This window comes from Vipera berus (genome assembly GCF_964194415.1).
Source record: "Vipera berus genome assembly, chromosome: 2".
In the NCBI taxonomy this organism is placed as follows: Eukaryota; Metazoa; Chordata; class Lepidosauria; order Squamata; family Viperidae; genus Vipera; species Vipera berus.
In genome coordinates, this window is record NC_138203.1 from 164510922 (window position 1) to 164582371 (window position 71450).

A 71450-nucleotide genomic window follows, 5' to 3' on the forward strand; every position below is an offset into this window, starting at 1 on the left:
GGGCACAGTTGATTCTTTTCTGTCTGGCTCCTTGTCCACCAACGAATCACTCAACTTCCCCTTTCTGTTCTGCAGTTAAAGAAGCTTCCACGTTCTCTAGAAATTATTGTAATGCAAATGCTTTATTCTGTTTTCTGAATCTTACCCCATGCTCAGCATTGCCATCCTTATCCCATCTTCGCTATCTGGTTACTGTGGTTTCCAATAACTTAGCTGTTTGATGGCAAACCAGTCAGTCAATCTGGGTGGCATGTGCAAAAGCCATTTTCCCCCCTGAGATACAGTTCCTATTTATGCCATTCCTTCTAATTTTAGGCTGTCAGCCCACCACTAGTTATACTGACAATCACTAATCTGATTTTGAATGGCCTAAGTTGAATTCATTGGTTAAAAATTGAGTAATGATGACATTAAGGAAAATTATAAAATTTTAATAACCTGATACATCTTTTTTTCCAATTTCTTTATTGCTGTTTTATATTAGAATTAGATACAATTTAGATGGGGTGGAGTTTTTCATGAGGTATTTTTTAAACTTTCTTTTTTTTCTGCATTTTTTGTCTTTTTTCCCTGTTTTTTTCCATTTGCAGAGAGTTGTGTACATTTTCTGACTCTAGGCTTTTTTTAATGAAACAGCTAATACTTTTGATAAAAAACAAATCAGGAGGAAGCCCTTCAATTCCATTCTTTATAGTGACATTCTTAATGCATATTTCTATATATTGACTAGCCATCCTTCCCATGCGCAATTATGGACATTTATTTATTTATTTTTACAGATTTTAGGTGAAATATTTATTTACAACTTTTCGTACATTAGATATGGAATTCTCACAGGGAAATCCTGGAGACGTCTACTCAGGCATAAAGAAATCTGACAATGATTTGGGTTTAAATGAAGACCTATCTCTTCCTGAAGCCAACCTTAAACAACTAACTAAAACAATCTATTATTGATGCATAATGTCCCTGCCTCCTCAATTCATTTGGCTATTGTGCACAGAGGGTAAGAAAATGTTAATTATGTCACCTTCAGTGACACATTTTTCATCTATTCTCTACCTTCCTAGAGCAATGTGGGGTGAAATGTGACTTTATATGACCCTATGATCTGGCTCTTGGTCTTAAATGGGACCTAACACTTTCTCATCACAACACAAATAGGATCACATGCCGTTTAATTTTTCCATTTCCCTTTCTTTAAGTCTGCATTTTTTGATATAAATCTTATCACTTTGGGGGACAATAAGAATACTAGAATTTGACCTGTCTGTTTTATATTTTATATCTTGGCAATCCAAAATACCTTGAAATTATATACTACTGTAAAGTCCCAAGTATCTGGAAATGTTGCTGCCCATTCTGGGAATTTCAGAACCATTATTGTTTTTACCTATGGCATGTACAGGTATGGTAGTCCTCGATTTATGACCACAATTGACCCCAACATTTCCATTGCTAAGCAAGGCAGTTCTTAAGTGAATTTTGCCCCATTTTATAACCTTTCTTGCTTCAGCTGTTAAGTGAATCACTGCAGTTGTTAAGTTAGTAACATGATTGTTAACTGAATCCAGCTTCCCCATTAACTTTGCTTATTAGAAAGTCATAAAAGGTGATCCTATGACCCCAGGACACAGCAGCCATCATAAATATGAGTCAGTTGCCAAGTGTCCAAATTTTAATCACATGACCATGGGATACTGTAACTGGTTAAGTGTGAAAAATGGTCATTAGTCACTTTTTTCAGTGCCATTGTAACTTTGAATGATCATTAAATTCAAGGTTTTAAGTCAAGGACTACCTGTATATTGAAATAATTTTTCAATGAATGGAAGGAGAAATTTTCTTCAGGTTGAGCTTGATTCCTTAGGACTTTGTGGACATATCCATGTAGTGGACATATCCTTTGTGGACATATCCATGTCAAGATGGCAGGGTGCCTGAACATTCTTCCAGGATGTTTTTTCAACTTCCCAGCTTGCTCCGGGATTTTCTAATGGTTTCCCATCAAATTATTAGGTATTCTAAGTCTATCTATCTATTCAAGATAGGCCAGTGTTTCTCAGTCTTTACCATTTTAAGATGTGTGGACTTCAGCTCCCAGAATTCCCCATCCAACCTTGCTGGCTGGAGAATTCTGGGAGTTAAAGTCCACACATCATAAAATGGCTAAGGTTGAGAAACACTGAGTTAGACTATGGTTAGTTGGTACTGATACCTGCTGCAGGCCAAAGTGGAGTATAGTACATGAATTCACTTCAGCAAAAAGCCAAAACAAAACAGGATGGTGCTAGGGGGAAAAAATCCTACTGTCCAAAGTATTAATTTGAATACTTATTTATTTATTTATTGATGGGATTTATATCCCGCCCTATCTCCCGAAGGACTCAGGGCGGCTAACAACAAAACATATAATAAGTACAGAAATCAAGATAAAAATAAAATTGAAATCATCTGTGCAATAAATTAAAATTAAAGATTAAAAAAATAAATAAATTAAAAATTCTAAATATAATTAATTAAAATGCCTGTCAGTCCAGGTCAGCCTGGTGGAACAGGAGTGTTTTGAGGCTGCGGCGAAAGGATTGGAGGTTTTGGGCCATCCGAAGCTCAGGGGGGAGCTGATTCCATACGGGCAGATTCATAACCTTAATGATTTTCCTTAAAAATCAACTAGAAAGAATTATTAAAAATACTTCTTTCTCATTCAGTAAACATAAACAAATTTCCAAATATTTCCAAAGCTGATACTGAGACAAATGTGTATATGGAGATTTGTGTCTGCCTTCATTCCAGTCTCATCTGGACTCTGCTGAACTGCCTGTGTATTTTGATGCATCTGGAGATGTTAATTCCATCTCTCTCATTTGGGAACATCACTTAAGTGGCATGGTTATCTTCAGCAAACATGGCATTGAGTTTTGTCATGGCCCAGTCCCTTTTGCATAGCAATCTCATTTGAGTAATTAGAGTAGAGCTGTGCTGAATACTTGCAGCTGATTTTTTTTTTCTCTATGAGTTCCACAATCCCTGGATCTTCTGTAACCTGGTTTGGCTGCTCCTGCATTTCTTCCGTCAATTTACATTTGTGTGGATGTTGATCGTACTAAATAGAGATAAAGCTAATTCAGAGGGAGGGCAAGCCCTGGCCTCGGTGTAAATTATGCTTATTTCCTTTTTGTCACAAAGCCAAATCTGATTGGCCAATTGAAGTTGTTCCTAGGAATAGATATTTAAATAAATGGTACTAGAGAAGCAACCATTTAAATATATAAGATTATTCTTGGATGCTAAAATAAAGATAATTACAGATAAAGAAAGTTCTGCCACTACCTGAACGTCCTGTGCTGCAAGGGGTCCTGAATGTGTTCACAGGGAGTATGACTGTAAACATGATACAGTTTCCAGAGAACTGATGATAAAGTGATAGTGATATCTGCAAATTGTAAAGATAGCTGCAGAATAGAAGGGATCATTTGGGCATAATTACATATTAAAGAGAATTTTGAGTTGTATAGCTGTTCCAGAAATATTGGAAGGGTCTTCTTAATAAAGGGGAATGATGAAGGATGTGTTTCTACTTTATACAGTTATTTTATTTGAAAACACTAGTTGCCTGTTTCTTATTCAAGGCCTCCATTTGGTGGATTGGTGTACACAATTCATAAAATTATGTTTTCTCTCAAATTCTGTTTTGTTGCAATTTAAGACTTGACTCTGGGTGCCTGGCACATGTAGTCATTTTTTAAGTCAGCGGAGCAGGCAAATATGTCCCACTCAGTTTGGTTTTTCTGTGTTTAGTGATATTGTAAAGATGTGGCCAAGAGGAAATCAATTTCATGTTCATGGCTTGTTTTGAGTTTCCTTAGGTCAGGAGTGGTCAACAGAACAATCCATAGAGCTGTCTTTTTATGGTTCCCTGCCTGAACATTAGTTGTGACCTGTGTTGATGTGCCTCTCTTCCCTGCAATGTGTTCTCCAAAGTGCCCATCCGCACTCTTTCTGCTTTTAATCCGACTCATTTCACATGATGCAACATCAGGATGGTTTCTCTGCAACACATTAAGTGATTGGAGAAAGTCTCCAAATGCGAGCAATGATCTGGTAAACCACAGTGAAACATATTTACTTTGATTCTTTTGGCCCAGTTAGGTGGGATTTAGTAGGGAAGAAAGCTGATGAGCCAAAGAAGCTGCCAGCATTTACATTAGATATTGCACTATCCTTTTATTCGGATGTTGCAGAGTAACAGCTTGCTGATGTTGCAGCTGGGGAAAATTGCAAGCACCTCTTGCTCCTCACTAGTAGCCCTGCATTCAAAATATTTTTTTATTACTATTATTACTCTTTGGGACCTATAATTCACATTCTGCTTCAAAATGATGCTTGTAATTGATAATCCTTTAAAGAATCTCTGATGGGTTTCCTTTGTCACTAAGACTAGTTACCAATTACGTGTAACTTCTGCTTCCTAGGCAGTAGAGAATAGGGCACATGGCCAAATTTCTACTTCTGGTAGATGAGAAATTATGGTACAGGTAGTCCTCTAATTACAACAGTTCATTTAGTGACCATTTGAAGTTACAACGGCACTGAAAAAAGTGATTTATGACCATTTTTCACACTTGTGACTTTTGAAGCATCCCCGTGGTCACATCATTTACATTTGGATGCTTGACAACTGACTCACATTTATGACAGTTTCAGAGTCCCAGAATCATGTGATCCCCTTTTGCGTCCCTCTGACAAGCAAAGTCACTTAACCAATTTCTCACTTAGCAATATAAATGTTGGGTTCAATTGTGGCTGTAAGTTGAGGACTACCTGCACTATCAATTGTTATGTATTTATTTGACAACAAGCAAATACGTGCATATTTACTGTTTTCTAATAAAAATGTGGATAACTTGGCTAAATTTCAGCAGTGTTGAAAACGAACAACTGAGATTTGCTTATTTCTCCTCTGCCATTTTCACCAGCTTGTCTCAGATAAATATTTTAATGTGGTCTTCTTCCACGTTAACGGGCTCTTAATACAGTATGCATTACAAGAGGGAAGAATATAAAGAATTCACAGGTAGCCTGAATAGAGTTTATTTTTGGAGCTAGAGAGACCAAGGGAATCAGGAATGCCAAGGTGCGTAACTCACAAAATTGCCCAATGTGGTCCCTAACTCCATAGAGCCTGAGTTCATGAACCAAAACACTTCTGAAGTCAAGTCATTTAAATCAGGACTGCTGAGGCAAGATTCCCAGAGGGGCTAGACTTCTCTCTTTTGCAATCTTTCTCGAGTGTAGGCATGTGCCAAAAGAAAAGTTAAGTGACGCAAAGAAACATCGAACATTAAAGGGATTCTGTTCTTCTCTGGCATGATTAGGAAAGGAGACAGAACTTCCCCAAGGAGAAGTAGATGGGATAAGGAACATATGTAGAGCAGCACCCAGACCTTCTTGGAACAAATAATGTTTCCTTTAGCTCTGCCTTGGATTTTGAATTCCTTGATTTCAGCTCCTGGTCCATTAATTAAAACATGCCCAACATATTCTGAAGGCCTCATACTTTTTTTTGGTTAAACAAAATCTGGATAATAACCGTAATTATTTAAAACCTTTCTGTATCACTTTCAGGCAGAGTACCACATTGCATGCAACACAAATATATAAATGCCCAACAAAAGCCAGAAACAGTTCATTAAAAATGCAAATACAGAAGGCAGCGCCATAAAACCTGGAAGATTGTTTATATGTTGTCAAGAAGATATCAATATTAAGTGACCACATTGACTTCTCAGGATGATTACTCCCCAGCCTGGTCTTCTAATAGTAATCCAGTTGCCAGGGTAATTGAATCCACCCACCTTGTCTCTGGACATCCTCTTCTCTTTTCTTCCCAGCATTATAACCTTTTCAAAAGGGTTAGTTTGCTGGATAATGTGGCCAAAATATGATCATTTGAATCTGACGTTTGTCCCTTAAGTGAGAACTCGGATTGATTTGTTCTGTTTGTTTGTTTTCTTGGCTAATTCTTATATCCTCAGGAGTCTTCCCCCAACACCAAAGTGCAAAAGCATCAATACTCTTTTTAGTCTGCTTCTTCAGAATTCAGTGTTCGCTTCCGTAGAGTATAACAGGGTAAATCATTCGTTGTATAATTCTGATCTTTGTGTATATAGACACAGCACAGCATCCGAATGACTTTTTCAAGGTCTTTCTTTCTGCCTTATCAAATGTTAGTCTGTCCTGGTTCTTTTACTGCTCATACTTAGTTCTAAAAGTTAGAAGCTATTCACCTCCACCAGAGTCAGTTCCAAACCTGGTTGCTATTCCTGGTGTCAGTAGCTTTGTCTTTTTATAGTCCTATTACACTCACTGGACTCCTCAAACTACAGTGTACAATTAACAAGAATGAAGACCTAAATCTAACCAAAATGGAAATGGGGTGTTAAAACATCCCTTACTTAATAATCTGCATTGTAGCCACTTCTTGTTGATCTCTTATTTTGGTCACCTACTGCATAGTACTGCACAATATGCCTCTTTAAACATCACTGGGGCTCAGATTCATTCCAGAATAATATGCCAAAATTGTGTCTTCTATCAGTCTTCACTGCAGGCCCTTTCCCCTTTCCCTCTATCCATGTGAAGAAAGCAGCATAAAAGGGACACAGTCATGCATAATCTTAAAGCCAGGAACATAACTCTTTTCTAAGTCAAGGATTAGGGTTTCAAAAGCCATGGAAGTCATGTTTCTTTTTTTCTACAGATAATGCTCCCAATTAGCTCTTACCTTATCTCTCTTCCATTGTGCAGGAGCCAGATAAAAATATTTATTTGTGGAAAATATTTGAGAAGGAAATTTACTCCTTTCGAGACTTTACAAAATTCTCTGTCTATACCAGGGGTAGGCAACCTTGGCTCTTTTATGACTCGTGGACTTCAACTCCCAGAATTCCTGAGCCAGCATGGCTGGCTCAGGAATTCTGGGAGTTGAAGTCCACGAGTCATAAAAGAGCCAAGGTTGCCTACCCCTGGTCTATACTATGAACTCCTACCCAGTGTTCTTCTAGTAACTTCTTGGACTTTGTTAGATTTGCTTCCAAATGGTTTTGGTCACAAGAGGCACAGATCTTGAGAAGTAAATCTGAATCTATAATAGGATAGGTCACATGACAGATTTTAGTATTTTAGACTCTTTCCTAATTCAGGGGAAAAATTCCCAATGGGATATCAAATATTTTTTTAACAACAGAACTGCAAGATCTTATTTTTTTTTTTTTGCAGGTGTTAAGTAAGACAGCTTTCCCAATATAGATCCTTTCAACTATATAGCAAATGTGTCTCCTAGACTAGAGTGGCCTCCCTAAGTGCCATTTTCGCTGGGAATACTAGAAGCTGTAGAGCTGGAAATAGTGGGATAAAACTCAAGTGTAGATAACATTTTCAGTGGCTAAAGAGTAGGATTTTTTTTTCAGTTGTCATCCCCCCCCAAAAAAAAATACCTTCTGCCTCCACAGGAAACTAGTTGCTGCCATCCAGAGGAATGTGTGGCTCATATTTGATGGCACCACAGCCACCTTTTTCTTGCAGTATAACATAATAGTTAAGCAATGGAATGCAAATTAATAATTCAGAAATGTTCTTAATGTATTTTAAAGGTATAATATATGGCAGCATATGTCTCTTGAGATTCAGTTAGTGAGCCTTTCACAAACAGGATGCCTTCTACAGTAAATATATAGGCTTAACCTCCCAGAATTTTCAGCAATGGCTCAGCTGACTAAAGAATTCTGGGAATTGCAATCCACACAACTGGAAATCATCCAGATTGGTTAATTACTGGTTTGGCTGCTATTGTTATTGTTTTATTAGACGTATATTTCACCTTTCCTTTAGGGATTCGAGGTGACTTACGTGGGATCTCCCTTCGTTTTATCATCAGAGGGCTTACCCTATGAGTAGATTGGTCTGAGAGGAAGTGATTGGTCCGGAGTTACTCATTGATTGTTCATGGCTATGAACAATCTATCTCCCCAAGTGCTAAAACCATCCTATCCAATGGGCTGTTAGTATCATTTTCAGAGTGGAACATTTGGGGATATTTTGATCAAGTGTGCCTGTTGTGTATTTACTTATTGTTATTGTTATATATTCACACATTAAGTTAAACAGAAGTTAACAAGGCTGAGGTAAAAGCGCGGCAGCTTTTGACAGCTGTCAAAAGCTGCCGGACGAAACTGCGCAAGCGCCAGCAAGTGACAGCTCAACACGCGCTACCGCTGACAGCTCCGAGCTGTCAAATCCGGACGGCCCCGATTGGCGGAGACAACGGCGCGGGAACGAACTCACCCCCGATTGGTCAAACCGTCGGCAGCTGTCAAGTATAAATAGATGTCTTGTTCTCTTGTTCTTTGCCTGGTTCAGAATAAACAGTTAAACTGTTAACTTGCTGTCTCGCCTGCTTATTACTAAAGCAGTGCCAAACTACACATTAGGCCAGGGGTGTCAAACTCAATTTCATTGAGGGCCACATCAGCATTGCGGTTGCCCTCAGGGGGCCGGGTGGGTATGGCCTGGGTGGGTGTGGCCTGCTGGGTGGGCGTGGCTAGAATGCATATGGCCTGCTGGGTGGGCGTGGCCAGCTCTACATCGTTGCATCAAGGGTGCCTATGGGGGCCTGGGCAGGAGTGGGGCAGATCTGAGGGTCTCTGGGCCAGGGCTAAGGCAGTGGGGACCATTCCCTCACTGTTTCCAGGATGGCTTCGCGGGCCGCATGAAACCACTTGGTGGGCCGGATCCGGCCCCCGGGCCTTGTGTTTGACATGTCTGCATTAGGCTATTGAGACTTAGTACCATGGAGAGCACCCACAAAGTCTGAGTTAAGTAAGATACCAGATTCATTGAGATGCCTGAATATTACTTTGTAACAGGATTGAACAACCTTTATTCGCTCATGCATACAAGTGCACACCCATTCACATGCTTCATCCCTCTTCTTCCCTGTCTCTGTCTCTTAGAAGCTCGTTTGAACCAGGAATTTATTTGCTTCTGGCCAGCTAATTCAGCTGATCAATTAACTAGTGGATAGGTCTTCCTGCATTTTTTTTCCAGCCTAAAGTCTGCTTCCTGCCCCCTAATTATTTTCTGCATAGTTTACATGAAGCCATCCCTCCCTCTCTCAAGGGAGAATTTCTGGAAATTCAGAATGTTATGCAGATGTGCACTAAGGCTAGAATATGTTCTTCAGACTCTGGGTTTCAGAGACATTATGAACTGCCAGCACTTTGAGAGAAGAGTTATTCAAGCTTGAAGAAAGGAATAGAGCTGCCTCCCTTGGACCCGGGGATGGAGACCTAATTATCTGCTGGAGTTCCCTTCTATACATGCCTTTATTGAGGTCATTGCTTTAGACATGGTCTCCTGGAGAGCTTCAAGGACCAATTATTTCTGCCTGAATAACTTTTCCTTGGCTAAGGAGTGGGTGGTAGGTGGTCAGAAAGCTACATAAATTTTAAAGGGAAAATATCTCCGGTATCAAAGGTGTCTTCCCAGTGAAGTTTGCTAATTTGGGACACTAAGATCAGCTTTCTGTAATAGCATTGAGCTTAGTCATCTACTTCTTCTCCAGTGTATAGTATGATTAGTATAAAATAACTTAAGGTGCTGCCAGGAGCCCCTCCTAAATGTATATTAGCACCCGCCTTCCCTTTTTCCCATTCCCAATGAAGCCTGACTTCATGCTGGAAAAACCCCAAGAAGTAACAGAACAATTTGCACGTTCAGAAATGCCTTTCCCAATGCCCACCGTTCACTGCCACAGCTTTGCTGCATCCTCCAGGGTGTGATTGGGAATAAAAGAGCCTAAAGACAGAGCCTGGGGCGGAAAGGTTTCTCTCTTCAAGCAAGGAAAGCCTGCCTGCCCAAGCCTGTCCCACTGTGATGTTGCCTTGTCATAAATTAACCACACACACAATTAAAGAGCCTGTCTCAGCTCCAGGAGCTGTGGATGTATTTCATCCCAAGAGAGAGAGAAAGGCACTGTGGTATACAGCTATAAAGCATCTGAATGCGGAATCTGGGCTCTTAGCAGAGGGCTGGTGGCTATTTGTCAGCACAAGGCAAGGAATAAGGGATTGAAGGGAGGCAGGAGTGTGGGGAGCAGTCAGGTATGAAGTTATGTTGGTGGGCAAGTGAGAAAAAGTGTATCTGCAGAGGAGGGTGGCTTGGTGCAGGGTATTAGGACTGTGAGGCACTGTGGGTGTGTGTTTGAGAACCAGTTTGGCACAGTGGTTAAGGTGCTGGAATAGAGTAGGAGAGATCACTTGCTTTAGTCCTCCCTTAGACATGGAAATTGTCTGAGGGACTTTGCTCAACCCACCTCAGAAAGCTGTTGCGAGGAAATTAGGAGGCAAGAAGATCTTGAATCGTACAAAAAAAAGGTGGATATGCATCTAATAATAAATAAATAATACATTATGTGTGGACTGTCCTTTGAAGATCAGTCATCATATAAGGTGTCCCTATCATATGAATCGCATTCCTATTGAATATTTCCAGTAATAACTAGTGAGAGGACGTGATTTTTTTTTACATCGTGTGGGAGACATAGAACAGCAATCAGTTACAATTAATATCAGGCAGAGAAGCTGGAAACATCTTCCATGTGTGAATCATAACTTGAAATTCCCTGATGACAGTTGATGGGTATGCATCAACCCAAGCTGGGTATTTTCATGGGATTTGGAGAATTGGGAATTTCTTCCAAATTATTCGTGTTGTCATGGATTTTGATTTCTGTTTCTATAAGAGTGAACAGGGAGTTCAACTGGGTTGTCTTTTTGTTGTACCTGATGTCTTGCTTGTGGCATCCCCATCAGTCTTTGGTTCTCCCCAGAATGCTGAGCAAAATAGATACTTGGCCCAATTCAAGACAGCTCCCATCTACCTATACTGACCATTCCTTTCTGTCTGCCAGATTGGGTCTCCTATTATAGATGGAGTAATTTTCTATAGACTTGATCTTTATTTACTGTCAAATGTTCCAGATGAACTAAGTTGCATTTTGTCAGTACTTGGAATATAGAATCCACTACTACTAGAACTCTTGTCCATATGTATATGAATATTCCTTACTCCGTACAGAGCATTTCCCTCTCAGAAATTATGTCCACTAAGAAGTACAATATAAGATTTAGGGCTAGCCAAAGGATTTATAGTCCAATAATTTTATTCAAAAATTTATTTAAGGAATATTTGAGCAGAGCATAAATTTAGGCACATTAAAATAGTAGAAGAGGGTTAATTTGTACCAAAACTTTGAGAAATAGTTTAGGTCAAAGAAAATTTATTAGGAATTGTTTGAATTCTTCTGAATTAGACTTTTTTTCCCCCACTCAAAGTGCTCTGGTTAGTTCCCTTCCTCTTGAAAGAAAATCCAGGACATTGCAGTTTAGTATTTTCTATGTTGGCATGCCATGATTTTTTTCACATAAAATTTATGATGGGTGAGGGGCAATAAACATCCATGAGTTAAAGCAACAGCCTGTCCTATGGGAACAAGTAAACTGCTATTCAGATTTTTTTTTAGGGAGAAGGGTGTCCTGTGCCCTTTTATAATTGCTCATTTTGCAAAAACATTACAGGTAAGTCCTCAACCTACAACAGTTCATTTAATGTCCATTCAAAGTTACAACAGCACTGAAAAAAATGACTTACGACCATTTTTCACACAATACCCATGGTCACATGATCAAAATTCAGATGCTTGGCAACTGGCTCATATTTATGACGGTTGCAATGTCCCGCGGTCATGTGATCGCCTTTTGTAATTTTCTGACAAGCAAAGTCAATGGTGAAGCCAGATTCATTTAACAGTCATGCTACTAATTTAACAACTGCAGTGATTCACTTAACAAGCATGGCAAAAAAGGTCATAAAATGGGTTAGAATTCACTTAACAACTGTCTCACTTAGCAACAGAAACTTTTGGCTCAATTGTGGCCATACGTTGAAGACTACCTGTATTTTTCTTTCTTTAAGATACATTTCAGGAAAAAAAACCAATGATGTATAGCTAGTTAGTAATGATAAATAGCCTTGTTTAATGTCTCAGCATTAGTTTCTGTTCCCATAGGATAGGGGGTGGTTTAAATGATTTCTTTGCTCAAAAGCAGTAATTAAAGCCTCCCTCCGTCTACCTACAGGAACACAAGCAAACATTGGAACAATTAAGAGAGACTGGCCAAGGGTCGGTAAATTGGCTATATATAAATGGGGTAGTCATAAGTAAGAAGAAACAATTTAATGGTAAGAATCTGTAAACTGGACCAAAAAAAATCGTGAATGTTGAGAAAGACTTTTATGAATGGGATTTAATTCTGAATAAACATTAAGGAAAAATCTAAACCATGGAAGAGTATGTTGTGGATAACATAGTGCTATATTCAGTGCTCTGTGGAACTTTGATTTTAATTCCACTTCCAGAAAATTGTAGAAAAACATTTTCTCAGCAGCACTAAGTGTATCGAAGCAACCACAGACATCTAATGTAGAGTAGTGCTTGTTTTTCTTTGCTACCCTTCACTGAAATTAACACATTTTTGAGGCATTATCTAGGAAACTGAGTTGCTATCATTTGGCAAATGCCATGCTCTTCTCCAGAATCCTCTTCCCTTTTTTTAAAACGGGAAAGTACCGTAGACCACATTTAGATGTTGATAATGCCACCACATAACACTGATTTTGAATAAATAATTTTAGGCATCCTAGGAGAATGGGACATGTAGTTTCGATTTTTGCTGGAAGGCAGGAAGGGCAAAAATAGCAGGAATAGTAAAATCCCTCATCTTAAATCAATATTTAGGTGACTGCCCATGTATGTTTTGGAAGAAAGGACATTTCCACCTCCATTTGAAAGTATACACTTTAAATTTAGTAGGCCCAACATTTAGAAATATGGGTGACCTTTGATCGAGGTAATTGTTTACATTAATATGCAGAAAGACACACTGTGTCTTTAAAAGATCTTGCTGCTTTCTTGGCCCCTTTGCTTCCCTTTCAGCTGGGATCAGCATGACCTGGGGATGCATCCTCCTGTCCTAAAGGCAATTTTCCCAATCTACATTTTTTTCACCCAACATCCATTTACTTTCTTCCATCTCTAAAGGACAAATTGATACTATGGTTAAGTCCATGGGTGTCCAGGTGATGTACCTGCAGTTCAGATGTACAAGCATAAAAGTTGGTAGCTGGTTGCAATATGTCATGCTGAGAATTTTTTTAAAATAGCTAATTGCTTTTCAAAATATACATGAAAAAGAATGCTATAAAAGAAATATACTTTTGATCCTCCATGAAGTTGCTGGACAGGTTATCTAGAGCAGGTTCTTATTTGTTCTACACATAATTTTATCTTTTCCTTGTAATTCCAACTTGCCTTCAGTGAGATGCTTTTTATGTCTCTAATTCTCCCAGAAGAGAATTAGAGATTAATCAAATCCATTGAAAACTAGAATAACAATGGGCACATCTACCCTGCAGATTTTATCATCCCATGCATGGTGCTTCCACTCTGCTCCTCTAAAACATTGTCCAGCAAAGGTGGGTGTTTCTTGCCGTGTTGGATGCAATTACTGTTTTAGCCAATGCTTACCTGCCTTGTGTTATGGGAAGATTAACTGGAATTCACCTGAGCTGTTGGACGGAGAGTGAGTTGCTGATGAAGGTTGAAGCTCACAGCCTGGCTTGAGATTATCAGCCATGAGTAAGGAGTATTCTCTTATCCTATCTCTGCAGGGCAATCAGGACGCCACGGCTCCTCCTGACGCAATGGCTCAGCCCTATCCCCCAGCAACATATCCACCACCCCCACAGAATGGTATCCCTCCAGAGTACGCTCCTCCACCACCACACCCGCATCCAGCACAGGACTATTCGGGGCAGAGCACAGTACCTGAGCATGCCTTGACGCTCTACACCCCTGCACAGAGCCACTCCGAACAGCCGGGCACTGATGCCAGCACGCAGTCCATAGCAGGCACACAAACGGTACCGGTAAGAGACATTGCCTACAGGGCCTGACCTTGATGTAAAGCCTGCCTGCATGGGGGCAGCATAGGGCAGTTCAGGGAAGTAGACATCTAATGAACAAAGGGATGTCTCCTCCCAGAAAAATACAAACTGGAAGGATGGAACTTGTGGGAGGGGGGGCCGAATGTGTAAAATTGGATGAGAAGGATATAAGGGAATTTCTGTTGGGAAAATGGACCTATTGGCTCATGATTGAGAGGCTGCGTTATGGGTAGCAGGGAAGACTGAGCTTGCAGGTCCAATGCCCTCTCTGCCTCCATTCCTAATTTGTCTGCTTGGCCTTGTTCCACCTCCATCTGAGACTCAGAGATAGCAAAGGATCGAAGAGAGCAAGGTGAAAATAACAGAGTTCTTATGCAGCAGGAGGCCAGTGCAGAGAAACCATTCCAGCACCCTGCTACCCCCGTGGGCATTTGTGGCTCAGCACTTAAGTTTCCTGGCTCCCTTTGTGTCCCTAATCACTTGTAATCTACCTGCTTGGCAACTTGCCAATCTGATCATGCCAATGATGTGGTTGTAATGCAGCTCAGCAAGGAAGCGCTGAGTGAGCACTTCCCAGCTGCTCCTCAATCCCTGAGTGCCAGGCTGGCTGCTCGCCACCACGCAGCTTTGAGAGTGAGCTCGGCCTCCCCACCTGGTTCTGTGTGTGCAGGAATGCATGCAAACCCAGGATGGAACCAACACATCTCCAGCCTCCTTTTCCTGGAGCTGTGTGTTTGGGCCCATGCTAGTTCTTATTCTACTTTCTCGGGTGGTACTGCTGTCCTAGGTAAGAGTAGGGCCCCTATTTCATAAATGGAAAAGCTGAAGCAGAAGGATGGTGGCTGGTCCAAGACCAAATTAAAGAGCTGAACTGGGGACTTCAGTTTCACAGCTCACATTCTTAATCCCTAAGTGAGAGCGTATGCCAACACTCCTTGACTGGCTTCTCACATTGCACTAAACCATAATGTGATTTAAGGGATGCGGTGGCTCAGTGGGTTAGGACGCTGAGCTTGTCGATCAGAAGATTGGCAGTTTGGCAGGTCGAATCCCGAGTGCCGCATAACAGAGTGAGCGCCTGTTACTCGTCCCAGCTTCTGCCAACCTAGCAGTTCGAAAGCACGTAAAAATGCAAGTAGAAAAATAGGGACCACTACGGTGGGAAGATAACAGTGTTCCGTGTGCCTTTGGCATCTAGTCATGCCGGCCACATGACCACGGAGACGTCCTCGGACAAGCGCTGGCTCTTTGGCTTTGAAACGGAGATGAGCACCGGCCCCTAGAGTTGGAAACGACTAGCACGCATGTGCGGGGGAACCTTTACCTTTACCTTATAATGTGATTTGTTTGTGTTTGGCTCGCTGTATTCTGCTCACCTAGTTATCGTGCTTCTAAGTCATGGCTTATGGCTTGAATGTCGGATAAACCCAGCTCTTCATTTTTTTTTAATCAGCAAGCCATAGCTAAACAAACCATGCGGTAGCACGCTGTGTGAGCCTAGTCTCACGATGACATTAAAAGTTGGCAATCAAGTAACATCACTTTCATAGGAATGCCTAGTCCCAATACCTCTCAGGATTCTGGGGACCTGCGGCATAAAGACCCTGGATTTTGGCCTTATCTTAGACAGGGGAAGGGAATGGAATAGGGAAATGGGGTACAAGAGAAGAAAAAATGTTGGGGAGACCTAAAATGAAAGAGCCCCCTGAAGCTATGAGTTCAGATCACCTGCAGAAGTGGGGGGGCGTAAGAAGCAAAATCAAAGAATGGAAGTCTGAAATGGTATAGGGTTTCCTGCCTGAGCAGGGGGTTGGACTAGATGACCTCCAAGGTCCCTTCCAACTTCTTGTTGTTGTTGTTGTTGTTGTTGTTGTTGTTGTTGTTGTTGTTGTTATTATTATTATTATTATTATTATTATTATTATTATTATTATTATTATTATTATTATTATTATTATTATTATTATTATGTGGGGCACTGTGCAATGAAAGGAGCCCTCTGAAAGTAGATTGCTTCAGGGCTATATCAAGAACAGCCTGCTTTCCAAGCAGAGAGGAAGTCTGGGCTGGTGGATGGGGTGGATGGGGTTGGGGAGAAAAGAGAAAGAACACAAAAAAATGAGTGGATTAAACAGAGAAATGGCTCCAGCCCCAAGCACTCCAGAATAAGACTTGCAAAAAAATGACCCCAGTCTTCAGCAGAAGAACAGATTATATATTAAACCCAAGTCAATATGCCTGAAGGCTGGAAAATCTAATTGCCCCAAATCTAATCCAGCACTTTTGCTGGATTCATTTCATACCTTTGAAATCTGTCTTTCATAAGCAGCAATGATGCCCCACCCCGCACATGCGCACGGGCGCGCAAACACCTAGAAAGAATCACAATGGTGCTTTAATTTACTTATTTCCATCAGCAGACAGATGAAGCAGCGCAGACAGACAACCAGACACTACACCTACCAGAGAATGGTTCCGACAAGCAGCAGCCTAAGCGGCTACACGTTTCGAACATCCCTTTCCGCTTCCGGGACCCTGATCTGCGGCAAATGTTTGGAGTAAGTCTATCACCTTCCTGTGCTAAATAAACATAGGAATGTACAAAGACCTATGGTCATCTTGGAAAGGAACGGGCTGTGTTCACTCTGTCTTTTACATTATAATTTAGTCGGGTTTTTTGTTTCATGTGATATGTGAACCTGACGTTATGGTTAGTAAAACATAGTTTACAGTTGAATGTTGTGTGTGAACCACTAGGACTGACTTAACAAACAATGGTTAAAACAGAGTATTACTTATCACCATTTATAAATTTAGAAAATCAGTCCAAGATAGCGATATCAATCAAACTAACAATGTTGGGTCCCATTGTTGTCAAATCTGCTTCTTATCTTTATACAGTTTCTACATATTCTTGTTTTATCTTTTCATCATCCATGTATCTGATGTGCCTGCTTCTTGCTTTCATTCCTCTTTGGCAGGAACTCCTATCTGTTCCTTTTGACGCCCCAGTGCTCTGCAGGTCTTGTGATTATCAGGGTTCAGGCAGGATTAACTTGTTTCTCAGTCTGAGCATTGCTAGAACATGTTATTTAACAGCTGAGTATTGAATAATGCAGGAAACATCTCCTGTATTTCCAGGGAAGACGGTCCTAGGGGCCAGTAGTGGCATCTGCCTACGTATGATGCTAGACCCCAGAAGTTCTTTCTGTGTATGTGTATAAATACTGGTAGTCCTCACTTACCAAATTTACAACAGCACTGAATAGGTTTACAACTGATCTTCAAACTTGTGGCCGTTGCAGTAACCCTGTAGATATGTGATTGTAAATTGGGCACCTCACAACCAGTGTGCATTTACGATAATCACAGGTGTCCCCACGGTCACATGATTTCCATTTGCGGCCTTCACAGCCAGCTTCCAACAAGCGAAGTCAGTGGGGAAGCTGGCAAGAAATGTCAAGTCACAATCATGTAACTTAAAACTTACAGCAGAACAGACCTACATTGGGCACAATCACATGACATTTCACCTAATAACCATGTTGCTTAGAAATGTTGTTGCCGACTCCAGTTGCGGTCAGTACAGGTAGCCCTCGACTTACAACGGTTTGTTTAGTGACCGTTCAAAGTTACAACGGCACTGAAAAATATGACTTATGACCATTTTTCATAGTTACGATCTTCGAAGCATCTCCATGATCATGTCATCAAAATTCAGACACTTGGCAACTAGTCCATATTGATGACCGTTGCTGTGTCCCAAGGTCATGTGATCACCTTTTGCAACCTCCTCACAAGTAAAGTCAATAGGGGAAGCCAGATTCACTTGGGTTACTAACTTATCAGCTGCAGTGATTCACTTAACAATGAGGGCAAGAAAGGTCATAAAATGGGTCAAAACTCACTTAACAAATGTCTCACTTAATAACAGAAATTGTGGGCTCCATTGAGGTCATAAGTTGAGGACTAGCTGTAAATGAGAACTACCTGTATTTGATACTCAGGGGTGTTCCAGATATGACTACACACCATGCCCTTTGGGAATAAATCAAAGCACAAGGGTTTTCCAAGCCGGGATGAAAAGAAATGATGTCTCCACTCCCATTTTCACCTTTCCTTCTTCCCCCTTCCCCTGTCCCTCTTTTTCTCCCCCAGCAATTTGGAAAGATCCTGGATGTTGAGATCATTTTCAATGAGCGTGGTTCCAAGGTGGGTTCAACATGTTGGTGTCTGATACAACCCAAATGTCCCTGTAGATGGGTGTTCCCAGGGGCCAGACTTTCTCCTCCATTCTGCATTCCTGCCTTCACCACTTCCTTTCTATGCGACAGGGTGCCTCCTGGTTTCTAACTACCCTTTCCTCACCATCCCTTCAAATCCTGTGACTTTAGATTTAAGAATGAGATTTTGATATTTTAACTTTCCCTCTGAAAACAACTGTGCTGGTTGAAAATAATTAACCAAAGCAATTCTAGATTCGGAGTCCTATAGAAAGAGGAAAAACTGTCGGCCACAAAGCCATCACTAAAGTAATTTAATGCAGAAAACGATCACCCTCTCATGGTGAGATTAGAAATTGCTCTAACGAGAGAGAGAGAGAGAGAGAGAGGGGGGGGGGAGGGAGGGAGAGAGAGAGAGAGAGAGACGGAGGGAGAGAGAAATAAAATAACATGCTACTTAAGGCAACGTGGTATTAAGGTTTGGAGGAAACATGTGGATATTTCTTCCTCCCGAAATAGACATGAAAATACACTATTGAATTTTGTTTCCAGGAGGTAATTCAGCTATTTTAAGTTTGAAAGAAACTTGGGAAATCCTTTCAGTGCTTAACTCTTGCTGTTCCACTATTGACTGTAGGAGCTAAACCGCACAGAAGCTGATCAGGTGTCACACGATGGTTGAGCATTCTGGAGGGGGCAGAACTAGGCCTCAGCCATTTCTGCAGCCTCTTCACACTTAGGAGGGCTCCTCTGTCTCTCTAGCCTGGATGATATAAATGTAAAGCCAATAGTAGGCACAGGGGAGAAGATCCTACACACTTGCAATCCTTTGGGGCCGTCGTGGTATAATGGAGTGGTGATGCAGATCTTGTCCTGTCCTCTTATTCCTCTCAGTCCTTATCCTCCCTTGTCCTTGCTCCTTCCCCACCCACCCCTGAACCCCGCCCCCCCCTCGCCCGGTCTTTAGGGAGGCTTGGGAAACTCACATCCTGCCTCTTTTCTCTGCTGCTCCTTACTCACCCCTTCTCTCTGTCCTGTTCCTCCCACCCCCTTTTTCTTTCTTCATCCTTTTCTCCTTTTCCTACCTCTCTCCCTCCCCAACTTCTCTCTTTTTCTTTCCTTTTTCCTTTCTCTCCCTCACTCACAGGGTTTTGGGTTTGTAACTTTTGAAACTAGTGCAGATGCCGATCGGGCACGGGAGAAGCTGAACGGCACCATCGTAGAGGGACGCAAAATTGAGGTGCGAACAAATGCACTGCCTGCTCTGCGTCGGGCATTAGACTTCACACTTGCAACCATATCACAACCCCCCTTTTAAATATATATATATATATATCTGTCCCTGGGATTAGCCAGAACAAGCAGGCGGGCGAGTGAATGTTGCATGTCCTGTGCTTTTGGTAGGGGAGGATGCAGAAGGGAAGGAAGGCAGAATGTCTCCACCAAGAATCTGCTATAAGCAGTCATTTCAGACAATATTAAGAGAAGGCAGAGAAGTATAATATCCCCAAGCCTCCAAACTTCCAGAAAATCTGCCTAAATCATCCTGTGCAGTTACCTCCTGGCAGAGATTCTTGCTCTTTGCCTTCCGAAGAGGAAGTACAGAGCAATTTCAGAATAGACCATGTAAAGGATGCAAAAGAATCTCCTGTGAATGTAGTTCTTGGTAGTTGTTGAGCCCTTTGTTCACACTGGAGTGCTGAAGATGACCCCTGGTTCATCAGAGTTGTGGGGTAGAGAGATGGTGCTGCATTGTTGCCCCTGACATCCTCTTCTGCTGGAACTCCTACCCATTTGTTCTGCTGATTTGATTTCTTAGGCCTCCTCTTGCCTGCCTTGTGTAGCCTGTCCAGTTAATGGTACTTCCAGTATGCATGAAAACTGCCTGTGCAGGGCCCTGCATGTTAGCTGTGAATGTGGCCCTGGGAAGAGAGAGTTTCAGCAGTGGTCCCTTACAACAAGCCCATGTGGTTCTAATGTTGCACTCTTGTTTGTGGCCAACACACTAGGAAAGAGCTGTAAGATTAGGACTCAGAAGGTTCGTAGTCCAAGATGTCAAAAATTACCAAATGTAGTGTGTGGCAAGCAAATTGCCTCTGCTTAGGACGATTGGCCTATAAATCACGGAGGAGCTGACACAAACCTTCAGCAGCCTTTTGGATGCTGATGTTTTCCTTGAGGTCCAGGGAAGTGGAATTCCATTTGGACCCAAAGTCTATCAGTAACCTGGTGCTTGTTTCTCAACAGGTCAACAATGCCACTGCACGGGTCATGACAAACAAAAAGGCAGCTAATCCCTACACAAACGGTAATGGAACAAGGAAGGGTGGTGAAGTGAGTTCAGAACCAGGCGTTCCTGGAAAGGGGACAGGCTTCTTTTCCTCCAGGCCGCTCTACAGGTTGGGGGTGGGGAGGTGTTCTGACCTCGGGGAGGTGGGGGGGGGGTTTCAAAAAAACCCCGCAAAGCATGGATTTGGGTTGTATCTCTGGAAACAGAGATGGCAAGAGGAGCACCCAGCCTGTTAAAGCAACAGCTTCAGATTTCCCTCTTCAAAGGCAATGCCTAATGAACCTAGCACCCCCTCCAGCCCACTTCTTGGAATGCCAGTTTAGGAGGACTGAGAGAGCAATGCTTTCTGACTGCCTCCTTCTTTGTTACCAGGCTGGAAGCTGAACCCTGTAGTGGGCGCCGTCTATGGCCCTGAATTCTATGCAGGTAATGTCTGAATCGGGCCAGGTCCATGGAGAAGCGTTATCTCTTAGGGACCTGGCAGGACTACTGAATCTCAGAGCAGAATCTACCTCTTCCTTATTGCTAGAATGCCATAGGCATTTGCTTGTAAAGAAGAAAGCAAGAAGTCGATAAGCTGGTGGGAGGGAGGGGAAGGAGAGAGGAGGGAATGGGTGCACTAGATCTGGGGAATACCAGGCTTAAATTCCTGCTTAGTCGTGGGGCTTTCTGCCTAATTTTAGGCAAATCACTATCTTGAAAATTCACTCTAGGATTGATAGGCTATTAACTATGTGCCTAATCCATAGGTACATTATTAAGTAATTTATTGTCAAATGGCAAGGATTTTTGACTCCCCGTTGTAAATTAGGGTTCTAGACGGGCCAAATTATAACAGTTCAGATCCTGATTTAGGGGTAGTATAAATACACCATAAAATATCACTGAATGTATCCAATGCATCTCATAATATTTGTGGTACAGCTACCACAACATATTCAACACAGCTAAATAGGCCTATGGAATTTATAGCTCAGTATGCTGTGGTACCCAGTTACACTCTCTCTTAGCATATTGTATGAACCCAGCAATCACATAAAACCATAATCTCATTTGTTTGCTTGGGCCTTAGCAGATAAGTAGAGGAATTCTACGTTGTTAGCCTAGGTTTAGGGTTTAATGTGGTGTATGAATCCAGATGGAACTTGGAGGGATCTGGGACATCATTTAGACCCCACGCCTGCCACCCTGAGCTCCATTTAGCAAGCAGGTCTGTTTGTGGATCTTATCATTCTTGCAAACAGCTTATTCCTCCATCTGTGCTTTACATAACTAGCTTCAGACACTGGTTTGGATAAAGTAGGGATAAAGTGGAGAGAGATAAAACTATGTGTGTATCTGGATTTTATTGTGAAAAAAGAGAACGAATGTGATTAGAACTGAGACATAGTCATATCCTGTAGCTGTACTGCATAATTCTTCATAGATTTATGACAGAGGGCAAAAGTCTTGAAGACAACATTTGTAATAGGAACAGAAATACAGAATAACAGTGTTTGAAGGGACCTTGGAGGTCTTCTAGTCCAACCCTCTGCTCAAGCAAGAGAACCTATACCATCCCAGACAAATGGCTTCCAATCTCTTAAAAACCTCTAGGGATGGAGCACTCACAACTTCTGAAAGCAAGCCATTTCATTGTTCTCATTGCCAAGAAATTTATCTTTAGTTGGTTCTCTCCTTAATAGATTTCCATCTATAACTTCTTGCCCTGCCTTCAGATGCTTTGGAAAATAGGTTAACCCCTCTGTAACAGCTCCTCAAATATTAAATAGGAAGGAATATTGAATTGATGGGTTGGATTCATAAGACAGCTGCGAGGAACGTGCCTGAGGAAGGAGACGGGAAAAGCCTATCCCTTATTCTTGGGAGAGGAAGTGGGGAATGGAGAACAGAGTTTAAAATTGGGGGCTCTTCCAAGCTGGTCCTCATGGTTATTTCTTCCCCTCCTTCAGTGACCGGTTTTCCATATCCAGCCACAGGAACCGCAGTAGCGTACCGGGGGACGCACTTAAGGGGCCGAGGACGCACAGTCTACAACACTTTCCGAGCGGCTCCCCCACCTCCCCCCATCCCCACTTACGGAGCGTGAGTATGGAGCAGAGAGACTGCTTTACAAAAATGGGTGGTTTGGCAATTCCAAAAAAGGCAAAGTTAGACGGGCAATCTTCTCAAGACCCAGGGAGTCTTTCCCATATGTCTCATATCTGGGCACTGTGATCTATGGTTCACTAAAAGCCATCTTAATTTTAAGACATGCCTTCCCGAAGCTTCTCTGTTTGGGTTCTGGTATGATTAAGACATAAGTCTCTGTTGTCCTAGATTTCTGGACACATGGTTGGAAAATTCAGAGTTATCCTTGGATTTCTCATTGACCCCAATTTTCCTATAGAGATTCCTACAGACCGTACCTATTGTCTGGAAATTATGGGCATTGGAGTATAATATTTCTGGAGGGCACCATTTTGGTAAGGTTAGGAAGAGAATTTGCCCAGGTGGCACTGTACATTTCACAGTCAACCCACAGCTGGAGAGGTCATTCCACATTCACTTTTTCAACAGGAATCTTTTTATTTCCTTGACCAGCATAAATTATGCAAGCAAATTAAGTACGTGCTGGTGTACTTTGCACAACATATTTATTTTCATGCTTCCTTCCGAAACTCATCTTCTTATATCTTGTGTTGTATAGCCTTCTTTTAGTAATTAGACAAACATGAGGGATACAGGAAGGAAAGCATCACTAGATGATATGTGGAAGAGAGTAGATAACCGTGGTGACCATCCTATAGCCTCTCACCGTATGGATCAGAAACCTGCTCCTTTTTTAAAATGACGAAAATGAAGCAAAATCTTTCGCAGAATGTGTGTGACTATCGTATGGGGCTGCACGGCCCAGAGTGGCTGGCTCCTGGTTCCCCCAGGAACACCTTCACGATCTTCCCTGTTGATTGTCAGGCAGACAGCTCCCTCCACTTGCTTGATGCCTGCGTTTGCTCCTCTCCTGCTGTCAGGGTAGAGAAAAGCAACTGAGAGGTCCAAACACCAGAGCCACAAAGGCCCATCTGATGCCTGCTCTGGTGCTCCTGCCTGGAACACAGCTAGTCTTGCAGAGTGAGCTTCAAAGAGCCCTACCCAAAGTTACTCTTAAGTCACAGCCGCATTCTTCTTGCTTTTGCAGAGTGGTTTACCAAGACGGATTCTACGGTGCTGAAATTTATGTGAGTCCATCCTTTCAAAGTTTCCTTGGGAGATCCTTTTTTTTTCCTTCATTTCTAGTCAAAGCATCCTCTGGTTCCTGCAGAGACTTGGCAGCCTTTGCTGGTAACCAGGCACAGGCCCTTCCAGGAAGGCTGTTCTGTCAAAGAGAAATCCCCCCTGCTTGCTCTTTTCATTAAGCGATGCAAACAGGGGCCAAGGCTGCCAAAACGCAGTGGGAAAACAACCTGGGGCCCAGAGCTCGGGAAGCAGCAGCAGTTGGGCAGCCTCTGATCCTTTCCCATTAGCTCTACAGATTTTCTCATCACTCTTCCAAGGCTCATCCCAGCACTTTTCGTGGCTAAGGGAGATTAAGGGTGTAAAGGAAAGGCTTGAAATCGCACTGGAGATGGGAAGCAGGCTACCTGTGAGGGTGGGGTAAAGGGTGCATCCGCTCCTACAGAGGGCAGGATTTATTTTCTGGCCTGGTGTCAGCCTGTCGGGTCACAGCAGCATTTCCCCTCCATATTTAAAGTGCTCTGGGCAATACTTCAGGCACACACTGACAGATTTATCAGAGGCGACATCTTGTTAACACCGCCACCCGCTAGGGAGGTGACATTCTCTCCTCAGCATGTTTAATTTCTGCAGGTTAATGGTAACAAGACCCCCAGGGAATGCTAATGAGATGGGAGAGGGGCTGGGCCTATGGGTACCCATCTCCCTCCTGGCCAGCACCTGAGATCCCCAATAGATGTGCCCTTCCCCTGTGGTACTGCAGTCACACCTTCACCCCTAATGCTCGTCTCTCCCATCTACTCCAGGGGGGCTATGCAGCCTACAGATACGCCCAGCCTGCGGCAGCAGCAGCAACAGCTTACAGTGACAGGTAAGTCATCTTGCGCCTTGGTGTCTGGTCCCCTTATCAGCCCGTCGCTTGGATGCAGGGATTCACAATGGTGTCCCTGTATCAGGAAATTGTTACTGATGCACCAGGGTGTGGAAAAAAGGGACACCACTGCCTTCAGTCAGAAACGTTTTTCCAGCCCCCATGGACTGGTTTGCCCAGGGCTAGGGGGAATACTGGAAATCCTGGCAGACCCTGAAATAATCAGAAGAGTCCACAGCACTCAAGGGCTGGGAGCTGGTTTGTCCACAGTGCAAAGCGTCTGTGGTCTGAGCGCTGCCTCATTTTGTTCCCTGTCCTTGTTTCCCTCTTCTGTTTTTCACAAGCAACCATTGCCTCTCTTCCCCTTTTTATACCTTTCACTGAAATGTGTGCGCTTTCTGGCTTGCCCGTATACAGAATTTCATGCTGATAAGATGAATGGCTGTATTGAAGCGGCCTGAGTTAGGAGAGGTTATGTTGTTCAACGGAGGAGTCTCTCGGAGGCAACAAAACAACGCAATTAATCCTTTGTGCTTATCTTCCCTTTCTAAAAACAATGATTACAAGGGGGTGGGGGTGGGGATAGGAAGCATTGAAGGGGCGTTTTGCTTTGACTGTTCATTCAGCCAAGCGCTTTTTCAATGTGGCTCCACAAAATATGGGCTGGAGCAGAGTGGCCACACTTTCCGGGAGAAGTCACTTCACTGGCCTCCAATAAAATTCTGATCATGCGCCAAAGACATTTCATTCGAAGCAAAGTTGCTTTTCCACACTGCAGGGCCTTTTCATTGCATTTATCGAAGCCAAAACAATTCTGCAAAATCAAGCAGCCCTTCTTCACACAGGCATAAGTATTAGAGTGGTAACTGCTGAAGGTTTATTTGGGAAATGGGAGAGACTATTTTCTTAATCAGGTATTTATTGACATGCAATATTCTTATCATCCTACTTCCTTTATATGTTTTAGCATCCTATTAAAAAATGACTGTCATTTAATTAGGTTAGTGGTAGATTATTATTCTGCTGTTAATGAAAAGCAGGTTAAAATGCCCAACAAAGTAATAACTAAGTAAATAAATATGAAGGATGTGAAAATATTATGAGAAACAATACATTATAAGGGGCTTAAATAAGAAATATTGGGATAAACCTGGGAAGGAATGACCCATTGCAGGAAATATTACCAGCAGAATAGTACATTTTTATCAGTGGTACACATTTATTTCTGCTTGGAAACCCTTCCTAGAAAACATTTTTCATTCTCCTGGTTTCTATATTTGTATTATCATGCTAAGTAAAGCAATGCAATGTGTTCAGCTGTTCAGTTCCACATATGTTGTGTTAATTCATAGGGAGATATCATAAAAAGTGTGCAGTAACTCTCATTAAGAAAGGACGCTATAAACTAAGGGTTCTTCCACATGACAGCTTTTAATTGCTTGTCTTCCACGTAAAAACCTGCAGGAAATAAAACCTTTCCAGATTTCAAACTCTTCCTCCTTTTTGGCCATGATGGTGGCCCGGTGCTCACTTCAGGCTACATTTACCATAGTCCCAGTTGGTGGGTTTTCCCACTTCTTGACTACTTTCTTTCCATGGGGATATTTCAGGATGCTGGTTTCCATTCGAACATTTTTTTAATATGAGCCCCTCCCTTGTGTTTGGATCAGTGGACCAGAAGAAAAGAGAAAACCCACAGTTTTCTCATTATTCTAGTCAGTTGGACTACAGAGGAACCACAACTCTTGCAAATTTCACCTAGTTAAACAAAAAAAAACCAAAAGATCCCTGTTTTCCCATTCCATCAATTATTTTTAAAAAAGGAAAAAAAGCTTAGCCTTTTCCCCATTCTATTAGTGAGCTTCCTTTTTAAAAAAATGCCAGTGTTTCAACAGATTTCCTGTGAAGAAAAAAACAAGTACAGCTTTTCTGGTCCAGACCTCTCAGAAGAGAGCAGCCCACCCAGGGCAGAATAGTCAGGAGAGTAGCAACCAATGACTATGGAAGTGGGATCATTCCCATCACCGGGCACAGTTTCCCCTTAGAACAGGGGTCCCCAACCCCCGGTCCGTGGACCAGTACCGGGCCACAGCATGCCAGCAACCGGTCCACACAAACAAGCAAAGCCCCATCCGTGAGATGCAGGCAGCACACAAAACCACGCCCCTTCTGGTCCGTGGGGGAAAAAAAACTCTCAACGGAACCAGTCCCTGGCGCCCAAAAGTTGGGGACCTCTGCCTTAGAATACAGGTGGTGGCCTACATGGAAATGAAGCCCAACAATTAACCAACCAGATAAGTCAGAAAACACTTTTAATGAGTGTCGGGGGGGACACACAGTGGAGTGGCCTTCCTGGTGGATTGAGGGTGTTGTGTGTTTCTGTCCTTGAAAGATAGTGAGCAACTATACTCGCATTGGGACAAGCTGGTCTTGCCAATCAGATTTAACATTCACATCTGGCAAGGAACATGCATGTGGTCTTAGATGATGACCCTCTCAGCCAAGCCCTTCCCATCTCTAGAACCGCAGCCCTGTAAAGTAGGTCATTGTTGATACTCTGGTACTGACTGGGCTGTACAGGGCTGTTTCAGGATTAAAAGTTAGAGACATCTTTGATTCAAACTTCCTTTCTGCGACACACTTCTTGATCTTAACCGAACGGTCCATAAGCAGGGATTTCTATGACATACACATAGTTTTCTTGGCAACAGTATAGAAGCAGATTAGCGATGCCCAATTCCAGAATGTCTTTCTGATTTCTCAGTCTAACCTGGGAATTACTGGTGGTCTCCTATCCAGTGAATAACAAGTTCCAATCTTGTTTGCCTTTTCAAAATCAGCCAGCACTGGCTAGATGCTGCTACTTTCTAAGGTTATTTACAGATAAGAAATCCGAAGGATTCTCATGATAAAATCTTCTTAAGGATGTTAGTTTTTCTATATTCGTGTTAATTCCATTCTTTGCTTGAGGATGTTGGCCAAAACGTTTCTGAAATTTTAGCTCTTAGTTGTTTATTCATTTCTCATGTTTTCTTTCTCCCCAACATAAAATCCTCATATAATTTCTCCTTTTAGCTCATAAAATCCAAAACTGACAAAAAATCTGCTCCAACTTCATCCACCGCCAGGAAACAATTATTTACATTCTCTGGGTCCCTTACAAAACCAGTTCTAATCAGCACAACCCAGTCAACCAGTCACTCCTACTTCTCCTTTGGTTAAAATAAATAATGATCTGTGCCCTCATAGAATTGCAGGATGCATACAAGAAGTTAAACAAGGATAATGTGGAGGAACTACAGCTGGGATGACTGTACCCGACATCCTTTGCCTGCCAATGCTTTTATTCCTTCCCTGCTGGGAAAACAAATATTCTTTTCCTGCTTCTGGGTTGCGCACTTTCTCCCCTGCAAATCAAACCTTCACAATCTCTGTTTGCACACTGGAAAAGCAGTGCTAAGGTAGTTTTTGAGCTACGAAATGCACAGAACTGAAGGAGAAATGCAAAATCCCTTGCAGACATCCAAGAGACAATCTCATAAGACCACACAGTTGGGGGCCCTGTCCTACCAACTTCCCCCAAACTTCCAAAGAAGGCTTGGCCACCTCTTGTTTAGGCCACAGTGATACCTGTACATTTTTTGGCCATTAATATCTCTCTAGGAAAGGGACGCGGTGGCTCAAAGGGACGCGGTGGCTCAGTGGGTTAGGACGCTGAGCTTGTCGATCAGAAGGTCGGCAGTTTGGCGGGTCGAATCCCGAGTGCCGCGTAGCAGAGTGAGCGCCTGTTACTCGTCCCAGCTTCTGCCAACCTAGCAGTTCGAAAGCACGTAAAAAATGCAAGTAGAAAAATAGGGACCACTACGGTGGGAAGGTAACAGCGTTCCGTGCGCCTTTGGCGTCTAGTCATGCCGGCCACATGACCACGGAGACGTCCTTGGACAAGCGCTGGCTCTTCGGCTTTGAAACGGAGATGAGCACCGGCCCCTAGAGTCGGAAACGACTAGCACGCATGTGCGGGGGAACCTTTACCATTACCTAGGAAAAGACATCTTTACAATGACCTGCTTGCTCATCTAGAAGCCGATCCTTTAATTCCTTCTCCCTTCTGAAATTGCATCCCAGTAAAAAAAAAAGGGGGGGGAGATGAGGATCCTCAGTAAAAATGTAGCTTTTGAATTCTAGCACTCTCCTTTTTGAGATGTTTGTAATTTGAAATGTTCTCTCTGTGGTGGGGAATTGGAGCAATTCGCTACTGGGTCACTTTCCCCTATTGGAAACTATGCATGGCTTTAAAGCTGGGTTTGTAATCCTAGCACATTTGGTGGATACCTACTTGGGAAAAGTAACTCAGGGGCCTTTGCTAAAAGCTCAGTGAACATTTCTTGTCATTTCTTCTATGTTTATCATGACTTGAAGCAAAGTTAATGATGACTGGGGCCTGATTCATGGTTTTTTGAACACTTAGGCTTGGCAACTCAGCGATTCCTCAGTTTCTAACGCTGCCCCCTGTGTTCGCTCCTAGTTACGGCAGAGTTTATGCAGCTGCAGACCCTTACCACCACACTATTGGCCCTGCTGCCACCTACAGCATCGGCACCATGGTAAGAATGGGGCCTTCTATCCATTTGTGCATAGCCATCGAGACCTTGGGGGAATGTGTGCAGTCAGGTTGGGTACTTGGGAAAAGAGGAAGAAAGATCTGGGATGTCTTTGGGGATACTGACACTCAGATCTCAGCTGCAGTCCTATTAATCAGGCCAGAGAAACCCTAAGCAGGAAGATTCTTAGAGAAGAAACACACATCTAGGGCTGGGCTAACCCTGGCTGCCCTCATTGCCAGGGGATGCACATATTAGAAAGGATGGTTTCCTGAACAAGTGATGCCCTTCTTAAAAACCACCTGAAGCGAGCAGCAGCTTGTACAGGCGTAAGGGACCCTTCATTCAAAAGCAGTGCTTCAAGGGGCAAATACTTTAAGAAGTGGGTTGGAGATGAGCAAGGTGTGCATGCACAGGGACTCTCCCCAAAGCCACCTCCCATCCTTCCTGTTCCTGAATACACTTCCACATCCAGTTCCTTCAGTGATGCCTCCTTGTAATCAGGTCTCTAGGCAGCATCAAAGAGGAGAAAGTTTTCAAGCCATCCTGCAATCACCTTTGCCCATCAGGGCCTTCCTAGTGGTACTGCAAGATTTGCATTGAACTGTCAACCCTTGGAAGAGGGGGAATACTGAGAGGGAGGCAAGGGAAACTGAGGCATGGTTTTGTAAGGCCGTTGCTTCCTTTACCCATAGAAGGATTCATAGGAAAGTGCTAGGCACCTGCCCCCAAAGCACCATTTTACTTTACTTTTCCTCTTTAAAATGCATATCGGCCTTATCCGTCTGGATAGTTTTCCTGTGAAATCTGCTCCAAGGCAGCTTTGCATTCTGGGAGGTTGAGTCAAACCCCCACTTCTACCCCACTGCCCTTGGCCCTTGCTCCCACTTCAGAAGAAGGTCTCTGCCAGTGCCCACCCCCATATTGGCTCCAAGGACAGGGCAGGGATGGGCTGTGCCTCTCCTTTATACTGATTGGCTTTTTCTCCGTCTTTGATGTTGCAGGCTAGTCTATACCGAGGAGGGTACAGCCGCTTCACTCCCTACTAGCAAGACAGACCCAGACCCTCCTCACAATAGTAACACTGACTGCTCCTTAGAAATCCAACCAAAACCCCGTGGACATGGGCCCCGTCCCCTGCTGCTGGCCCTTGGCAGCCTAAATCACCCAGCTCTTTACCTCAAGCCGCCTGCCATGCCTCTCCTCCCACTTGTCTCTGATGGTGTATTGGCCACATTTGCGTCATTTTGCCAAGCAGCCAGCCAGGGAGCTGGGACAGGTGCCTGCTTTAACCAGACAGACAAACACACACACAAACACACACACACACACACACCCCAACAAGATAATCTCAAGGAATCCTCTGCCTCCTATAGAGCCACCCAGTATCTGAGTTCTCCTATTAAATCAAGCCTCATGAGGGCCTTTGGGATACTGTTGCACTCGGAGGAGGCCCCTGTGAGGCCTCCTGCATCGTTTCTGCTCTCACACTTCTAAAGGAGAGGCTCTGGCCAAAGGAACTCAGGATAGCGTCCCTCTCAAGTGCAGTGGCCCTTCTTCTCCCTCACACAAAGGCAGGGTAAAAGTGCCAGGTGGGCAGCAGCCTAGATCCTTCCCATAGGGAAAAGATAGGCCAGCTCAAGCCCTGTATCAACCAGAGAGGCATCTTTCTCTCTCTCTCTCTCTCTTGCAAGGGGAGAAAAACAAAGGTCCCCTCTTCCTATTGGGAAATGAGTGAGGGATGTACTGCTATGCTGGCCTTGGTAGGGACTGGGAGGTGATCTGGACAATGTACAGTGAGTAGGAGACCCCCACAGGGTCCTCTCTGGGCCTAGCATGTAGGTCTCTGAGGGAGCTGACTGGGATTGGGCCCTGGGTGGGGCTGAGCAATCCCAGCTCCTTTCACAATGCTGGCTAACAGTTCCAAGCAGGGCTTGGGTAACTTTCCTCTTCACTGATTTGCTGAGCAAAATGGACCCCCAGCTGTGTATAAAAGGGACATGCAAAGCTTAAAAGTTACTTGGAACTCCACTTCCCAAATCTAACATTCTGGACCAGCATACACAGAGAGAGCGGAAAGCGCTCCCCTGCCTTCTCCTCCTGCCCCATTTCCCCCTCCCCCAGGCCACAGCCTGCAGGTTGCTCCATGGAACATTCTGCCTTTGTTTTCTGTTGTAGTGAAACCTTCAGCTGTTTCCTTCTGGGACCAGGAAGGGCACAAAACATTTTTTTTTAAAGCAAAGCAACAAACTATTACAAAACTAACAAGCCAAGCGACTGAGTGAAAGCCCCCTTCTGTCCACACATGCGCCCCAAGCGACAGGCCAGCCGGAGCGCAACTACTGACAGTCTGCCCGGACAGATGGACGGCACGGCAGCCCCATGCAGACTCCGCAAAGCCGTCCGCATCAGGAGACCCGTGCCCTGCTCCTCCCTGCTGCAGACCACGGGGCCAAGGAGGGACAGGTACTGACACAGACTGGAATCTGCAGGCCCCAGGCCATCACGTCTTCCTTCCAGCCCTCCTGAAGACCTGCGGCCCTCCCAGACCGCAGAAGACGCCATGAGCGGCGGCAGGGCTAGCCGTCCTGCTTCTTGCATCCCAGAAGTTCCCAGTGTTTTCGCGCTTTGCTGGTTCATCCGTTGGTCAAGTCGGCAAGCCTTGGATTCCTGTATGATGTAGGGCCAGGCTGAGGGCTTCTGGGGTACGCCGGTGGATTGGCACCCCAGGTTTTCGAGGGGGATTTCTTTGAAGAAGTTGCACTTTCCTCTCCCCCCTGAGGATCCCGGCTCCCATCGGCCCACAAGGCAGCGAACTCCATCCCTGCGGCTGTCCTTGGGGGAGGCCTGGCTGAACTCAGAGCTGAGAAAGTCTGAGGTCTCCAGGTCTCCCCCTGAACTTCCCACCCTGCACCGGAGGGCCGAGAAACACCTCCCCCTCCATCACACTGAAGCCAGGGTGCTGGGCAAGCATTTCCTCAAGGACTGTGTGGCTGGCAGGGGAGAGCAGCATAGCCCCCAGCTGGGGAGGGGGCCAGGCTGGGCACCAGGGCATTCGGAGAAAGAACCGTTTTGCTACACAGACCAATCTGCGCCACCGCTGCTGCTGCTGTCACCACTGCCGCTGCCGCCCAGGGTTTCCTCCCTGCCCACAGCCCTTCATGGGAGGAGTGCATGTCCCATCGCCCACCCGCCCCACCCGACTCCACCCCAGAGCCAGTTGGACTCAGGGCCTCCTCCCTGCTCTTAACCTCCCCTTGGCTTAGTCATCTCATGAAACCTCACTTTCTATTCAGCATTAAAGCTCCTGACATGCCAGCAACCAGATGATCCTCCTTTTCTATTCCCGTTGTATATAGCCCTACCTTTGCTGCTCCTGCCCCCTTGTACAACCCCCCCCCTCCCATTTGCTACCCCCTCTCCCACCCTGGGAGCATCAGCTACCCACCCCATTCTATATGCTTCAAAAGTGTGACCATTCAAATAAACAGTATTTATTATTATTATTTATTAATAAAGGTTTCTTTCTTCAATGAGGATGGCTCAAGATTTTGATTGGGAAGGGTGCAAACAGGAAGGAGGATTTCCAAAATATAGGCTGCTCTAGGAGGGTCTATGGCAACTCACCACGGCCAACTCATCATGGCCAACTCATCACAGCCAATTTGCTGCAGCCAATTCACGGCACCAGCTCACCACAGGACAATTTGCCATGGCCAACTCACTGCGGGAATAACACTAATATCTTAAGAAATTGTGGAAAAGAATCATTAAAGGATGCCAAATGCGAAATGAAATGTCAATGACAAAAATTAAAATATTTTTTAAATTGTTTTAAATAATTAAATTTAATTGTCCTGCAGCAAGTTGTCCCATGGTGAGTTGGCCATGGCAAATTGACTGTGGCAAGTTGGCCATGGCAAGTTGGCTGCAGTGAGTTGTCCCATTCTGGGTCTAGAAGATGCGGATGTATGATAAAAATCCTAGACAAGAGAAAACCAGGGACAGAAGGCAAATCTTTTCTAGTAGGCAGTACAAGAAATCTTGCAGGGAACGAGTTCATGTGCCCAAATTAACATCCTGAAGAACATTTCTGGCTAACTTGTCAAGGCCACCCAATCGTCTTGCTGCATCCTTTTCCTTTCCCTTCAATTTAATTCAGATCATTGACTCAGCTTTGACCCAACTCGTTTTGCTAATTTTACTGCAACCCTCTTGGGCTGGACAGAGCGGAGAAGCAATGATTGGATGCTCCAAAGCATTGGATGTACTGTATGAGCTGTCTCTTTTAAAAAAATCCCACTTCTAAGCACTGTGGATAGACACCTTTTTTGCATCTTTCCCAACCTAATTAGGGCAGAAGACCAAGACCAGATACAGGAAACGGACCAGGAGAGAGATTGGGCCTCTAATTCTCTTGGATTGAGAAAATCCAATTTGCCTATTGGGGAAATGACCTTGCTTCCATTTGCTGAATAAGGAGAAGCATTCCCCCCATTAGGCTTGAACACTAGGACCAATGGTCTGGGAGCACACAGACATACAACACAACATCCCATGCTTCCTCTGTGTCTGCTACCCATCTCCAAGATAGGTGACAAAAAGGCGTTGGGCAACCCCAGGTCATTGCACTGCAAGTATCCTAAAGGAAGGGCAGTTCCATCAGAGATTCGTAATATTTTGTATCCCTTCATAGCATTGACTATGCATCAATCAGTTGGTTATATGTTGATTGAATTATATAGTTCCCATAAATAGTATTTATTTCCTTCTACATCTTAGACTCCTATCATTTCTGTCACCTCCACGTAAGTATCTGAAAGAATTGGGTTGTGAGGGGTGAGCTGGGCAGTAAGTTCAAGATGGCAACCACAATTGAAACCCTACTCTCTTTTGTGTGTGGTATGTCCTCACCCCTGCCCTGCAGTCACTGCTGACCTCCAGCTGTAAATCTGTCTTCAGATGGAAATCATCTCAGTCTGAATCAATTCCTATCACTCTGAAAGTGCTTGGAAGTTGCAAGTCGTGCAAAATGGGATTAGAAAACTGGTGCAAGTTACAAAGATCACATAATATCACCTTGCATGGAGACATTGCACTAGTGATCTGTTACTGGGCCCAATTTCAGGCGCTAACACTGATGGCTAAGAAATCCAATTCTTTTCTTGCCCATCTGTCCAGCTATGGAGATCTGTAGGACAGTGTTTTTCAACCACTGTTCCGCGGCACACTAGTGTGCCGCGAGATGTTGCCTGGTGTGCCGTGGGAAAAATTGAAAAGTAATTATAAAATACTTTCTTTGTGTTTATTTGATTCCTATTCAAGAGAATTACTTTATATATAGTCAATATAGGCACAGAGTTAAATTTTTTAACATTTTCTAATGGTGGAGTGCCTCGTGATTTTTTTCATGAAACAAGTGTGCCTTTGCCCAAAAAAGGTTGAAAAACACTGCTGTAGGAAAAGCCCTTTGGAAGGGACATTTTTAGTTGCCTTGAACGCTTATCAGAGTAGAAAGAGTGGGTGTAAAACAAATACTCAGATGGGGCCATAGATGTGGAGGATGAAAACTGTAGCAGGTTTCTGTACCAGCTCAGTACCCACAAGCTTCAGTCAGCATGATTAGTGGAGAGCTAAGTGAGAACTGTACTTTAAAAATAAATACTCAGAACCCAAGTAGATGGAGAAGGCTGCCATCCACGTCCACAGGACAGACCCAGTGGATTTGTACAAGAACTTCTCATCATAAATGCTGCCTCCATCAATTAATGAAGATGTGCCACTGGAGGGAGAGGACAGGAAACATTAGAGATAAAAACAGCGTCTTTGCTGCCTGAAATAAGGGCTACAGCTGAGCAACACGGGCGCCTTGGTGCATAAAGTTAAAAAGAGCAAAATCCCAAACCGAGAGAAAATGTCATGAGTCCATCCCTATGCCAGGGCCGACATTTTTCAAAATGTCAATTTCTTGCTCTCGTTGCATTCATGCCCATCTGACCAGCACCGCCGGCGTAAATGTCGCTGTATCAATTTCCTTTGCCTTGAGCCGTAGCCACATGTGGAGACAGGCCTGTGCAGCAAAGAACCAAGATCCCCATGTGTGCCGTGCTTGGCCAAACTCCCAGCTGCTAATAGCCTGCATGCCAGACTGCGAAGGAATAATTGCTGCTATCAATTCTCTTGCCAGCACTGCATCAGGAATTCAGAAAGGGGGTGTTGGTGGTTTTCCGCAAAGCAGGACGAGAGGGACTCCCCACATAACCAGATCAGACCAGACCAGGAGGAGAAGCAGGAGATTGCATGGCCCATTCTCTGGCCCTTCCATAAGAGTTTAAAGGCAACATCCCCTTCAAACTGAGCTCAACTCTATGGATCCGTCCCTGTAGTCTCCTCGGCAGCAGTCCAAAAATGGTTGACCGTGATCTTCTCCCAGGTGCTCACCCGTCTACGGGCAAAATGGGAAAATAAAAGTATGCCTATTACAGCAAATGGGGCAGAAGTTACTGCTGCCACACAGGTGCTGTAAAGGAGTGTTGGCGCTTCCCATGCAACCTCCTTCTCATTCAGATCAGACGCGGCTTCCTGTAAATCTCACTGCCTAACCTGCAGCAGAGCCAAGCACACAGCCAAAGCAAGCCACAACAAATCATTTCACCTGAGAGGTTTCTTCTGAAACAAATAATAATAATAATAATTTAATTTTTATATTCAGCTCTTGCCAAAGGCGCCAAGGGACCAGAACAAAAAAATTGTACAGCATTCTGGAAATGCAATGACTAGGTTAACTTTAATTCTGAAAGCTGCAGTGGCGCAAAAGGCTCACCGGCCCCTTTTTGCCCTGTGCCTCGGCAGCACAGCTGCTCAGTGTCAGTTACAGCTCGTGTTTTGCTCTGCGCACAGGCTCCCGTTTTCTTTACGTGGCCCTGCTTTTAATTTCAGCTAAATCAGGAAATTGGCCTCCACCACTTTCCGCAAGGGGAAGGGGGAAAAAAAAGAACTTTATTTAAAATTTTAAATTGCTCTTCTGCCCCCTCGGAGATAAGGGGCTGATCATTAAGCAAAACTTCGAACTCTACTGCACTCTATTTTCTGTAAACCCAAACTCTAAAAGTGCACAAAAATGCTGTTGGTATTTTTAGATTTTGTATGCTTTCCTAATAATCCTAGGGAAGGAAGCACAATTATTTTTTTGAGTCTCGGTGAAAAAGGATAAAATCAAAAGACAGACATTTTACTGCAACATTAGTAGTTGCGGCCACCGCAACAAATGCCATGGAAGCACAATGCAGTTATGAATACAAAATTGAATAAGAATTTAAAACTTAGCAAGTTTGCTTCCGCAGCAGCACAGTGGAAATCCAGCATTTGACCTTAATATTCAGGGAACCATAGGATTAATCCTGTTGAAGAAATAACAGGTCTCATAATGTACTACTTAGCCTTTACACATTTAGAATTGCATTCAGTACTAAGCTGCAAATTGCCATCACTATCCCTAAGAGCAAATCTCTATTGATTGCTGTAGTCCAGTATTACCAGAACCCAAGCAGATTCCATGGCAAAGAAAACTGCATTGTGCACCAACACCAGAGGACGTCATCCCCCCCCACACACACACACTCCCAACCTACTACTGTATACAGAGATGCATAGTGAAATGTCGAGGGGTGTCTCTGCCATCTTCCCCTTTCATTATTTACAGGCAACAGTGGAGCTGGGAAGTAGTTTCTAGGGGTTGAGAGGAAGCACAAGTTTAAGGCTCTCTGGGTCAACTATGCAGAAATACAGGATCGATGTTGGCTGGGGAATTCTGGAAGTTGAGGTCCACCCATCTTAAAGTTACTGAGGATGAGAAACACCGTTCTGCAGTATTGGTTATTTATTTTGAAAAAGTGAAATTTTCTTACATCCTCCTATTTCATTTGAATATAAAGCTCCCCGTTGATGAGAGCTAATGATTTTCCCTCTATGCTCATTAAAGGGATCCAACTGGAAGCAGATTTGACAATTGCCACCTGTTTCCATCTTAATGACACTGCTATTTGTAACTGTGCAGTGAACGGATGTTTATATTTTAAAAGCAAAGTCTGTAGGCTATGCTGACCATTAATAAATCTGTTTTGAGCATTATTTCCCTGCCAAGTACACAGGATCCGTGTACATCCAAATATATTTGGCTCTTGGATGTCAATTCTGTAAGACCACAGGACCACGTCCTATGCGAAGAAATGATAACTCTAACGAAAGCAACAAAAAGGCTTTATTAAAAGAATGTCACCTTGTGTACCTCTTAGAGCCTTAGTTTTTGATGGGTGAAGCTTCTATGTTATGGTCATGGGCCATGGTGTGGGTGTGGAGAAAGGGTGGCAGCGTTCTCTGGTAGCTTTGGGTTAGAGTACACAAAGATGAGTTTTCCCCACATGGAAGAATCAACGTTGCTCCCATCATTAGGGACTGGCTCCACCAGGAGCTCCAGGCGGCATGAGGAGACAGTTTGAGGGTTAGGCACTGCTAGCCGAGTCACGCGGTACAGGCAGGCGTGTGCTTCCCCAAGCAAAAGAAGAGGCGGTTCAGAGTCTCTGACACACGGACCGCTCCGATGATGCACACGGAAGCAGGTGGCCTTGCTGGAAGGATAAGTCCAGCTCAAAGTGAAACTGACAGAGAGAAGCTCAGCTGAAGGACGGTGCCAGTGGACATGGGAGGCATCCATGGGCAACAGGGAACTGGCTTCATTGGGAGTGGACAGGGAGGCAGCATCCAGCACCTATAAGAAAAAGCACACGGTAGTTATAAAAAAGAAGGAAATGGTCACCAAGCAATTGGATAGATTCATAGCAGAGGACTGGAAAGTAGTGAGGAAATGAAGGGATAAAGAGGGCCCTTAGGTAGCCTGGATCAAATAATCGCTGCCTCAAAGTGTCTCCTCAGAATAAGTGCTTGGAGGATCTGGCACGGTTTGTATTGATGGGGGGGCAATGAAGGGATTGTATTGATGGGGGTGGGGGGGCAATGAAAGGATTAAAGTCTCAAGAGCACTGGTGGCATTGACCAGCCTGAGCAAAGGTAAGATAGAATAACTTTGGTATGAACACCAAGAAGGAAGAAGTGTACTGGACAAAGCAGCCAGGATAGCGACTTTTCAGCCATTCTGATGAGAAGCAAAAAGCCTCCTGTGAAGCAACCACTGGTTTAAAGAACACGGGCCAGGCTGTAGAGTATCTCCCCGGCCATATTGGATAACTAAGTAGCTGACCCACCCACCCTGCTTTGAAAGCTGTTCATGGCAGTTCCCAATTGTTTTCCACCATTTCCTCACCCAGATCTTGCCCAGGCGGCATGTGAAGGGCATCTCCTTCTGTCCAGGTTGACGACGGGACACAGTGAGGGAGAGTTCATCCAGGAAGCAATTCTGAAGCTCCAATTCATAGCATCTAGCAAGAGAGTAATGGCAAAGTGAGACACACTGGCTGGCATGCTATTACTAAGTCCATCCTGACTGTCCACAATGCTTCTATGGCCAGGCACATAAGGCTAACCTTTGGATACTTCTTTCCATCATCCACATGTGTGGTGCTGAATGGGTAAAGATGACAACAGGATCATCTCTACAGGGGAGCATATGCTATAATGCCATAGAACTGTGGTGGCGAACCTATGGCACGGGTACCACAGGTGGCACACAGAGCCCTCTCTGTGGGCACAGGCACTGTCGCCCCAGTCCTAGGCCTTCAGCTGGCTTTTATAAAACCTTTTTGCTTTAGGCCTCCGCTGCCGTGTACAAAAAAAAAAGGTTCAATCAATCAATTTCAACTTCTTGCGGGGAAAAAAATGTCACAAAGTTGGAACTGATTGATTGAACTTTTTAGTCCCATCCAGTCTGCCGCTAACACTGTAGCCATGCCCACCCAATGGGCCCCGCCCACCTGGCAGCCGATGATACATAAGTGGGTTTTGGGTTGCAGTTTGGGCACTCGGTCTCTCAAAGGTTTGCCATAGAACAAGGGGAAAGCAGTGACAGTAGCGGTGCCACATCCGAAACAATTTCACTGGAGAAAATGAGTGGAGACAACATTCTACCATTTAGGATTCACTCACCGATTATGCCAGCCATGTTCCCCACGCTGCTCACATCCTCTGAGGAACCGGGCGAGGTCAGGAGGAGGTGTATGAAGCAGGGAGGGCGTATGTCGCGTTGGTTCTGCTGCGGAAGAAACATCCAAAAAAGAGCAGAGGAAAGAGAAGTGAGCCAGCAAACCTGGGAATGACATCTGCTAGGCCACTTCAAGGACACTGCAAGCATCCGTGCAAGGAGTCCTCAAGACAAAAAACCTTACCTGATAAAGTAGATGCTGCCCTGTCAGGGCGTGACCATGATTCTCGGGTGGTGAGCAATGGTGCCAGAGCCGTGGCTTGGAAATGGGACTCGTGTTTAAAAATCAAGACCACGAATAACCGCGAGGGTGCTGGCATCTGGAATGAGAATAGCCTGGTAACCCCCAAGCCCCAGACAGGGAGAGAGACAGACAGAGAATACACCATCACTGCCAACTCTGGGCCATGAGGCAGCACAGCACCATCTGAAAATGAAAAGGTCTTGAAGGCCCAGACCAATGAACTCTACCCCACCTGCCCACAGGGAAAGGATAACACAATGGGCTCTGGTGAGCAATGGAGGGAAGGGCCTTACAGTTGACCATACGATTTCTGAACCAGAGCGCTGAAATTTAAAAGGCCTCTATAACTACGAAGATGATTCTTCTATAGGTAGCTTGGCTCCAGGCCATCTAGGGCTTGATAGGTCCTAGCCAACACCTTGAATATGCTTTGTAACAACCACACCAAACTGTTGGTTCACCCTTGGACATTATGCTCTTTGAGACATAAGTCACTTTATTTTGCCTATATAGAACCCTTGTTTAGTTTCACCCAGTACTTTCTGAAGTTTTAATTAAAACATCCTCATTTTTTTAGTCCCTTAAAATATGCCCACCCCGATTTTTCACTGGACAGCTGCTCTTCATTCCCTTCTATATGTCTCTGTCACTGTCTCTCTCCCTTTCCCTCCACCAGGAGTTGAGTCTGTGTCCTCCCCCACCAGATTACAGGAGCTTTTTGGAAACTGCTGCTGTTGCTAAAGACCTGGGGGGAAATTGGAACTTTATTATATATGTTGATTGCAGCAAGATACTGTATATATGCAAAAAGGGAATGATACATCAATTCCCACTAATTAGGTATAAGTAAAAAAAATGGAGATTGTAATTCTATTTGTACTTTACTAAGTCGGAACATCTTATTTTTTATTTGTTTCTCCTTTACCCCACACTTCTTTCCTCCTCCCCATTTTCCTATTATCTTTATTTGTTTGTATTTTATATACGGTAAACTTAATAAAAATGTATTTGAAAAGATATGGAAACTGCTGCTGTTGCTGCTGTGTTTTACGAGGGTGTTAATCTACTCCTGGCCAGATCAAACGCAACTATGCCAATTTCTCCACTCCCCATATAATCAAATCAGAGTTTACATTCATGTTTATTTTTTCTTGTTTTCATTTTTCATGTCAGCCCCACCTTCTATGATCAAATCTATCCTGGGATCCCCACAGAATGAGAACTAATCCAACTTTATCCTCTCTTCAGAGCAAGAACAGACTCTCAGCCTGAGGCATCCTGGGCCAAAAAGTGCTTTGAGGGAGAAAGGGAATGAGACATTTTCCACAGAGAAACACTCCAAATTCTCTGTTCAGCAGCCAGAAAGGAGACACTCCACAGAACACACCCCGGTCTTGTAAACCCAAGACAACACAAGAGACTCTTTCTCAACAGGTGGCCTGTAGGCTTGGCTAGGACCATGCATACAGCCAACTCAAGGGATTAAGGGCAGCCCAGACAACATCGCAAAAGAATGTTTCTCAATGGATTCTAAAAATGCATGAGCAAAACAATGAGAAAATAATCTCTCTCGGGGTTGCTCCGTTTGTTCTTTGTGATCAAGGGCACTTCAAAATTTGACAGGTGAAGAGAAATCGACACAAACATCTAACATTCTAGGGTTTGTTTTAACTGGGATGCACACTAGCTCAGAACCAAAATAATATCTGAGATCCTAAGAGAGAGACGCTTTTTGATTGCTTGATAAAAGAGAGAATGGGCATTTTGTGACTAAGCAGGCAAAGCACCACTGGTATATGTTTTTCCTTTGCTTTCCTCGAAGGCCTGGAGAAATGTCTGCTCCAATGTTGTCTTTGTGCCTTCATACCTTTCTGGGAATACAGTCAATTAGGAAAGTGGCTTCCTCTCCTCCCTTCCAAACAACTGGTCCCATCACTTCCCCTCCCCCTGCTGCCACCTTAGTTCTGATTACCAGATTGCTGATGGAGAGCCAGAGCTGCAGCATACTGTACTTGAGGCAGCTCCACCAGTCAAAGGGGAGCCCAGCTCTTCCATGATTGCCCGCTTCTTCCTTAAGCCTCAAAAAGGGTGAAAAATATAAATTCTTCACCTTTTCTAGTTGTGGGAATACAGGTAGACCTCGACTTACAACCTTTCACTCAGTGACCAGCTGAAGTTACATGGCCCTGAAAAGGTGATTTATAACCATTTTTCACACAATCACTGCAGCATTCCCCCATGGTCGCGTGATCAAAAATTCAGGCGCGCGGCAACCGGCATATATTTATGACGTTTCCACCTTCCCGCAGTCAGGTGATCACCATTTCTAACCTTCCAGCCACCTTTCAACAAGCCAAGTCAATGGGGGAAGTCAGCTTTGCTTAGTTGACTGCGTGATTCACTGAGCAACTGCAGTGATTTGCTTAACTGTGGGGAAAAGGTCATAAAATGGAGCAAAACTCAACAACTCTTGCTTAGTAATGAACATTTGGGGCTCAGTTGTGATTGTAAGCCGAGAAGCACCCTCTCCTGCCTGCGTAAGGTTCCTTTTGCTCTCAAAGAAACGGTGGGATCAGCAGCTCTAAGAAAGGCAGGCAGTCCTGCCCTCGACTGCCCTGGCATAGAATTTATCTTTGAGCAGTCATCGATCACGTTCGCCAACTTGAAGCAGACTTGGCTAGTTGGAAACAAAGAGAAGCACAAAGACTTACATTGGGGAGCACAACTCCCTTCTTCTGTACTCTGAAGTAGGTGTGTGCACATAAGCAGTGACATGATAGAACACTGACAGGATAGCTAAACATTTTGATGACCTACGAGAGGTAACATTCTAAGGGATATACATCAAAAGCTGCTTCAAAAAAGAAGCCATTTATAGTCAGGAGCCCCCTTGGTGATCATACTCAGCCTACATGGTTCGTTGCATTGCTGTCCTGAAAATGCTATACTTTGGGGAAAGGACAAGGTGTCTCTGGTGGATTCTGCTTAGCTAGCATCCTTGAGGTCACCCTCTCCATCTCCAGTCTCTTAAGACTCAAAAGGCGGCGGCCAAAGTAAGGAGTCTTATTTAATGGTGTAGGCTCACCCTGCATACTTAGGCTTCAAATAGCACCTAGAGGAGATGCCTTTGAGTTTCCAGAGGAAATGATAGCAGACCTTTGGGGTCCTTGAGGGAAGGAGCACAGACAACAGGTGGGCACCTGGTCTTCCTCACAGGTGTTCGACAACATAAAGCCTTCTGGAATCACTGGTCACAATTTAATGCAGAAACTCTGTGTTGGAAATGTTTCATTTTTAGAGCCCAGAAAGAGGATGGCAGGCAAGGAGATGCTTGCCCTTGAACTTCCCTTTCTTCAGTAAGGGCTGTGCAGAGGGCATCTCTTCCGCAAGCCACAAGCATAACTATTGGCTGATTGGTTGCAGAAAATTGGTTTTTCATCCACCTTGGCCCTCAGCTGACAAGAGACCTGCGTTTTTGAGTGGATCTCCCTATGCAGATCTCACCACTCCACACTTGCATTGTTGAGATGGGATGACTCTTTTGTAGAGCTGCATCCCTGAGCTAAGGGGATCTTGTAGGAGGAAAGAGTGCCCAGAAAGAGAGAGAAGGACTTCTGAGACTGATCTTGTAATTCCAATTGGAGAGTATCAGGTCTGAGAAAAGTATAAATGCTACCTGGGATTTTGCCTCCCGTCAGCACTCACCTGGCTGTGATGTGATCAGCCGTGGGTGGGATGGCCCCCTCCAGCAACAAGGAGCTGCCTCCACACCAGGCTTCCTGCAGGCAGCACCGGGTCCGCACCCAGCCCCTGTCAGTCATTCTGTGGTTGCCATATATTGGCTGGATCTCTTGAGCACTTAGGTTGTACCATGGCTCTGTCCTTGTCTCCTGAACAAAGAAAAGAGCCACTGCAGGCTGAATTGGGACAGCTCGACTTACAAAGCGTGTTGCCCACAGTAAAGATTGCTCTTGCACATATAAGGGCCATTTGCATTGGGAACCCCCAAACATTTTAATAGCTTGACTTTCGGTCCACGTGCCCTCCTTTCCTGCCCCAAAGCAGCACACTTTCAACACCAGACATACGCTTTCATTTTCTCATAAATAAGCCTCTTCTTTCCAAAAATAATGAAAATACAGAGGTTCTCTCCAGAGAAGCAAGCAATGACACCCATCATTCTCAAAGGGAGGGGGGAATGGCTATTCTAAAGGCTGTCTCATTTTCTATTATAAGAGACAGAAAGGCTGAAATCCTAGAGCAACTCACGGAGCTCAAGGAAAGCTTTGGGAAAGCAAGTCTGCAAGGGAGAGTCCTAGAAAAAGATTCAAGAGCAATAACTAGTCACAGGACTCCTTTGCAGAAAGTCTCCTACAATCTTCTGTGGCATTTGGAAGACAGCGATGGCCTTAATCACTGTATGAGACTACTAACTCGCCAGGCGATCATGAAAGGTTAGCTCTGGCCCTGGAGAGCATTAAGTCATAAGGAGAAGGACTGGCATTGCCCACTCATTCCCAGCTCCATTCATCCTCCACCAAAGTGTCCCTCTTCCACGTGCTCCTACCTGTCCATGACTGAAGTGCCGATTACCCATACCCAGATTGAAGCTGGTGCAAAAGGGGAGGGAGACAATGTGGTGAACAGATAGTAGTTGTGACAGCAGGGCCCAGAATCTACAAAGAGGAAGGAGGGTGTCACAGGGACAGTCTTTGCATAGCCTCACAAGCCCAGAATCCACCACATCGAGAACCCAAGAAGAGAGAAATGACTACATCTCCATCAGCCTGAAAGTTTTCTTCTCTTAGGCCTGCACAGCCCAGAGCCCCAAAGAGGTGATCTGCTCAGTGTGTGTGTGTGTGTGTGTGTGTGTGTGTGTGTGTCTGTGTGTGTGTTCCTGAGGTCCATCCCTAGAAGAAAGTCTTTCCCCACATAGGCCTTACTTATCCTCATTGTTCAGGAAGTCTCTTGGGCCCAGGTGCTCATATACCCAGCCAGGTGCGAAGAGGGCTACCGAAAGACCCTGCTCTCGAATCATCTGCAGTGACTGAAGAAACACAAAGAACACAAGAATCACCATTTTTCTACTGTGGGGATTTAGAGCACGGCTGGTTCGGGGCTGCCTTCCCCCCTTGGACAAATATTTTGGCAGCTGTCCTAACAGGGTCATTTATGCCAAACACGACAGGCTTTTGCTTCTTGGTGGCCCTCAGAGAGAACCAGAATGAATACTGCAGAGTGATCTATTGCGCCTGGCATGGCCAGTGCCTGCAAGGCAGATTCCTGTTGTTCAGGGTGCCCGCCAGCCTACCTTCTTGGTATCAAAGCCGCTGCTCACAACATCACCTCGTCCAAACACATCAACCCCCACATAGACCTCAGTCTGCCGACTACTGGCTGCCTCTCTAGTTTGCAGCAGATGTTCCTCTTTCCAGTTGTAATTGGTAAAGAAGCCATCACAAACATCAAAATAAACTCTGCAAATGCACAAGCAAGAGAGGCAAATTAGAGACAGTCTTGCCAACTAAGGCATAGAGCCATTTAGGGGTCTCCAGGAAAAAAAAAAACCCCATGTTTTTTCATTTATTATGCCCAGAAAGCTCCAGCTCAATTTTCTCCATCCTGAAGCTTTCCAGATTTTTTTAAAATCCCATTTATATCCCGCCCTTCTCCAAAGACTCAGGGCGGCTTACAATCTAAGAAGCACAAATCAATGTGCTTAGCAGTAGCCTTCATTCTATGTATATGCCTGCTTATTAGGGCTTTCGACCCCCCCCCCAAGCAGCATTATTACAAAGTCAGCTTATTGCCCCCAACAATCTGGGTCTACAAATCCAGCTTGAATAGCCACTTTCTATGATTTCCAATACAAACCAATCTAGACAGCATCAGACTGGGATATATTTTCCACCTTCATGATTTTTGAAGCCCAAACCTGCGAATTTCTCTACTGAAGCAATGATGGCCAAGCCTCCGCCCCCCCAAAAAACAAAAACCCCACTGGCTAATTCCATGGTGCTTTGTTCATTCCCAAATAAATATGAGTGCCCCTTTCACACACACCCACTCCCCCTCCCCCCCTAGGATTTGGGAGGGCAGACCATCATGCATTAAGCCCCAATGATTAGAACAAGTCCCCTATGACTTTCACCAGATTTTTGAGTCCTTACTAAGCACAGGACTTAATTTATAGGGCTTGCAACACTTAGGGTTTGCACTGACAGTCATATTTTGGTCTTCTTTTAAGGAACAAATTTAATCTACAGCTCCATTTTCAGAACAACCTTTCCAACTTGTTTGGTTAGATTGAAGGTAGATATTTGTCCAAAGCAGTTTCATGTTAACAGTCCACTTACTGACTCTTATAAGTGCCACCACATTCCATGTGGTGCAATTATTGACTTTACGACTATGTCACCACCACTGCGTGACCAATATTTCAAGAAGATGCTATATGAGGATGGAAGTTCAGTAGGGCTGCACAAAGTACTTTTAACTTGGATGCCCTGCTCACCTTCCTCTTCTCGGCTTTTGGAGGGAAAAAGAGAGAGAGAGATCTGAAAGGAAGTTAATACAGGACTCACTTGTTTTGTTCGTTGAGCTCGTTCTGCCACTTAAGCTCTCCATTCTTCAGGACACTGTCATACCACAACACTTGTCCTCCAGGTACCAGTCTGTGCACCTCGGCTGTCAGTTGTTGTAAGAAATGGGGCATCTTCTGAGCTGCCGCAACCTGCCAGGAAAGTTAAAACACAGTCACTTTGCTTTGCAAACATCAAGCAATCATATCCTGCAGTTTTCAAACTGTGGATTGCAACAGAAACCCATTACCTTCCTACAGAAAATTATGCCCATCGTTTGTAGGAGTTTTTCTTAAACTTTTAAAGTCCATGGAATATCAGACAACCTATACAATTTTAATGGGGAACATTTATGACTGTTTGTAAAAAAAAGGGAGTATTGAAATAAAGCCTGGTTTATGACCTTGCATCCAACAACTTTATTTCATCAATACATGGCAAGAGATTTATTCAAGTCTTAAAAATGACAGAACGTTCAGTCTACTTTAATATTTCTTTTTAATTATAGCGAGTGCTGAAAATCAGTTTTAAAAATATCTTTGGGAAGATGGAACTACCCTCCAAGTGTCTTCTAGTAATGAATATTCAGATTTCTGTGTGACTGAAAGATATCTGCCCCCTTCTCTTTATTTAAAGTAGGGAAGGGATAAGGCCAAGGAAATAGAATGGATCCTAAATTTATATATTTATAATTGGATGTGAATGCTGGAATCAAATTTTCAAATTGTTTGGAGAATATTAATGTATTGCGGAAAATAGTTTAAGAAGCAGTGCTACACAGAATACATGAATATGTAAAATGCACATTCCATTCACCATGGAGGTTGTTTTGATCCAAACCAACTCCATTAAAGGAAAAGATTTGAGGAAAAGACTTCTCATGAATGAGGCAAAAGGAATTCTGCTGGCTTGCATAAGGAGGTGTCTATGGTCAGTAGACTTTAAAAAAAAATTAATGAAAATTGAATGGAATAATTGTCAACATGCCTGAAAAAAGGCAAATAATACCCCTAAAGCAGGGGTGTCAAACGGCCGGCCCATAGGCCGGTTTCATCATACCAAAGCCACACCCACCCCATTGTCAGTAATATAAAAAGAGTCACGATACATCGTGACATGTCACATGACATGGTGAGTTTGACACCCGTGCCCCAAAGCAAGCTGGAGAGGTGTCCTCATTACGTGTGGGGAAAAATATATCTCAGTTTTAAAGAAGCACCTCTAGAGATTTGATCTAAATGAGGAATGCATAGCTCCTCACAATCACCACACACAGGACATGTTTGTTTGGTATCTTTAAAACACTTTTAAAATTTGCCACCAAAATGACATTTTTAATTACACAGGATGAGAAAATTCTTGAATTTATGGGGAGTAAACATAATAATCAAATGTAATTATACTGACATTTAATTAAATCTCAACATAATCAAACCCAAGTTTTGGACTTGGCCCCTTCATATTCTTTGTTCTGACTATCTTTAATTTTGAGAAAAAGAATATCATTGGCCAAATATGCTCCCTTCTAAATATGGATCCTCTAATTTAAATTCAGAAACTTCTCTTGTGATTTTATCAAAACTTTGCTTCAGCAAAGCAGCAAATAATGAAGCAGCATCTCGCCTGTCGATACACTGTTCCCTTTCTGGGATGCCTTGTTGTCCTCAATATTGCTCCACTTGTATCAGTTTTGCTTTCTGTTAGGATGTCTTTCCCTCGGGAACACCTAATCGCCCCTCTCCAAGATTCAGTGACACCCCCCCCCCCAACCTTGCTGGCCTTCAATTAGGCTTCAAAGACTGGCTTCTCCCCAGACAACCCACTGGGTCAAGCCAGTGGATGAGCCCATCTGAAATGGTTTTGAGCTGAATAATTGTGAACTGGCCTCAACTCTATCAGGTCTTTTTGTTTTTTTGGTTGTTACTGCAAGTTGGAGGACAAATTGGTTGCTCCCCTTTCTCTCTTGCAGACATCAGGATCTTTAAAGAATCACGGCTGGAACTGACAAAAGAATGTACCTACTCTAGGCAAAACGTATCTATGGTTGCTTAATACGCACATTACGCCCATAGGAATGCAGATCCTACCAGTTTCAGGAACAGCTGCGAAGCTCCATCCTGGCTTAGGCCTAGCATAGATCCAGGTGTACAGGGAGAGGACAAGCAGGAACCAGCTCTGACTTACATGCAGAGAGTTCTCTATGTTGATCAACCAGCCATCAAAACGATAAAATTCTGCGATCGCAGCCAGCTGCTTAGCCACTGCAAGGTAGGCATCCTCCTCGCCGGCCAGAAACGATTCGCAGATCTTCTCCCCCTCTATCCACTCTGTGATGAATGTCCCTGCAAGCAGGAGAGGCAACACAGGAGACACTGACTCTCTTAGCTTTCGCCTGCTTCAAAACCTCTCTGGCCAGACCAGTAGGAAGTTAGCACTGATCCTAAAGAAGGAACATCAATCAAAGAGGTTAAAGAAGAAAATAACAGAACCAGATCCAGTGTTTTGCTTGCCACCGGGGGCCAATTAAATGCTTCTGGGAAATCCACAGAACATAAAACTGACACCAAGCGAGATGTCAGAAAAGTCAGAAATAGTCTTGGCCATTAAGCAAAGCCCCAAAAGAGGGATGCTATCGGAGGCATGTGAAGGAGCCATACCACAATTCCTGGGATTGCAAACTATTCCCTATGGAGAGTAATCCAATTTGCCTCTATTATTTTTTAAAATTGCATAAATAATAATTATAGATACAAAATGAGAACTTTTTTCCCCTGGGAGTTCGAGGTGGGTTAGCTAGTTACCTCTTCTCATTTTATCCCAATAACTCTCAGGTTGGGTTGAGAGAATAACAGGTCTTGAGACACCCGGTGAGTTTCTGTGGCTGAAGATGGGCTTGAATTCAGGACTAACCAGACCTAACCCAGGACTTTGACCAGGGCCAATGACAGTTCCTATGCTTTGCAGGAACTTCCAGAAAGAGGAAAGAGTAATAGGAATACAATCATCCAGCAACAGCTAACAGCACAATGCCAAGTACGCAATGAATGGCAGGAGAGCGATTCTACTGTTCCAGAATAGAGCCCTCCATCTCAGAAGGAAGGACAGGGAAGGATTCCAGAACATGAGCACTTCCTTATTGCATGTGCTAAATATTTCATTTTCAGAGAAGGGCTCCACTCAGGCCACTCACCATCTCTTAAACCTACCTAGCATGAGGACGCCGTTGCGGTGAGCAGCGTTAGTCCACACCACTGGAGGGATGGTGACCAAGTGATGACTGAAGTAAACAAAAATGTCAATGTAGCACCAGTGGTAAAACAAATAAGGGTCACGTACCTTTGCACCTTGGATGAACCTGCAGAGGCATTGGGGGTGGGGAAGGGGGAAACAGAGAGAGAAAAACTTAGCAAAAGTCCAAACTTACTCTGAGTACTTTATCAGTCTGTTCAGGCTACTCAAAACAGCCAAAGCTGTTTTATCATTTATTTTACTCCACCTGAAGCAAGGGGGAGGGCTAGTTCTCATGCTCCCTTAGGAGATTTTAGATTAACAACTGGATTTCCCCTGATAATTGCAGAAGCCAAATTTAATTCCCTGTTCCCTTTTAATGCAAGCATTCCAAAGCCAATTTCAAGGAGTACAGGAAGCCAATAAAACAGGAGATTGTTTTGAATGACACATAATACAGCTAACGAAACTGCTTGGGGACCAGATCCCTTGAGTGGAACACATGCCAGAAAGCAGACTGGGGAGGGGAAGGGAGGGAGGGAGGGCAAAACTCTTGAATCATTTTAGCATCTCACTGTACCTTTCACCATAGATCACTCCAGACTGGAGAACCCCCACAAATACCTCTTCAAAGTTACAGCCTGGTGGGGTGAGTGTTTCGCAGATTTATTTATTTTTTAATACAAAACCTACTTACTATTTACCTCAGCCATCCCCCCAATTGCCTTGCAGATGTATGGACCTCAGCACCTGGAATTCCTAGGCCAACATGACATACCTGAACATTCTTGGAATTGAAATTGAGGATGTGCATAGGAAGATGTCAGGTTGGGAAAGACTAACTGACATCACCACTAGTTTGGTCACACATAGTTTGGTTTTAAAAATGTCATCTGGGAAGGCTTTATTCAAACCTCTACCTGAACACCCCTTCTGCACATTCCATTTTCCATATGAAAGTATTATATTCTGTGGGACCATTGTATCAATTATAAGACTATAATGTTATAAGGCTATATGAAATGTTTTGATGAATCTTGGTTTGAATGCTTCATCTGGCCACCCCAACTAACCAGGAATCCCTGGCAGGTGACATATAGGAGGTATGGAATGGTCCCTGCAACTTTAGCAGAGAATCAGTTACAAAGCCTGCTTCATTCTCCACCTGTCTTCAAGATAGCCTCCCCTCATGTCATGGCAGACCAGTGTACGGGGCCGGGGGCTGTCAAGAGGGGGCTGGCGTTTCGCCAACGGTTCAGTAGACACATTGAAAGCATCGTCCTTGGTGGGTTTCCAAGCAAGCAGCTCTTCCAATCCAGAGAGGTAGAAGCTGATTGGTTCAGTGGTTTGCCTGTCATATTGCCTGGCTGGAAAGAGAAGTTCAGAGGTTATGGCTTCAGGCAGAGAAGTATTCTGGTTCCCTGGGAATGAGGATGCAAGCCACCCAATAGCAAATCATACCAGGGAGTGGATCAGGAGCAAAATTGACCACTCTATGGAGAACAGAAGATCTTTGGCTTTCCACATCCTGTTGCAAACTGAAAAAAGGGGGAAACATCAGAAGGATCATAGAAATATAGAACTGGAAATAATCTCAGAGGAATTCTTCTTAATACCTAATCTGAATTTACTTCCATGAAGTTTCAACACATTGATTCTGATCCTGCCCTCTAGGCCAGGGGTAGGCAACCTCGGCTCCTTTATGACTCATGGGCTTCAACTCCCAGCTATGCTGACTCCGGAATTCTGGGAGTTGAAGTCCACGAGTCATAAAAGAGCCGAGGTTGCCTACCCCTGCTCTAGCCCAACAGCAAATAGGGCATCTTCCTCCTTTCTATGACAATTTTTGATTATCTGAAGACTTGTCATGATGCTCTTTGTCTTTGCTTCTGTGGACTCCTTCAATCAGCATTCATAAGACTTTGTTTCCAGTTTCCTCTCTAATTTGGCAATTCTCCTCTAAAATTGGTCCAATTCCTCTATGCGTTTTTTGGATTGTGGTACCCAAAACTAGACACATTTCAAATTGGGCCTAAGGCAGAGTAGAGATTACTTCTTGAGAATTGGATGCTCTGTTCCCATTAATACATCCCAAAAGAGCAATTTGTCTTTCTAAAAGTTCCCTTCCTCGCCCCACAAATATTCCTCATACTGTGGGAAGACAACTTTATTACATAAATGGCCATATTTATTCACTACATTCAATACATTGCGTCCAGACACATGCAATAATATGTGCCTGGGTGCAAACAAAATAGTACAGAATCATTAAACAGAAAAACATGCGAAAACTCCCTTACTAGTTAAAAAACTATTTCTCTCAATACAGAGATATAGAGATAGCCTGTATGAACAAATATTTGATTGTCACTGAGAAGACACCAAAACAGGCAACTTTCTTGGTGGAGAACTTGATGAACAAAGTATTTCCAGTAAAATGCTATTAAAAACACCAAGTGTCTGCTTAACACCCAGTGATATTCTTATCTGAAGGATTTAAATGAATAGGAACGTATTTTCTTCGGAGATTTAGATTCTGAAAACACTGCAACAGAATTTGGCCTACTAGAGAGACCAATGATAAACCGAGTTCAGTTCTATAGCAATGTGACCCTGTTGTAAGCAAAGATTTTGCCAATAAACTCAGGGCCTTATTTGCGCCTCCAATCTCTAATCAGGGTCACGTCCCTGCTTGCACATAGCCGTGGCACAATCATTCTTGGCTAGAGGAATGAAGAAAACATCATGAACCTGTCCACAAGGTCACCAGGATTCAAGTTCAACCTGAAGAAGACTATGCCACTTTAAAAATATCAACAAGCTGAACTATGATCATAATTACATAGCTTGCTGTATAAACCCATCAAGCAATCTACAAAGTAGCATCAGCAAAAACAATTAGTATATTTTTGCCAGAAAGCAACAAGGGTGTGGTAGCTTTGTGGTCACCATTTCAAACTCAACTGGATGAAGACTTTAGTTTTTTTTTTTATGGAAATAACAAGTGGGAGGAAAGAGTACCATTCATTAGCACTCAATCAGATTGGCACAATATCACTTATATTGTAGATGTGTGGCCTTTTCTGCTTTGGTGTAAGGCTGAAATAGCGTAACAGCAAAATGATAGGAAGGAGAGAAATTCTAAAGAAAAGTAATCTCTCCCATGAAATGAGTCCATACCTTATCTTGGTTCTGATTCTTCCATACTTTATTAAACTGGTGTTATAACAGTTATTTAAATAATATAAGTGAATATTAATACAAATATTAAATTATATGTAAAAATATTAAATCACGTACTGATAAAGAATACTTGTAGCTCAGTGTTGAAATGAGGTGTCCTTGGTGCTTTCTGAGCTTGGTTGTTTTCTTGCAGACATTTTATTTTATTTATTTATTTTATTTTATTACATTTATATACCGCCCTTTCCTGAAGGACTCAGGGCGGTTTACAGGGTAATTAAAACCAAAATACAAAAGTTAAAAACAAGTTTAAAAAAAATTAAATTGTCCCTGTATAAGTAAAACCCCAAATTAAAATAAGATTAATCCTCAGCCTGGGCCAGAGAGCTCGAAGAGCCAGGTCTTCAGGTCCCGGCGGAATGAACGGAGGTCAGGGGCAGTCCTCAACTCCACTGGCAGCTGGTTCCAAAGGGCAGGCGCCCCCACTGAGAAGGCCCTATCCCTGGGTGTCGTCCGCCGGCAATCTCTTACCAGTGGCACCCTGAGAAGACCCTCCCTGTGGGAGTGCACTGGACGAAGGGAACCTGATGCCGGCAGCAGGTGTTCCCTCAGATATCCCGGACCCAAGCCATGTAGGGCTTTATAGGTCATCACCAGCACCTTCCTAGTTTGGATAATGAAACATCTGTAAGAAACAACCAAGCTCAGAGAGTACCATGGACCCCTCATTAAATTTTATATCAAAAATATAAATGAAGATAATTATTAGAATGAATAAATTTACTAAACTTGTGTTATATTATTAACAGGAGGTACCCAGAGATGACAGATTCTAAGACCAGACTTTTCCCCCTTTCAGCTGTGATGCTGCCCAGGTTAACTAGGTGAAGAAGTCAAAACATCAAGGAAGGCAGGGCTTTAATTGTGCAATTCTGACACCACATTGATTTTCTTTTCTTTTTTTTAACTTTTCCCTGCAGATGCCCCTGATGCCATGATTGATACTTTGCTTTGCAGCTGGTAATGTGCTAAAGAAGGAGGGCAGCAGAACTAAACCAATCACTTTGTGGATGCCATAACAGAGTCAGGATAAGAATCAAGAGTAGGAACAGAAGATTTCAGGTCAAAGCTGGTTTCGGCTGACTCAGAATGCTTTAATTTTGTAGTAGGCAAGTCCTACTTCATAATCCCAGGTGTCTGCAATTCCACTATTTCTGGAATGCAATTCCACTTGTTTCCAATGTTGAGATGCTAAGATTATAATCTCTGCACAATTTCCTGCAAAGATGTCCCGCAGGAGTTCATGTAGATCTCGCTTTCATCTGTATAAATAATGGTGATACAGGTAGTCCTTGACTTATGATCACAATTGGGACCAGAATTTCTGTTGCTAAGCCGCACAGTGAGTTGTGCCTGATTTTATTACCTTTTTTTTTGACAGGGTGTTAAGTGAATCACTGCAGTTGTTAAATAAATCATGTGGCTGTTAGAGAATCCAGTTTCCTCCACTGATTTTGCTTGTCAGAAGCTGGCTAGGAAGGTCACAAATGGTGATCACATGAACCTGGGATGCAGTAACGGTTATAAATACATTGCCAAATTTTGATCAGGTGACCATAGAGATACTATGATGGTTGTTAAGTGTGAGGGTTGGTCATGAGTACTTCAAATGGTTGCTGAACAAATGTTTGTAAGTTGAGGACTACCTGTATGGACAAATCCTGCTGATTAAGGATATGTAGACTTACTGGTTAAGCCATCCTAGATGTGTGAGGCCCTCAGTCTAGATGGGAAAATGAAGGGGCTGGATGCAACACATCAGGAGGTCACCAAGTGAGGGGAAGCAGAGTTATGCCAAGGGACCTGCTCATTCACAGTTCCCATCAAAGCTTAACCTGGAAATTCAGGATTCCCAAGTGACAGGACTCTGCTTCCAGATATGGGAAATAACATAAACCAAGAGATGCAGAGTTGAGAGAAACTTCTAACCCATCTCTGAAGACTCCAGGAAGTCTTCAGGCTTGCTTTCAGCTCTGCCTCCGAGAACCCATTTTCCAGCCCAAAGTTGGAAGGGCTAAAAAGGGAACTTCCAATTAAGCCAGTGAAGCTCGCCAAGCAAGCCACCTACTTTTTTGGGGGGTGGGGGTGGAGAGAGAAATGCCACGAGGGAGCGTGCAAAATCCACTAAAAATTCCTCCTTGGAATCTTGGGCAGCACCACATTACCATTTCCCACTGCTAAGCCAATTCGATCTACAGTATTCGTGCAATCCAGCCGCGGTATACCCTCTGAGCGTGTGCAGAATGTCCTTCAGAGCAACAACCATCATTCCGGCGACACGCTTCCAATCAGCACTCGCTTCAGGCTGCCCCGTTATATGCCCCCAACCGCACCCCCGCCCGGCTCCCATTCCTTCCTTACCTCAGCCCGGGCCTGAAGCGCCCCTTGGTGGAAGTCTGGTCCTCTTCCAGCCCGCGCCCGCTCTCTTCCTGGGCGCGCTTGGCTCCTCTCTTCCTCCCGTCCAGGTCAGCGCCTTCCATTGCTGCCTCTGTCTCTCACGGCTTTCTCCTCCTCCTCCTCCTCCTCCTCCTTGTCACATGGAGCCACCTCCAATCCCCAGCCAATCCTCGCAGCCGTTCGACGTCTTTGCCGCGAAAGCAGCAGTAGCAGCTCCGGGGCTGTCCAGTTAACCAGAGCGAGCCGGCAAGCTACGCGGTCGCTATAGTCCAGAGCAGGGGTAGGCAACCTCGGCTCTTTTATGACTCATGGACTTCAACTCCCAGAATTCCTGAGCCAGCGTAGAATTCTGGGAGTTGAAGTCCATGAGTCATAAAAGAGCCGAGGTTGCCTACCCCTGGTTCAGAGCAAGGGTGCTTTTATAGTCGGCTACGGACGACCTTTTTCCCCGGAAAGAGGAAGACGTGGGCCACTCTTGGAGGAAAGGAAACCACGCCTTCCCATTAAAATTCCCTCCAGAATTAACTATAAGAGTGGCAATTGGGACGAAGGAAAGCGCACTCTGCCTATTCTCAGAGGCTCTCTCTCTTATCAGACTTGTGAAGTAATTTCAGGGGTTGAATCTCGGCTGCCGAAAACTTGGGAGGGAGGGAGGCGTCACATGGGGAACTCTCCTGAGCGTCTGGCTGATGGCTGGATGTACTTTCCCCTTAATTCTGCTCGACGGACCATCCTTCGGAAGCTTTCTACAGTAATGTCCGAATAAAACGCTACATCTCTGGGACAAGCAGGCAGGCAGGCAGGCAGGCGAGCCTGTCATAGCATCGCTCAGAGCAGCAGGGTCGATAGCCATTTGCGTATGGTAGTTCTACAGCACTTTAGCTATAGATATCAGATGCAAGCATTTAATAAAGTACATAAACATTTAATAAATTAGTGTATTGAAGTAACAAGGACCTCTGTACTTATATATAGTAAGTTTCCCGTGCCTTTGCACTGTTTGCTTAAGAAAAGTTCAACAGCTAGCTCCACAGCCTAAAAAAAAAAGCAAATAACAGACTTTGACAAAAAGATCAAGGCAAGAATATTTGATTCCTGAATATGCTCCTTGTCCAACAGAAAAGAAAAATGGTTTTGTAAGTAAGTCACTGTGGAGAAATCACATGAATTTGGGGCAGGCTCTGGAATACAATCTTCCTGAAGCTTTGCAGAGAAGAATTTTAATACAAGAGACAGCATAGTACATGCTGGGTATTTTACTGATGCATAACATACCTCATATTTTCATTGTTTATTAAAATATTTGAAACAGCCACAGACTACTTCCACCAGAGGTGGATAACTTTTTGCCCTATTTTTTGCGCTTTGGAAGGCCCACCAATGATTACTGCAGATTGGCAGCATTGTTGCCTACTACTAAAATGAGAAACACAAGAAAATGTAATCCCTAAAAAAAGCCCTCCTTTCTGTCCTTCCCTAAACCATGCCCTGCATATTGATGTAAGGTGGCTCCAATCCCACTTACCCCCAAATGTGATAAGAGGCCTTTGGCCACCTAGAGCTGGGGTAGGCAACCTCGGCTCTTTTATGACTCATGGACTTCAACTCCCAGAATTCCTGAGTCAGCTGAAGTCACATTGACTTCGCTGGGCCCTTTCAGGGACAGCTATTTTTGATAGTGGTCGACAGCCACTCTCAATGGTTGGAAGTAATTCCTATTGCAACTATGACTACTGCTAGGACCATCCAGGTGCTTAGAAAGCTTTTTGCCACACACGGGCTACCAGACGTCATAGTCTCGGACAACGGGGCCCTGTTCACAGCAACAGAGTTTCAAGCCTTCTTGATCTTGAGAACTAAACTCATAAGGCATGCAACATCAGCTCCCTTTCACCCCTCGACTAATGGGCAGGCCGAACGCATGGTGCGCACAACAAAGGAGTCACTCAAGTGCATAGTGACTAGAGATTGGCACCTTAGGCTGGCTGATTCCTTGCTTTGCCAGCACACTATGTCTTGTACAGCAACAGGCAAGAGCCCAGGAGAGTTTCACTGGGGAAGAAGGCTCATCACAAAGCTGGACAGGTTGCATCCTGACCGGGTGGCAGCAGACACCCCTCGCCCAAAGGCTCCAAGGGGGTTGCAAGTGGGTGATGGGATGTGGGCCCAAAACTATGGGCATGTGAACTTGTGGGTGCCGGGTAAAATTGTCAAAATTTCGGGACCTCTTTCCTATGAGGTGGCTCTGGATGGGGGGACGGGTTGTTCGCTGCCGTATTGATCAGCTGCAGAAGCGTTTTGCAGAATGGCCACTAAGCGAGGACCTCATGGCAGGTCTGCAAATACAGCCAGAAACCGGCAGCCAAGCAGGGCAGTTCACACGCTCTGAGGACTCAACCAGTCAGTACAATCGGGAGGTGGTTGTAGATGGGCAAAGCCTGGGAGTGCAACATGGGTCCCCTGATGGGGAAAGTCAACCTAAACAAGACAGCCGCTGTGCTAACTCTGCTTCTTCCTTGGACTTTGGTCTGGGCCGACCTGGAATAGCCGGCCAAAGGGACTCGAGTCAATCTGACTCTCGTGAACTCATGAGTCCTGGTCTACCCAGCCTGGCGGGCAAGCTGGTGGACCGGGAGTTGCCTGGATCCCCCAGGCAGTCTGCAAGGTGTCGCAGACCACCACATTTGCAAGACTTTATTCTCAAATAATATGAAGAATGTGTGTACATTCTAGAGGGGAGGGGTGCAATGTATTGGGATTTTACTTAAACTGCTTTCACGTGTCTTTTGAATGCTGCTTAAGGTTGCTCAATCGAGGTGTCTGTGTAACAGTCGTTGACTAGCAGACATGCAGTCTCCAAGAAGATCATTGGATGATTTGGGGTGGGAATGGGTTCCTTTAAACCTATTGGCCGCCGCCTAGTGGCCAACCGTATAAGTAGCTGCGCAGAAGCCTCTGATTCAGTTCTGTTCCTGTTTACTTCAATAAAGAAATGTTCCTGTTTGAAACCTCTCATCTTGCTTCCTGCCTCCAAAGAACTCACTACACAACAGTTTCCACCCCTCAATTTCTTCTGCAGTAGATTGCAATGAGCTTTAAAAGGCAGAGGGTCTTCTGCCCTTATTATAGCTTTGTCCCTTCTCCCCTCTCTTTTCATTTCTCCCCCTACCCCCATTTCTATCACTTACAACAAGGTGGGAGGCAGGAGCTTTGACTGTTGCCATTGCACCTGCTCACTTCGTGAGCCCCAGAGAGTAAAGCTTCTTTAGCCCTTGTTGTTGTTGTTAGTTGCGAACTCGTGTCCAACCCATCACGACCCCATGGATAACATTCCTCCAGGCCTTCCTGTCCTCTACCATCTTCTGGAGTCCATTTAAGCTCACGCCTACTGCTTCAGTGACTCCATCCAGCCATCTCATTCTCTGTCATCCCCTTCTTCTATTGCCCTCAATCTTTCCCAGCATGAGGCTCTTCTCCAGTGAATCCTTCCTTCTCATTAGGTGGCCAAAGTATTTGAATTTCAACTTCAGGATCTGGCCTTCTAAAGAGCAGGCAGGGTTGATCTCCTCTAGGACTGACCAGTTTGATCGCCTTGCAGTCTAGGGGACTCGCAGGAGTCTTCTCCAGCACCACAGTTCAAAGGCCTCAATTCTTTGGCGCTCAGCTTTTCTTATGGTCCAACTTTCACAGCCATACATTGCAACTGAGAAAACCATAGCCTTGACTATACGCACTTTTGTTGGCAGGGTGATATCTCTGCTTTTTAGTATGCTGTCTAGATTTGCCATAGCTTTCCTCCCCGGGAGCAAGCATCTTTTAATTTCTAGGCTGCAGTCCCCATCTGCGGTGATCTTGAAGTCCAGGAAAATAAAATCTGTCACTACCTCCATTTCTTTCCTATCTATTTGCCAGGAATTGAGAGGGCCAGATCCCATGATCTTGGTTTTCTTAATGTTGAGTTTCAAGCAAACTTTTGCACTCTCCTTCTTCACCCACATCAAGAGGCTCTTCACTTTCTGTCATTAGAGTGGTATCATCTGCATATTTTAGGTTGTTGATATTTCTCCCAGCAATCTTAATTCCAACTTTTGATTCATCTAGCCCTGCCTTTCTCATGATGTGCTCTGCATATAAGTTAAATAGGCAGGGCGACAGAATACAGCCTTGCCGGACTCCTTTCCCAATTTTGAACCAATCAGTGGTTCTGTGTCCACTCTTGCTTCTTGACCCGCATATAGGTTTCTCAAGAGACAAATAAGATGGTCTGATACTCCCATCTCTTTAAGAACTTGCCACAATTTGTTGTGATCCACACAATCAAAGGCTTTAGCATAATCAATGAAGCAGAAGTAGATGTTTTTCTCCCTAGCTTTCTCCATGATTCAGCGTATGTTGGCAATTTGACCTCTAGTTCCTCTGCCTCTTCGAAATCCTGCCTGTACTTCTGGAAGCTCTCAATCCACGTACTGCTGGAGTCTAGCATGTAGGATTTTAAGCATAACTTTACTAGCATGAGAAATGAGTGCAATGGTGTGATAGTTTGAACATTCTTTGGCACTGCCTTTCTTTGGAATTGGAATGTAAAGTGATCTTTTCCAATACTGTGGCCACTGTTGAGTTTTCCAAATTTGCTGACAAATTGAGTGTAGCACTTTTACTGCATCGTCTTTTAAGATTTTGAATAGCTCAGCTGGAATACTGTCACCTCCACTAGCTTTGTTGTTGCTCAGGTTTCCTAAGGCCCATTTCATTTCACATTCTAGGATGTCTGGCTCAAGGTCAGTGACCACCCCATAGTGGTTATCAGGGATGCTATGCTCGTTCTTGTATAGTTCTTCTGTGTAATTTTACCACCTCTTCTTAATCTCTTCTGCCTCTGTTAGGTCCCTGCCATTTTGGTCCTTTATCATGCCCATCTTTGCATGAAACGTTCCCTTCATATCTCCAATTTTCTTGAAGAGATCTCTGGTCTTCCCTATTCTATTGTTTTCTTCTATTTCTTTGCACTGTTCATTTAAGAGGGCATTCTTATCTCTTCTAGCTATTCTCTGGAATTCTGCATTCAATTGGGTGTATCTTTCTCTTCCTCCCTTGCCTTTCGCTTCCCTCCTTTACTCAGCTATTTGCAAAGCTTCCTCAGACAGCCATTTTGCTTTCTTGCATTTCTTTTTCTTTGGGGTGGTTTTAGTTGCTACCTCTTGTACAATGTTGCGAACCTCCATCCATAGTTCTTCAGGCACTCTGTCTATCAGATCTAATTCCTTAAATCTATTTGTCACCTCTACTGTGTATTCATCAAGGATATAATTTAGTTCATATCTGAGTGGCCTAGTGTTTTTTCCCTATATTCTTCAATTTAAGCCTAAATTTTGCAATGAGAAGCTCATCATCTGAGCCAAAGTCAACTCCTGGTCTTGTTTTTACTGACTGTATAGAGCTTCTCCATCTGCAGAGCACATAGTCAATCTGATTTCTGTGTTGACCGTCTGGTGATGTCCATGTGTAGAGCCGTCGCTTGGGTTGTTGGAAAAGAGTGCTTGCTATGACCATCGTATTCTCTTGACAAAATTCTATCAGCCTGTGCTCTGCTTCATTTTGTACTCCAAGGCCAAACTTGCCTGTCATTCCGGTTATCTTTTGAATTCCTACTTTAGCATTCCAATCCCCCATGATGATAAGGACATCATTTTTTGGTGTTGATTGTGTAAGGTGCTGTAGGGCTTCACAGAACTGATCTATTTCATCCTCTTCAGCACCGGTGGTTGGGGCATAGACTTGGACTACTGTGATATTGAATGGTTTGCCTTGGATTCACACTGAGATCATTCTGTCATTTTGGGAATTGTATCCCAGTATTGCTTTTCCTACTCTTTTCTTGACTATGAAGGCTACTCCATTTCTTCTGAAGGATTCTTGCCCGCAGTAGTATGCCTGATGGTCCTCTGAGTTAAATTCACCCATTCCTGTCCATTTTAGTTAGCTGATTCCTAAGATTCTTCAGCCCTTATTTAAGTGAATATGGGGGAGGCAGAGAGAGCTGACTGCTCTTTGTCCTTGCTTTAACTCAACCTGGTTTAGGGAACAGTTTTTCCCATTAGGGCTTTGGAGGCTGCCTCAGATAAAAGAAATGAAAAGAAAGCAGTTGTGCAAAAGCAAAACACTTCTGTGTTTTATGAGTGCTGGAGCTCTCTGCATGTGCAGTAATCACTACAACCAAGTTAATGCTGGACTTGGAGATTAGCTCATAGAGGAGTAGAACCTTAATTTCTTCCAAATTATAGAGGAGTAGAACCTTAATTTCTTCCAAATTATTTTTGCCACACTGTTTATATTTGCCTTCCAAACTTGGAAATCTACAGAAACGCCAGGCCACAATCTGAAACTGTAATTCAACATACCTGGAGGACCCAAGGAAAAAAAAGCCGATTAGTTGACAAAACATTCCACATATTCTTAGGACCACGTTTTTAGTCTCAAGCTGCTCCTGCCTGCTTCTCTCATTATAAAGTACATTGTTTTATTCTTTCAGCTTAATCCAATAGAAGGACTCAATAGCCTCAAAGTTTGGGTTACCCTCAGATTTCAAATTTCCAATAATTTTTCAAGCCTTCTCTAAACACACAGCAATTACTCTTCCATTGCTGCAGATAGAATAAATGTATCAAGCTGTTCCATTTTTAAGAGTATAAGACTCTAGTCTTTATTTTACATGCCCCATTCCATTCATGACAAGATCTCCTGGGAAGGCTTGGCTGATGATTTTGGGTAACGTTCCACAGCTGTATTGTGAACCGATCTTTTGTAGTTACAAATGAGCTGGTGTCAAGAGGACACACAAGTACAATCTCATCTGTGCCCTAGATTATTTGTGGCTTTGAATCAGACATGCTCTTCCAGCCGCTGTTCCCTTCATTAAAATGTGAATAATGGTGACCTACATCTCTAGTTCTTAAGTGCTTGAAAATTCTGGAGTATTACAGAAAGGCTCTTGTCATCATTCAAGTCTAACAAGACCCAAGCACTTGGTTAACTCTTTTTCTTAATGCCATCTCTGATCAATGCTTCTTTTATTCTCCCCTTTCTGTGCGTTCAGCAAGTAGAAATGAGAGAAAAAAACACCTCTGAATCATTAGCACCCCAAGTGGCTACAAACCCTTCTGGGAAGCAGAATCTTCTTTCAGGAAAAGAATTTCTCTTTGCTGGACTACAGGAAGGCAAAATGTGGCAAGGCATCTGGATAAAAACCCTAAGCAATATTTGGCACTCTTGGCAAAGAAAAATTATTTGCAACATGATAAACAGGAAGCCAGGAGCAATTTGCAGTATAGCCAAGCGTCCTTCTGAGATTGCCTCTGCTGAAAGAAAAATCAGCACCCATCAGGAAAAAAAAAACCACAAAAAAACTTGTTTCCCTGATGCCAAGCTGAAAGAGCTGCAAAATAGACTTCACTTAGTACCTTCTTGAAATGAGAATTGGCACCGCTATTACTCAATTTAGAGTTCTCACTCAAGGCACAAATGACCAGACTCTAATTATCCTACTTCAGACACGTTTTGCAAAAAACTAGCTTTCTGGAAAAAGCTCTGATGCTGGGAAAGGTGGAAGAAAAGAGAAGAAGAGGACAACCAGCAGCAAGGTGGATGGACTCAGTTTTACAACTGTGTAAGTGCACCTTTGGAAAACGGGAAGGACCAGGTTAAAGACAAATCATCATGGGAAAAAAAGCAATCTATGTGGTTACTAAGAGGCAACACAGAACCTATGGCACATAAGCAATCACCACTGTTATGGAAGGAACAGGGGAAGCAGTAAGGACAGAAAAATGGCTCCTTGTCTCTATTTGATATGATGGTCAGGATGACAGACATCCTAACCCGGATAGGGAGCACCTGAGTTATGTGGAGGTCTTCATTGTTAATTCTGAGAATAATTTCCAGGGACCATAAGTGTTACAAGAACAACATACCGTATTGCAATATATATTAAGGCACGAAAGTAGAATAACAGAGTTGGAAGGGCCCTTGGAAGTTTTCTAGTTTAACCCTCTGGTCAACCAGGAAACCCCATACTATTTCAGACAAATGGTTGTCCAATCTCTTCTTCTACACATTAGAAAATCTGTAATGAATTCAGCTTCGAAATCTGGCTCATGAAAATATAGCTGAAATAGAAATAACCTCTAACATCAACCAGAAAGATTTTCCTTCCTTGTTTATTGTTCTGTCACCAACAACAATGTGCTGAAAAGCTGTAATAAACTTGAAAGCTTGCAACTATAACTATGATTGGCTCCACAGAGGAAATAGTGTGTTTTGTATTGTTGCTATTTTCCCCATGATCATCATGGTAACAAATATGTTTTAAGAAAAAGGAAATGGAACCTTAGGTTTAACTGCAGGAAGATGCTCAGAAAAATGTTGAAGTGGAAAGATAGCAACAACAGATAGTGTTGCAGCTGAAAGTTGTAAATTCAGTTTTGAGCATCAAAGTTGTTCTTGTTTACCTCCTTATCCCACTGGTGGGAAAAAAGGAATTCTTTGTTTTCAGGATCAAAGGGCTGCCCCTCCCCTCTTGAAATTTTAAGGGGAAGGGAATAATCAAACTAGCAAGCAATTAAAAAACTTCAGTCTCAAGAGTGACTTGGACTGCCATGTGCATGAGATGATTGGTGCTATTGAAAGCTGGCTAATTTCAGCTACACCAAATGTAATGTCACAATCTTAATTTAACTTCAGCTGAATTTAACAGGACATATTTCCGACTTTCCACGTATAGTTTTGTCTATTAATGTATTATGAGTTTTACTTTTGATGGCATTTGGATTTTCCATCTGGCCACTTCCACGGAAAGACTTGGCATTGATTCAATAGCAGGTCTGAACTTTGCTGACCCCACAATATTGCCTGAATTCAGAAGCTGAGCTGTGTGTAGTCTAAATCACACCAAAGCAATTTTTCTTTATGCAGCAGTGATGTCCTGCAAAACTTGTGAACTGTCCATTTTCTCTTTGGAGGGATCTCCTATCTCACCCATCCTCTCTTCTAACTTTCAGCCATTCTAACAGGTTCTCTAAGAGGAATGCTAGTTTGGTTTAACAGTAATTAAATTGGCAAGAGTCCATCCTCCATCCACATGCTTTCCACAAGGACCTATGTATATGTTTAGTACCTGTTTGCTTCTATTTTTTATTTCCCCCCCCCCTTTTGCATGGTATGTAGTATGGGACATGAGGAGATATTGTTCACTGCAGTGCAGAGAACAGCCTATAGAACTCTCTTTACAAGAAATTTATGGTTTCTGCAGTGTGTTTGGTTTAGAACATTTAATTTTTCCTTCTCTTTTCTTACTTACTTTGCTTATATGCTACCCATTCCTTGAGGTTTTGGGTGGCTAAAACATCAGCATAAACTACTACCCAGAAACCCCAAGGACATATAAAAATAGCCCAATCAGAAAATATAAAAGCCAGGACATCACAGTGCAATGCTCCTGTGAATCTCAACTTCAGTTGTAAAACACCCTCTTCCTGTGCAAGAAGGAAAAGGCCTTTAATATTTCCCCGAAACTGCTAAGAAGGGTAAAACTGATAGAAACTCTTCTAGGAGAAAGTTTTATAAGAATAGGAGGAAAGGAATGGAATTGCTCACTTTCAACATCCCATCATGTAACAATCCCACAGGGGAAAAGTCCTGGAGGGAATTGCCCCTGTTTGACCAGATTAGAGTGGCAGATAAATACGGGAGAAGGCAGTCCTTCAGATAACCCATCATGCCCAGGCGGCTGCATTTTGTTCTAATTATAGCTTCCAAATGTCCAGGCACAGTCTCGTGTGCAGCACCTGACTGCCAAGGGTCCAATAATTAGTTTCCTCTAGGACCCTTTACAGTTGCAGGGCCACTTTTTCCCTCCTCATTTTGGCCTTTACCACAACCAAGGTTAGAAGCATCAGAGAAAGCCCTTGTTGCCACAATGAGGATGTGCTGCCTTCATGGTTATCTATGGGGTTTTACTAGAAGAAAAATAATGGCTTTGGAGATCAGGAAGTGTAATGATATGTGGGAAGTCAGGGCAAAGAGACACAGCCAAGGGAATAATCGGATAAAAGGCAACAGAGCCCTCAGCAGGAATGTGGGAGGGCAAGAGATTCATAAGAGACCCTCCTTAGTTTCTTAGGCTGTAAAGGAGATATAGGGTAGTAAGGTAAAAGGTAAAGGTTCCCCCACACATGCGTGCTAGTCGTTTCTGACTCTAGGGGCCGGTGCTCATTTCCGTTTCAAAGCCGAAGAGCCAGCTCTTTTCTGAGGATGTCTCCGTGGTCATGTGGCCGGCATGACTGGACGCCAAAGGCGCACGGAACGCTGTTACCTTCCCACCGTAGTGGTCCCTATTTTTCTACTTGCATTTTTACATGCTTTCGAACTGCTAGGTTGGCAGAAGCTGGGACAAGTAACAGGCGCTCACTCTGTTACGCGGCACTCGGGATTCGACCCGCCAAACTGCCGACCTTCTGATCGACAAGCTCAGCGTCCTAACCCACTTGCAAATGTAGCATTTACAATACTTATCTAATTATGATTGGTCTACCTCATAAGGCTGACAGGCAGTTCCAACTATTATAAATTTTTGGGCAATCATGGTGGTACCGAGCTGGCAATTTAACTCCTTTTTTGTGTTATTTCAGGACTAGCAGTAGTTTGCGTGGGGTACTGACCAAATGACACACCCCTGTTAGGTGAAAGGAGAGAACCGACTGACTGCATCTTTGTTGTGTTCTTAGCATTTCAAAGTTGACAAGAATAAAAAGAATCAGCCAGGCCGGTTCAGTGGTCAGAAGAGTACACTGGGGCTGTGCAAAAATTTCAAAAGGGGCTTCACAGAGTATGTTACTACAACTGGAGCAACCTTCACCAAAGCTTGGTGACAACTGCTCCAGAAGGCTCAAAATAGCTGCTTTGAGAACTTTCCTAGATTGCCTCTGCAAGTTTGCCAGGGGTGGAGATGCACAAAGAAATGGGACATGGCTGCCTTGGCATCCATAGGCATAGGTTCCCCCTTGTCGCAGATCAAGAATAAATTTAGTCTTGCGGATAAGGCCACAGATGAATTATAATATAGCAGTAATGTGGGAGAAGGAAAGAAAGGCCTGCCATCACTTCTCTCTCCTCCCCATTCCTCTACCCCCAAATTGCTTCAGGGCACTCAGAGTCTGAACTCTCTCCCCGCTGAGGACCTCCATTGCCTTGTGGTTCAGAGATCTTTCTTAATACTCCTGAGATATGTGCATGCAGAACTATGTCTCTTAGGCTCAGCTTCTTCTCTAGAGGAATGCTGTAAATGATTGTTTCACAATGCCTCTTTGGAGCTGGAGGACATGGAGACTTTCCACTATTGAGAACTGCTTCTCTCACTCTCATCTTTGACAATTCCCCATCTACAGAAACCAAGATGCCATATTGTCTTCACTTCAAAAATAACATGATTATTATGAGAGGGATGGAAGCTGGCAGTTCTGTGGGAGAAGTATCAGATATATAGCAGTACTTGCAAAAAGTGCTTCAAGCAAATTCATAGCTTGCTTTCCCAGCCCACAGAATAACCTAACTTGTACAGTTGCCATAGGATAAGACTTTTTATTCCCACTTAAAACTATCCTAATACTATACTGAAACACATCAAAAAGTAGCCTACTGAGTATTGACTTGCACATACCCAGATAAGCACAAGCAAACAGGAAATGCAGCACTGTTTCAAATTACAATTATATAGTTTAAGAGTTCTGTTCAAAAATGTTTGCTGATAACAATTTGCTTAGAGAAATTCACACAGACTTTTAAACACATTTTTATAAAGCAGATTTCATAGTATAAGAAAGTACAATATAACATTGGTTGCATTTATATTTAAAGTTTTTAAATACAAAGTTTCAAATGCAAAATTTTGTTTGATCCTATTAATTTATTTGCTGAACAAGAATGTCTCTTTTAAATTGGACAGTTAAAAAGAAACAAAAATAATTTTACTTTACATGTCCCTTATCTGTCTATCATTTGCACATTGTATTTTTTTATTATTTTGGTTTTTTGCCCCTATTTTTTGGAAACTGAAGATCTTAGTTGTTGAATCAAATCTTACACAATTATCCTAGAAAATTAACTTTATCCTTTTGTTGTTAACAAATTAAACATACAAAATAGCTGAAACAATGCTAATAATATATCAGTATGTATACTTCTTAACCTTAATTCTTGTCTGGTGTTCCATTCTAACAGATTCCCACTTCTACTAAATTTTTCCTTAGATTAGATTGCATGTCTTCCCACAATGAGATTTGGATTCACATGAGCCTCTAAAAGATGAATTATTATGACTGCATTTTTGTATACTGCAGAATTATCATATCTGTACACATATTGCAACCATTTCTGGACGTGATGTAGGCTGAAATATGAAAATCTAACATAGAACAAAGTTTTTACATATAACTTGAGAGTTAGAAGATTATGCATAGGAATATACATATACTCACTTATTCACAACAAACCAGCCATCTGCGCCTTATAGTTTCTTATAGGGAATTGAGTGTTCAGATACATGGCCCTGTTTGGCTCCCCTATTGGAAAACTTTCTTTCTAAAACTATCTTTCCCCCCTGCAGATTTAATTGTTTTCCAAAAGACAGCCTAGCTCTGAGTTGGCCAGATCTCTTGAAATGCAAACAATGCTCCCAGAGGGAGGCTTATTTGTTTTTTCAATCAGTCCTAGCGGATCCTTCATTACTGGGTGGAGTAAGTTGAAAGAGGAGCATTATAAGAAGATGAAACACATTCAAATATTATGAGGAAACAAATTATCAGAGCTCCATGAATCTCGCAAGACCTTGCTTTGATCCAATGCTTATACAGACCTTCTGGGGAAAACATCCTTTGCAGCCACTTCCAGTTACTAATCCACCAGCGTTTTGTGCTTTACTAATAACTATTTTCCTTCTTTAAACATAAATAATTAGCTGCTTGTTTTTGAAAATGTGCTATGTTTTTACAACAGCCTCCCCAAAACTGGTGCCTTTCATTTACATTGGACCAACTGATTGGGACTAAGAATCCTTAAGTACAAAACATCTGGAGAGCAGTAGGGGTTTAGGGAAGGCAAAAGCAAGCATTCATTTTTTTGATTGGCATGCTCTAAAATATAACTTGAAAGACTGAAGAAGCACAAAAGATCCCTACCCCACCTGATTTTAATTTATTTTTAGATCATAAGGAAAAAAGGGGGACAGGGCAACTGTGATGCTGAGCACCAGCCTCCACCATCATTTCTACCACAGGAATGCCACTGAGTCCACGTAAGCCTCACATATATTCTTGGGAAATAAAAGTTAGAGGTAGAAGTATGTACTGGTAGCTGTCTAGAAAAAAATGATAAAGGAAAAATGAGATAAGGGAAAGTAAGATGGGAAGCTGAAGCATAGTGAGAGAACTTCAACTTCTTCTAGTAAAAAGGTGCTGCGTGAATGACGATGACAACAATGGCAGCCATTTGGTAAATAGGCAAACACCCACCGGGCCATCCCACAACCACAATTTAAGGAGAGCAAGCAAAATGTTTGCCTACATGAAGGAGGCTATAATGACCTGCTAAAGAGTTTATTTAATGAGAGGCGATTGGATAGTAGATGTTTTTATTTCCCCTATGTTGTCAGCTAACAGAAATATACAAAGCCTTTAAAGTATATACCTGTTCATGGTATGGTTATGCAGGTACAAACATGGATTCCATGATTTACAATGATTTTTTTTAACATGGCGCCCTGAGCCATCTCAACTCATTGTTTCAAACCAACAATGTAGGCAAAAGAACCTGTACAAGCAGATTACTTCAGACATTTTCTGAAGCTGCTGGTAGCCAACTAATAGCAAGCAATTGTTTCATGCATGAAACAATATAATGTGTTATCTGGAGACGGTGAAACCTGCTCTCACCTGTTGATTTGGGAGATTTTCATACACCCTTTATAGAACAAGAAAATAGGAGCACATCCATCAAAAGAAATAACAAAGACAATAGTTTTAGTGTCCATATAATGCATCTCCACTGTAGTTGTTATGTTTATGTGTGTTGTAAAGCTGATTTCTCTCCTCTGGAAACTGAAAAGTGACTAGGTCCAGTACAGGTGATCCTCGAGTTGCGACCACAATTTAGCCCAAAATTTATGTTGCTAAGTGAAACATTTGCTAAGTGAGTTTTGCCCCATTTTACAATCTTTCTTGCCACACTTGTTAAGTGAAACTGGAATTATTAAGTTAGTAACATTGTTGTTAAGTGAATCTGGCTTCCCTATTGACTTTGTTTGTCAGAAGGTTGCAAAAGCTGAACACATGACCCCAGGACATTGCAACCGTCATAAACGTGAAGCAGTTGCCAAGAATCCCAATTCTGACCACGTGACCATGGGGATGCTGCATTAGTCATAAGTGTGAAAAATGGTCATAAGTCACTTTTTTCAATGCCGTTGTGATTTTGAATGGTCACTAAATGAATCGAGGACTACCTGTGCTGATGGTCACTGGCACAAATTAAGAATGACTCATGCCCTTTACTAGATGACTCAAGCCTTTCACAAAACCGTCTTTTCCTGATAGAAAATTTGATGTCCATTAGAAGAAATGAGCTATTTCAGCAACAATGGTGAACAAGGGACTCAGCAGACTGGAATACAGTATCTAGCCTTGAAGTGAGACTCAAACCAGTCATTTCAGCCTTTCTTTGTCCTGCATCATCTCAGCCATTACAGTTCTGCTCATTAGTATCCCTCTTTGTTTCCCAGGTTTTCCCCCTCTCAGTTTCAAAAACTATCTTCCAAAATGGGTGCCCAAAAGTGCTGAGTTGTATGGTGCATTTGGAGACTGGATGAAGGCATAACAAAGGCTGAGTCTGTTATATCTCAGGATATATACTGTGCTGTTCCAATCCTTCAGCCAGCAGAAATGTCCTATAATTTGTCTCTATAACATCACACTAAGAGAGAAGATTGGGGGCTCCAGATGGGGGGGAATGAATACACTTCAAAAGAATGGAGAATGGAGAAGAGTGGGGTAATATTTTGGAATGTGTAACATCTGTGGAAACTGTGGCATTCTCAGGAAAAAAAATGCAAGCAGCAGAAGATGGGAAGCAGAGCTGGCTGAAAAGACTGCATGTGAGAACGGCACAAAAAAGACAGCGAACTTGAAAGGCAGTTAAAACATTACAAAAAATTCCACAGGAAAAGTGTATGTATTTACTTGGTATAAAGGGGTTTCTACATGGAAAGGGGGCTGTAGTGCTTCTGTGCCATCAGGCATTCTCTCTGCAAATCAGAGTGGGCAAAGGAGGAGGCAAAAGAGTGGTCTTTAAAAATGGAAATACCCTTGCAACACCTCCCTCTTCTCAGCAACTCTGAATGATTCACACTCATTGCGGTCCTAACTCACCTGCCCCAATCCTTGGCATATAGGCTTAAGAATGTGGAGTTCTTGCTGTCTTCCCAGACACATGAGCAGCCAATCATATTTCTCTGCCTGTGGGTTGAAAGCGGATCCATTCATGACCACCTTGGAGTTCTATGCCAGGACTCCCAAATAAAAGGAAAAACAGGAATTTGCTTCCACTCCCCAGCCCTCTCCAGCGCCAAAAGTGGGGAAAGATTCAATGCCACCATCATTATTGTCATCACTGTCGTCATGATCATTACATGGAAAGTGGGAAACTGCTGAAGATTTCTGCCTCTTCATAATATACACGGGGTCTGCATTGACCCAGCACAGCAGGAAACGTATAATTAAATTGACCTTCTGTGCAGCAGGGGACTAACCTACTCTCTTAAGAGTGCTAAACCCATTTATAGCAAAAGCCTGTGTTACACCCAACAAGCACTTTAAAAAGATGTTACACAGTTAGATACCTCTGACTGAAGCCAGGAATTCAGTCTTAATTCTTCCCTGCAACCCAAGTCAAAATTACCACGGTGGGCAGTGCCCAAGAACTGTAGGAGAGGGAACATGCTGGCAACAGGTAGTGGTTTGTGGAACCAGTGATTTAGCATTACGCTTTTTAATGCATCCCCATCAAATGCAGATAAACAGCAGTTTCTGAATGAAAAGGTCAGTTAACAAGGCCTTCCAAAAGAAAGAAAAGGTGTCACTTTTTCAACTAATGTTAAACTGAATAATAACAATGTTTTTTTTATTATTAGGTGGTATTAACACAATGTCCAGCTAAGGGACAGAAGAAGGCATAGGTGCATTGCAGAGAACTCAAATATCTAAGAGATTAAATGAAAAAGAGAGCCTGAAGGACAGAA

The 71450-nt window shown here is 43.4% G+C and overlaps 3 protein-coding genes across 8 annotated transcripts in view; 1 reads left to right on the forward strand and 2 right to left on the reverse strand.

Moving 5' to 3' along the window:
• Positions 1-13809: 13809 nt before the first annotated feature.
• RBFOX3 (RNA binding fox-1 homolog 3) lies at positions 13810-30314 on the forward strand (the record flags this gene model as incomplete). Its single annotated transcript, XM_081316406.1, has 11 exons — positions 13810-14049; positions 16485-16625; positions 18226-18279; positions 19438-19530; positions 20538-20598; positions 20953-21006; positions 22533-22665; positions 23759-23798; positions 24600-24664; positions 29190-29268; positions 30270-30314. The coding sequence occupies exons 1-11, from the start codon at positions 13825-13827 to the stop codon at positions 30312-30314; spliced, it is 990 nt and encodes a 329-aa protein (XP_081172532.1). The 5' UTR covers positions 13810-13824.
• A 6152-nt stretch (positions 30315-36466) lies between these two features.
• ENGASE (endo-beta-N-acetylglucosaminidase) lies at positions 36467-55214 on the reverse strand. 5 transcript variants are annotated; one of them, XR_014025112.1, is made up of 15 exons: positions 55076-55214; positions 50933-51009; positions 50637-50838; positions 49450-49598; positions 48428-48585; positions 46247-46395; positions 44974-45139; positions 44606-44709; positions 44230-44338; positions 43368-43552; positions 39603-39754; positions 39364-39469; positions 38585-38699; positions 37544-38032; positions 36467-36665 (listed from the first exon to the last, which is right to left on the reverse strand). XR_014025112.1 is itself a non-coding variant. In XM_081317657.1 (15 exons), the coding sequence occupies exons 1-14, from the start codon at positions 55192-55194 to the stop codon at positions 37598-37600; spliced, it is 2226 nt and encodes a 741-aa protein (XP_081173783.1). In that variant the 5' UTR covers positions 55195-55214; the 3' UTR covers positions 36467-36665; positions 37553-37597. The 5 variants fall into 5 exon arrangements, 4 of the variants coding, with proteins under 4 accessions (XP_081173783.1, XP_081173784.1, XP_081173782.1 ...); XM_081317657.1 differs by having other exon boundaries at positions 37553-38032; XM_081317658.1 differs by lacking the exon at positions 36467-36665 and adding an exon at positions 36975-36993 and having other exon boundaries at positions 37553-38032.
• Positions 55215-70603: 15389 nt separating this feature from the next.
• The window catches only part of C1QTNF1 (C1q and TNF related 1), a gene marked incomplete at its 5' end in the record, with an annotated part of 16109 nt that continues 15262 nt past the window's right edge, over positions 70604-71450 (reverse strand). The window contains one exon of one of the 2 annotated variants that reach the window (XM_081317062.1): positions 70604-70668. Of the gene's footprint in view, positions 70669-71346 lie in introns of those variants that run through there. The other variant, XM_081317061.1, reaches the window with a different exon arrangement.

What these genes read in the sequence shown, in the direction of transcription:
- ENGASE (XM_081317657.1), bottom strand. Translation starts at nt 55,194, where the DNA reads ATGGAAGGCGCTGACCTGGACGGGAGGAAGAGAGGAGCCAAGCGCGCC. An exon ending in GAGCTCAACGAACAAAACAA is followed by an intron (nt 45,140 to 46,246) that starts GTGAGTCCTGTA and finishes GTGCATTTGCAG; the next exon opens with AGTTTATTTTGATGTTTGTG. An exon ending in GCCGCCTGGGCAAGATCTGG is followed by an intron (nt 38,033 to 38,584) that starts GTGAGGAAATGG and finishes TTTTTCTTATAG; the next exon opens with GTGCTGGATGCTGCCTCCCT.